The following is a 72,089-nucleotide window of genomic DNA, read 5'->3' as shown; positions in this document are numbered from 1 at the left end:
TGTGATCACTGTTGTTGATATATTTGTGTGGGCTGAGATTTTACTTTCAAAGAAAACACAGTAATGATCAGACAGGCCCACATCAGACACAGTAACCTTTGAAATGCTCAGGCCTTTGGAGATCAGTAGGTCAAGAGTGTGTCCTCTATTATGTGTGGCCTCTGTTACATACTGAGTCAGCCCAAAGTTGCCCAGAGTGTTACTCAGGTCTTTAGTCCCTTTGTCCTGAGGGTTGTCCACATGAATGTTAAAATCCCCAGCAATAATTACACAGTCAAAATCGTGAAATCTATGCAATTTTTAAGAATATAGTATCTGTATCATAGTTCCCTCTTATGTTCCAAAAACCGTTACTTTAAAATAATACACAACAAAGAGAAAAGTAACTTTATTTTGATTGGACCAGAAACCAGCAGTAAACAAATCTAAAGAGGAAACAGCAGAAAGATTCTGTTATCCTTTGGTAAATTGTCATGTAGAGACCATGTCATGTTATATAATAAATAATGATTTTTCAAATCATAGCAGTAGCCTTTATCCAAACCATTGAGCCAAGTTGAGCTATATAGTCTGATTATTGTGAAAATGTGTGATATATAGTTTAATCATCAAACTACTTTAGTTTGTCGATTTACCTGTTTTTAAATCTCTGCAGTAACACAAAAAAACCCCTAATTTCTCAGTGTTTCCCATCTTCATTTCATGGAGTTGCTCTGTCTCGATCCTGTAGATATAAAAGGACACAGACAAGTTCATTAGTACAACCAAAAGGTCAAAAGTGTAATGCTAACTCGAGGCTCTGACAGGATACGCAGGTTTAACTGCAGCTTTCTTCTTTATGTTCTCATCACATTGCTTGTAACATGGTAATGCCTGTCACTGCCATTGAACAGAATAAAGTGTTACCTCAGTTAGGAAGTCATTTTTGTGACACCAGCTTTGAAAGCAGAACTTAGCATCTCTCAGACTCGCTGAGTTCTTACAGTAAACTCTGAGGATCTTCTCAGCAAAGCACACTGGGAGAAGCTTGGACACCTGACAACAAGGACAGTAACATAAAAGCTGTTTTACAGAGACATCTACAGAAAGAACACACAGCTCATGCAAAGACATGCAGTAGTTCTGACCTGTTCTCTGGAAATCTTGAATGCTTCAGTAGGCTTAGCCTTAGTGTAGAAATATGTGGTATTGATGGGGTCCTTGTTTTTCATCCCATAGTCCAAAGTGACAACCTAAACGAGCAGTGTTCACATGTACATTATGACTCAGTCGAGGTTGGCAACACAATTTAGCTAAAAAAACAAAACAAAAGCCAAGATTTTAAGAATTAATTACTGAGTATAATTAGAATAAAAACTCACTATAATTTCAAAGTTGTCTTTTGGAATGACTTTAACCAGTTCATTTTCCAAGCTGTCCTTCATCTTCTGACAGATGGAGGAAAGAACATGTGCTGTCATTGTGTTATCATTGTTTTGCTGATCTCTTTTTATGATCACTTTTCACTCTTACTTTTATTTCCTCTTGGTCTTCTTTCTTGAGCTGAGAAAGGGAGAGAAGAGTCACATCATCTCTCTTTTTTAGCGCACTCACACACCACAAATATTGTAATCAACTTTATTTTTTACAGCAATAAAATAAAATGCAGGTGACTATGAATGACTCACTTAGGATTTAAATAGTTTCAAAATGGTATCAAGATCAGCTATGATGAATTCAGTTTAACTCTGTCTCAAATATTGAGAACATCGGGCAGTACAGTGGCGTGGTGATTAGCACTGTTCCCTCACACCAAGAAGGTCCTGAGTTCAACTTCGCATCTGGCCAGGACCTTTCTGTGTGGAGTTTAATGTTCTTTTGGAGGTTTTCTCCAGGTACTCCAGCTTCCTCCCACAGTCCAATGACATGTAAGTAGTGGGGTTAGGTTAAGTGGGGAATCTAAATTGCCCGCAGGTGGGTATGGTTGTCTGTCTCCCTGCATAAGCCCTGCGTCAGGCTGGCTCACTGCTTTTGGCTAGTTTTGCTTTTGGCAAGGGTCAGTGTCACTACTGGAAGACTCATGCAATACATGTTCCCTACAGAGGCTGTCCAAATCTTCCAGAATGGCACATTAATACAAGCCACTGCCAGATGTTCTTCTGTGTCTCCCAGTACAGTCTCAAGAGAATGGAGGAGAATCCAGGGCATTAACAGCAGTAACTCTAGGAGAGCAGGAAAGCGCCATAGAAGGTCCCGTCCAGAGCAGTATCTGCTCTTTTGCACCACGCATTTGCCATTAAATACCAGAAATGACAAGTCTACCACTGGAACTCTGCACTTTTCACAGATGAGAGCTGAACACATAAGAAAGGCTCACATTGGACAGCTGTGAAAGGGTCTGGAGAAGCCATGGAAAATGTGATGCTGCCTGTAACATTGTTTAGCATGACCAGTTTGAGGTTTTATAAGTGATGGTCTGGGGAGCCATATCCATGGAGAGACACACAAACCTCTACAGGTTATGCAACAGATCTTGGGTTGAAGTCCCACGCTTACAGGCCCTATGCTGGTGCATTGGGTCCTAGATTCCTCCTGGTGCATGACAATATCAGTCCTGATGTGGTGGGAGTATGCAGGCAGTTCCCGGAGGACAATTTCCATTTATTTTACGGCTAGATACTAGCCTGTACAGGCCTTTACACATCTACAGTAATTTCCTGCCTTTTTTCTAATGTAAATCTTACAGAAGCTTTTTAGTTCAAACTCTCAATGTACACCTGGTAGTCTGTTGGGATCGAGTTTGAATTACGTTCATACCATAAACGAACCTTCTCCAAAAGCCCCTTTTTATTAGTACCTAATTGGATCTACTCGCCACAGTTTTCAGGGTTTTCTATTAGGTCATAGTACCTTGTACCAGGTACTAAAACAGCGCCTGCTCAGTCAGAGTTCAAAGCGATCTGAGCAGGTACTAAAATGTGATGTGGTCAGACCTCATGCCACCAACTGACTGGTCAGTGGTGTCACTCAATGAGTCATGAGATCATCTGATGGGGCCACAGGGTCTTGGTGCAGTTGTTTTGGTCCACACCTGAAAACAATAAAAATAAACTAACAGATGCAGCAAAATGTGTCAAACTAACCACCATGTTAGCTGCTGCCCCAGCTGTGAAGAGGTGGGGAAGAGAAGAGCAGTGATGAGAATAACAGCATTTTTCAGTAACTAGTAATCTAACTCATTACTATTTCTACTGTTAGAATGCTGTTACCGTTACTAAAAAGAAAATGCTGCACGGACACATTACTATTTGTAAACACACAGACAGTTGAAGCTGTCTACAGCTTACCTGGAGCGATGGGGGCGAAACAATTGCACAAGTGCTGCTGATTGGCTGAGAAAGAAAACTAGTAAACCATGGTAACATGACCAATTTAAGATGACATAGCAACAAGATGTCATGTGAACCCAAGACAAGCCTCAGTGTCCATTTTTGTGTTTAAAGTGAGGTATTCAGACTATATACCAATTTTTAAATTGTGTTGACAAGAACACGTAAAACCAGAGCCATGATAAAAAATGTTCGCATTTTTTTTTTTCCTGAATGCTATTGTCAAATTTACATCTAAGGACAGCGCTAGCAAGCACTCTCTGCTTATGACCAAACAAATATAAAATAAAAAACACCCCTTTCCTATTGGTGGAAAAATGTACCATGTCAACCAATCAAAAAAATCATATGGCAACATGGGGCATTTGTTGTTTAGGAAGAAGGGTAATTTTTTTAGAGTGACGGGAGCGAGAGAGAGTGAGAGTTTTGAGATGTGAGATTTGTGACATTTAATGTGTTTGGAGTGTGTAGTTAGTGTGTAGTTGCTAGTTTTTTTGTGTGTGTGTGTCAGAACAATGAGGCGACTGGTGAATGTCACAGTTGCAGCTAAAAAGTCACCAGAGACAGATTACAGTGTAAATGTTGTCTCTAGGTGGAAAATGGGATGAGTGATACACCTCGTGCAGTCAGGCCAGCAGGTATCAGGTTTGAGATGATGTCTTCTGTCTTGGAGTGGCACAAATAATTTGTATGGCATCTTATTTGATGCAGAACACCAGATTGTTCTGTAAATAGTTTGAAATGGCCATAAAAGAATCCCATGGCTGCAAATAGTTGCAAATAACTATTTGCAATAACTGTCGTTTGTTTATAAATTTACAATTTATATTTACATTTCAAGTTATGATCTGTTAAACATGTTTGTGGTTGTTACAGTAAAAAATATAACCTTTTCTACTCAGATCTTATGTTTTTTGTCTGATTTTAGATCAATTATGGTAATTGTGTCAAAATGAAAAACTAACTGTAAATTCAGAAATATGAGGTTGTGCTGAAAAGAATGATACCAAATGACAGCAAAGCAAGATAAATAGTTTTTAAAGGTGATATGCAGAGGTAGGTGGGCCAAAAAAGCCTGGGCCAAGTTTTTGTCCCAGTCCATCCCTGATTGCACACCTTGGCTTCACCCATAAACTGGTACAGGTCTCGAGACATGATCCTCTGCAGAATCATCCTTGCTTCCTCCAGAGGAGAGGGAGTGAATTCATTTGAACAAGAACAAGGGTGGAGTATTCTTTCAATCATTTGATCTGCAGAGTAAACAGACAAATAAAGTTAAGATCAGGTCAATTCAAGTAAACCAAAGAAACATTCACAACTTCATCAGTAATGTCATATAAAGAAAGACACACAAAAAATTGATTAACATTAATAAACAAAACAAAATAAGCAAGCGATAAAGCAAGCAAAGCATTAGTAATACTGCAGTATTAAATAAATAAATTTACAGTTTACTATAAACTAGTAGAGACGTATCCGTCATACTGAAGAATCAACCTGACATCATGGCAAATCCTGTAATAGTCACGCCAGTCAACAGTTTTTTTTTTCCATCCTGTGCATCTCCAAAGTGTGAAAAAAAAAAACCCCACAAATGCAGAAGTTGCAGTAAGTTGCAATAAACTGCAGTAACAGCAGAGTGAGATTTTTTTTTTCAATTTCAAACCAACATGAAAATAATCATTGGTATTTTAAACAGATGTTGTTAATTCATTTACATACATATTAGCCACCTTCTTTAATAGTTTCTGAATAGAAAATGAAATATATATAAAATATATATGAAATATATAAAATAATATATATAAATACGGTATATAAAATATATGAAATATAAAATGAAATATGTAGAGCATGTTTTCCACTACCTGTCAGCTTTGTGTAGGCTTCCATGTCAGTTTTAGCTTTGGAGAGACAGAACGTTGTCCCTCCTGAACCTTTAGTCAGGATGTACTGATCTGCTTTCAAGAGGGCGTCTTTGATCCTGGATAAAAAAAAAGACCCAGTATATGACTTTATGGGAACTCTGTAGATGAAATAAATGTTGTCTTACAATAGAATTACACAGTTGGTACTTACATAATTTCTACACTCTTGGTTACTCTGTGCTGGTAGGCTCTTCTGTGGAGAGAGTTCCTTGTGTGGAACATGTCATACAGGTTTGCCACTTCCTGTTGAGACCATCGCCTATAGTTTAGTCACAGCCAATCAGATAATGAATTACTCATTAAAAACTGATAAAAAGCAGGGATCCACACCTTGTCTCTAGAGCAAATGTGCTTCCTCCCATTCACATCACACACCCTGGCAAACATGATGAAGCGTTGATGGTCAAAGTTGTTCCGGATGCCCAGGTGGTGGCAGTCCCTGAGATACGAGTGAGGAATTACATCAATTTAATTACATTTATTATGGTAAACCCTCCAAAACACCTTTAAGACTTGCTGTAGATAGAAATACTGAGTTTGTCATCAACACAAGTCCCACCTGGCAAAGTAGTCGAATTTGTCCACATCAATCCCATTTTGCTTGTTTGACACAATTTCATAGAGGAAGGATTTATTCTTATCTCGACCTTCATACGGCCACTGTGGAGACGACACCAGAATTGACGTTCGTGACAGCGATGATAACGAATGGTTTCATAATATTCAGACAGTAACTGGCCAGTACCTCAGCGTCATCAATCTTTAGAGGTTTAATCATCTCCTTGATAAATGTCAGGTCAGGTGGGAGTATCAGTCCATAACGCTCCATCTCTTGTGCCAGACTATTCGCCACCACCAGATGATCAAACATCTCTAAAGAGGCATCCTCATGCTGCAAGAGATACATTATTATTGTTTATATTAAGAACAGAATTCAAATGGTTGAAAGTTTAAAATGATCAGATACAACATACAGAATCAAATTTGAGCACATGACCATCTCTTAATAGAGGTAATTAGTGTCAGTATTCCAGTTTTAACCAGAGGTTCTCAACTTTTATGAGTCAGACATGACATAACAGTGGTATGGCTTCTTCTAGCAGAAAATGATGTTTGTTTGTTTGTGCTGATAATTGTTAACACTGTGTTGTTTCTATCATTTAGTGCCATGTGTACTTTATTTCCTCAAGATGGCATCTGACAGTGTTTTCAAATATATTTGATTTTTGTGGGTGGCCATTATGTCGCGTCTCACAGTAGAGAAAAAAAAATTTTTTCACGTACCTTCCAGTCTTTATGTTCTGGGTCTGCTTCGGGGTTGAACATTCCATCAAAAAGATGGGAAAAAGGTCCATGTCCTTCATGGAGAAACAAATGTAAAAAAAATAAAATAATAATTAAAGCCTCCTGTTATAGTTCTCTCACACACACACACACACACACACACACACACACACACACACACACACACACACACTGACCATTTGCCTTTTTCATTTTACCAAGCATGTTTTATTTTACACTGGCTAGTATTATAAACTTGATGCTATTAGAGTGAAAGACGTGCAGCACTTACCCAGGTCATGACAGAGACCTGCAATTTGCACACAAAGGACGTCTCGTTCACTGATGTCGAGTTCTGGCTGTTTCAGCTTCAGAGTTTTTGCAAGTTCTCCTGCTAAGTGCCCCACCCTGTATCACCAAAAACCACACACACACACACACACACACACTTCATCATGCAGCACTGAAAGAAAAGCATTACTAGTGTATCTGACTGTAAACAAGTGGACATACCCTATTGAGTGTTCAAAGCGGTTGTGCGATGCTCCTGGAAAAACGAAATAACCGCCCCCAAGCTGCTTTATGTTTCGTAGTCTCTGAAACTGAGGTGTGTCTATGATCTTGACAAGTAGTGGATGTAACTCGATGTGGCCATGGATGGGATCATTAAACACCTGTGTGAAGAGAAATGAACAAAAAATAGACAAACTTGGAGGGTTTTGGAGGACTTGGCCTCAGATTTTCGTTCAGCACTCACTTCTTGGTGAGTAAACACTGTCTCATGCTAGGTCAAATTTTCTGTCACCTTGCCTTTGACCAAGGCACTGGCAGCTGGCCAGCCTACTGACATTATGTCTAAGGTGAGTTAAATATAAAGATTGGATTTCCCTAAAAAGATCATCAAATGATATCTTACATAGACAAATATACACATGATACACATATATTATGAATTCACATTTTTATGAAGTGCTAATCACAACAGTAAGTTAGACCACACACCAAAGACCATATTATAGAAGATACTTTCATGTTACGTCACCTTGTTTAAATCTTTGATGTTCAAGTGCTTCTCCATAGTGCTGTAAATGTTTAAATGACCAAAGATTACAGTTTTGCACAACATGCATTCTGGATATAAAAGGAAGCAGTCAATGAATGTAATTGTAATTTTTCAATACTGGTCAAGTATGAGAACTTACCAGTTCTTCCAGTTTTTTATTGAAGCTCTGACACTTCAGTTCTCTGAATTAAAGCACAGAACAAATAAACAACTTTTTAAGTTAAAAAATAAATCATAGAATCTATTTATAAACAAACATTTTCTAATCTTCTGACTCATCAAAGTAGCTGCCTTTAACAGATATAACAGTTGAATGTGTTTGTGCCCTTCTTTCTACATCAGAAGCCAAATATTCTTCAGAAATGTCTTCCTAACTGTTGCATAAATGTGTGGCTCTTCTGGGTTTCTTTGCTTCCACTCTTCCGTCCAGTTCATTCCAAACCAGCTCGATGTGGTTTAAGTCTGGAGACTGTGCTGGCCACTCCATGTTGTCAAGCTTGCCTTCTTGTTCTTTTTTCCTAAGATAGATCTGTAATAGCCTGGACTCGTGTTTTGGGTCATTATCTTGCTGTAGGATGAACCCCTGACCAACTAGGTGCATACCAGAGGCCACTGCAGAATGCTATGGTAGCCATTTTGGTTCAGGATGCCTCTCACTCTGTAAAAGTCACCTGTATCCAAGAAAAACACCCAAACCATGCTTCCTCCTTAATGTTTGACATTTGATGCCACAAAGTAAGGAACCAACGTTTTGCCTAATCAACAGTGAGCAAAAATCCTGCATGATGAACCAAAGATTTCACATTTTGATTCATCAGTCCATAACACCTTCCATTATTCAGCAGTCCATTGGTGGCATTTCATGGCCCAGGCAAACCTTTTTTTTCATGTTTTGATGTCTAAGTAGACTTTTTTGCATTGATGTGTTTTTGTATTGATATAGACTAACCATGACAGAGACACACAACCATTAACTTCTTTATGAATTAGAAAAAAAGATGTTAAATCTTCTGATATTATGATTTTTCTCAAATACATTAGATTAGTGCTATCACTACAGGGGACAATGCCATCCATCCATCCATTCACTTCCGCTTATCCTTTACAGGGTCGCGGGAGCCTATCTCAGCTGTCATAGGGCGAGAGGCAGGGTACACCCTGGACAGGTCGCCAGTCTGTCGCAGGGCCAACACACAGGGACAGACAACCATTCGCACTCACATTCACGCCTAGTGACAATTTGGATTATCCAATTAACCTGTCCCCACAAGCTGCATGTCTTTGGACGGTGGGAGGAAGTCGGAGTACCCGGAGGGAACCCACGCAAACAAGACCCCGGCCTGATGTTGGAATTGAACTCAGGACCTTCTTGCTGTGCGGCAACAGTGCTAACCACCGTGCCACCGTGCTAACAATTCTGCAGCCTAATTTGGTCTTGAGCTGCACGTTTACAAGGAAACAGGATGATGCTTTGCCTTCTTTTACTTTAAACGGACATCTCAGTTCAGTTCTATTCACTGACGCTGTGTGGACATTTTTAGATTTGGTAGAAACTCATTCACTGCAAAGTGTCCTGTACGTATTTCATCTACTGGCAAGCATAAGCCCCTTAATTAAAATGATACTTTCAATCATACAATACAATTATTTTTGTTATCCAAAGATTTTCACATTCAAATTTCACAAAAAAAGTAGAAACAAATATTAAAGAAGTTAATTTATTAGCTTTATTTAAAAAAATCGTTTTCGTGATTGAATTTTATGTCTGATTAATTTCTGAATTCTCAGACTGGTCCAGTGTGCAGGCCAAAATATGGGTATAAAAACATGAATTCACTTTGACTTAGAGTCTTAAACAAGTTTTTCACAGATTTAAAAACAATATTTTTGCTTTATTGTTGACAGCTGGTCTAATAAATGTGTTAAGCACTGCAACAGTATGACATGGATTCAGTCGAATATACAAAACTATTAATAAAAACAACTTTGCACGATTCGGAGGTTTGATAAATTAATCTGGGAACACTCCTGTGAGTAAAGCTTTCATACAAACATGAAATCACTTAAAATACAAGAAAATGTTATTTTATAAAGCCCACTGAGCCTGGACATAAACCCAAAGCTTCATGAGATTTTTTAAAAACAGGTATGAGATGAATAAACACCTTGAGAGAAAATATGAAACAAAGTTTGACTTACCAAATCTGCTTATGAACTAAACAATAGTAGTAAAGCACTCCGAGATCTCCCGAGTGACGACAAAGATTTTTTTCCTTTCAATGTGGAAACGTTCACGTGATCTCTTTTTTTTTGGGCTTTGTTTTGCTTTAGTCTGATGTCACTGAATGCGTTTCACATTCAGTCACCTTGCTTATTCTGTAATCGGGTGTCATTACACTGACTACAGTACTACTGACGCTGTGATAAAGCCCCGTGAATATGTCGAATCTTTCCAGCCAATTGCTTCGCCCAAACGCAGATCACACGAAGCCCCGTTCAACAGCTCATTTGGAAATACTGACATCTGCTGGTCATTCACTGTACAGCAGCCCTGCTGTGATATATCAGTGAGTATGTGAACGTGATCATGTATCAATTGCAGAATACCCTTATGAGGTGTGTGTGTGTGTGTGTGTGTGTGTGTGTGTGTGTGTGTGTGTGTGTGTGTGTGTGTGTGTGTGTGTGTGTGTGTGTGTGTGTGTGTGTGTGTGTGAGTGAGAGAGTGAGAGAGAAACTAGCCATCCTATTTGAGAAGATGTATGCTATCATTGGATGGTATTATGTCAAATTATGTCAAATGCTCACAAAATACTGATAATTTTAGCATTTTTAGTGGCTCCATAATCTCCTCGGAATCACCTCAAACCCAGATCATGTAAAACACTCCCTGTAATGTATTTTCAACAGCTTGAATCACATAATGAGGGAGTCTCGTTGTTTCAGAGAAAGGGGGCCTCGTTTGTCTTTGGTCAGATGACATTCTGAAGAACTACCTACACAGTTTAGGACAAAGAAAATTGTACACAATGGTCATCAAGAATGGGGTGCAAAAGAAAGGAGATGTGAAACCCTAAAGAAGCAAAATTGAGATTTCAGTGTTTCCTTTTTTGATCATCAAATTATCTTTTTATCCAGGGGATACATCATATGATGTTCAGCTGCACATTTGTGAGGTAAGAAAACTTTCTTTACCCCTGTTTACTTGCACTATGATCAGTGTAGAATGGATGTTTTCACAGCAGGTATGGACAGGCATATAATCACAGCTTCCAACAGTGTTTCAGTATTACTATTGTAATGGAGTATTCGTTTTAAAAATGCTGTTTTAAAAGAGACTTGAAAAAAGGTGATTTTAAGCATTCCACAATATCTTTTCCAGAATTTGCATAACTTAAAGCACATTATGTCAGTTTGTTTTAAGAAGCAGGGTTGTAGCCATTTCATTATGATGTCACTCTCAAAGATCACAGAGCAGATCACACAGCATTTGTAGCAGGGGCGATTCTAGAATCAGAGCTTTGGGGGTGTTGAGCATCCAGAGAGCTGCCCAGCCAGGCAAGATAAACCTGTCTCTGTCAGTCCCTGCATCCTTAAATGTTGCCCCGAGTTCTCTCTGACTGTCACTTTGGTGCATTTAAACCCCTCTTCCTCTGATCTGTGTTGAGCTTTTGGAGCAGGTGAGTAAGTGACGGAAGTGACGGACAAGGTAAGCGACTCATGTTGTAACTCTCAATTTTAAATACACGTAGACATTGAGGGCTAGCAGGAGGGACCATGCGCTTACCTGCTGCTCTCTGGCAGGTAGCTCCATGCCCTCCTGGGTTTTAAATGCACCTTAGAACACACATGCATCAACATTACAATGAGCGGGTGGAGGGAGGTTTGGAGTCTTCTCTCACCCCCGTTCTCTGCGACCTGCTGGAGCAGGGGGGCTAGGACTAGGAGGAGGAGTTGGCCGTCCGACTGCGGTCTGGAGTGTGGAGCCTTCCTGCTGCTGCGGAGTCGGGGCGGTCTGCCTCCCCCCACCGCAGGGAAAAGGGAAACACCACCTGGGTCTGGGTGCAGTTCCCCCCTCCAGGGGCGAGGGCACCTAGACCCGGTTTGTAGAGTACGCTTGGGGAGTGTGATCGTGTGTACAATGTCTCTTTATGTCTGTCTCCACGTTGGTTGAGTGTGGAGTAAGTGCATATGAGAGCATGAGGGTGGGAATGGATGTTTGTATCTGTGTGTGCCTGTATGTCTGTGTCTATGTCAGGTTGGGTGTCAGGCGCCACCTCTCTGGGGACATCTCAGGCCCTCCAAGGTTTGGAGGCCTATCTCCCCCTACCACCACTTCCCCTGCCAGTGGCGGACCCCCTCAGACATCGGTGCGTTGGTGGTTCTTTGTGTCCGGGGATGGACGTCCAGGTACACACCGGCTCACTCCTTGGCGGCCGCTTATCGGGGCCTGGAGCCTGGGGCTCGCTCGGGCCACTTCGGAGGTGGGGTGCCCCCGGCCTCTCGGCCTGGGGCTCGGTCACTCAGGCGCAGCTGGCTGCCGGCGGAGCTCACGGGCGCGTCACTGCAACTCCCGCTGGCTTCTGCTCCGCGGCTGCTGAGTGAGCCCTCATCTGGGACTCTCCTCAGCTCTTTCCGGGACAGTGGCGCAGCTGCCCCTCTGTTGGTCTTCCTTGGTCTCTTGTGTTCTGGGGGCCTCTGGATGTCTGGAGTTTTGATCTCCTCCACACCTGCTTCACGCCCTGGAGGACGGGGCTGTGGCCCCCCCACACCCTCTAGCAGATTATTACATGAAGGAACCTTTAAAAAAAACAAAAAACAAGCGCGTCCATGCTCACAGGTGTACACACGGGTGATCACACCCACAAACTACACCCTTTTTGGCTCCTACCTCAAAGCACACTGTGTTCTGTTGATCTTATGTGCTGCACAATAATGTTTAACATTTAGTATTTACTGTCATATTCCCATATATCATTGTGATGTTGTTTATTCTATTACTCTTGTTCTCTTCTGCTTGCTTTCTTTTTTCTTTCTCAGCAGGTGATCCAGGTGATTGATATATGCATTTTTTTTCTCTGCCCGTTCTGTTGGTTTTTGTCTTTTGCCCTTCTCCCCCGTCCCTCTTCTCAGCTGTTTCTCTTTCCCTCTTTCTTTCTCCCCTTCTTTCCCCCAGTCAAGTCTGTCCCGTATTAAGAGAAAAGAAAAAGAAGAAAAGAAAAAAAAAAAGGAATTCATTTCACGTTGAAATACCTGGAGAATTCAACTCTCCTGCGCTCTGTGAATGAAAGTCTCTGCAGTTTAACAAACCAGAGCTGACACTGCCATCCTGTCGTCTCATTAACTGACTCTGATAATGTAACCAGAAGGCCTCAACTTCCGTTCATCAGTGATAGCAGTGTTATTGATTATGTAATTATGTCATCCTCATTTCTCCCTTATGTGGTAGATTTTGAAGTTGATATTTTTGGATATATTGTCATCTTATAAGCATTGTCCTATCTGTGTTGAGCTTACAAATGAAGTGCCAGTAAGGAAAAAATAAATTTAAAGAATAATGAGGGCCAGACTAGACAAAAGATTTTCTTGATAGTCTACATCAGAGGTTAATTAGCAATGCATTCAATTAATTGGATGCAACTGAGGATATGATTGTTAACCAAGAAAAAATGGATTCAGTAGTAACAAAGCTTGAAGATGTATATAAAATTGCAGAGGTTTGATTTGGTATGTTGAAAGAAAAAAGAAAGAAAAAAAAAAAAAAAAAAAAACCCTCTTCCTCCCTGTCCTCATCGTCTGTTGTATTCATCTCCATTATCAGTCATCATAATTTTACCATCTGTGTAATTTTGCAAATTTCTTTATTAAATCATAAGATTCTTAAATTCATCAAGTCTCTCTGTGCCTGGGTCCTCGTCACAAAACATGACATCACTGTTTTGTACATTTTAACACAATTGAATCCCCACATTTGTGAAAGAAAAGCCTGTAACAAAACCATCAAATCTGATCAAGGTTATTTAAATGCTGCAAAAGAAGAATGGATTCGAATAAAAAAAAAAAAAAAAAAAAAAAATATATAATAATAATAATAATAATAATAATAATAATAATAATACATACCCTAACCTTAATTACTGCGGGAGAATAATGAATGATGCTCATAGTGAGTAAGAAGTAAACTGAGTGCATTTTTTGGACAGAGATTCACTTTTAATGTGTATGTATAATATAATACATATACATAAAAAAAACACTCCCGAAACAGAATAAATTGTTATAAATAAATTACATAATATTTAAAAAAAAACTAAAAATGGAGGCAACTTTGCCTGTGGTAGAATGTATACAATGTATGCAGATACTAATTTTACTAATTTAATAATACTAATTTTCTGTTGTAAGATTTACAAGTTTCATTCTTTCATAGTGGTACTTAGGAGAGCTTGACATTTTATCAGGTGGTACACACTGTAAAAAGTTTGAGAAACACTGATAAGTGTATGTGTGCTTTTGGAAAACATTTAAAGGTGCTGTACAGAATCTTTGAAACAAGCTTAAAACATTTTTAGAATATAAACAGAGCACTCTGCTTCTCTTTACAGCTCCTCCCGTACGTACTGCGGCAGTCATACAGACAACTGGACAGTCCAAAAGTTGGTCTACCTATTACTGGCTGAGGTTTTAGTAGAGTTGTGGCTGAACCACATAAAAATATATCATTAATTTTAATCTCCCCAATCAGTTATAATGTTATGTTGGAATGTTGTTAAAGAGGGTCAAAATGTTTCAACCCAGTTTGTTTTGCAGATTCTGTATAGCAGCTTTAATATAGGGAGAACACAACTTCCAGAAAATTAGTTTTTTTCCTCTTTGTCAGTTTAACAGTTTGTTGTGCCTGTCACTGTTCCCTGTCTGTTTTCTTGCCTGATTCTTCCTGACCTTGCCCTTTCTCCTCACGTTCCCTCTTTCGACTGACAATCATACACAAATAGATTAATTTTCATCTAATTGAATACAAATTAATATGAAAAAAATACTATTAAGATCACTAATAAAAAAAAAAGTCCTCTCAGTGTAGGCCTACTTTCAACCAAAAGGCAAATAACCAAACCACATGAACATCTAATAAAAGATAAACATTGAAACACTGATCCAACATTATTCTTGGTTAACGGATCATTTGATTTTACACTTTTACCTGAATGTGTCTTTTTGAAAAGAAGAAAAAAAAAAAAAAAAAAACTTCCTCATATCCATTATGAACCTGGCTGTCTCTCTGCACACACACACGCGCGCGCGCGCACACACACACACGCGCACACACACACACACACACACACGCGCACACACACACACACACGCGCACACACACACACACACACGCGCACACACACACACACACACCAGGAGTTATAAGGTTAATGGGCATCCAGTCAGTTAGCTAGTTAGTATCCATTTAAAACAGTACAATGGTAATAACTTTAGGCTACGGAAAATTTAAAGTTTTAGATTTTTAAATAGGCTGTATACATTTCAATGGGAGCAACAGGACGGTGAAATGTCGCTGAATTTACTACAGAGCAGGACGGATTGTAGGGTAGCAAACATTGTCGGAAAACACGCTTTCAACACTGCAGGTTACCTGGGTGTAATGTTTTTCAGCTAAAAAGAAACATGGTCTGACTCCTACCCAACTATATAAAGAGTAACTGAAGGTTAAATGCAGCTAATATGTCCTGTTTTAAGCCAGGCACTTACACCTCCGCTCCGCTGTGTCTCAGCCACCATGGCTCTGGCAGCAAGAGCGCTAGAGCCAGAGCAGGGGAGAGCTGGAACAAACCATTTTGGGAGGGGGGGGGGGGGTTCTATACTTTTGTTGTTCAAATGTTACGTCTCAAACAAGTACAGTACTGTATGCTTTTTTTTTTTTAATTAGTGTGTCACACAAACTGCAAATATTGTCAAAAAAAAGTAAGAAATCTTTTGGGGTGCTTTGATTCAAATTTCCATTCTATGTTCTAGTTTCCCTCAGCATGTATCACCTGGACAGTCACACCAGTGAAGCTTAAGACCCTTAATGAACCGAACATCAACTCAAAATAAGCACAGATATGCAATGTGTATAAAATACTTCTGACCGTACTTGTAATAAAAGTTAACATAATGGAAGGATCCTCAAATGGACATCTTCAATAAACAACTTTAATGCAATATCAATACTGTGAGAAATACTATTAAATGGAATAATGCTGTAAAGAATGTTATTAATGCAATTATAATGATGCAGGTTATATGGCAGCAATAAAAGAATTTCTGGATCTCCACAATGTCAACCAAAGCACCTGGAAAAGAATTGTGGAGCTCCATAAGTGTGGCTCAATTTTATATACAATTTGGTGCCATTTACAATTAAGAAATACAGATAGTTTCTCCCTTTAGTCTTAAAGTTAATGTTTTTATATTTATCAATCTAAAAAAAATAAACATTTAGTCTGATTTTATGTTACAATTAAAAAAGTGTTTTTATCTGAACAGTGTGTAAATATCTGGTTTCAACTGTATATTTGATGATTGTCCACACAGAGAGGGAGAGAGAGGAGAATGGGGACAGAACAGAGATGGAACATGAGCAGGTGAGACACATGTTAGTCAAATGGTTGTTTACCAAAAGTATCACTGTATAATAGGTACTCATGTATCTCGTACCTAGTGTTTCTTTTTAGGTTTGTTATTTTTCAAATTCTACATTTATTAAGTTATGCAGGCTTGTTTGCACAACAAGGCTAAATAATTATATAAACTTTTCTGAATCTAAATAGTGTACTTTGGTAGTGTAAGGCAGTGACTGGAATAAGTCACAAGGTGTCGCTGTTGTGCTGCATATATGTTGTAAATTTTAGCAATTTTGACCATTTGTTCTCTGCAGGACACCGTAGTTCAGATTTCTCGTTCGTGCGGGCGCCATCTTGGTTCAGTGTTTACTGTGATTTGCAAAGGTAAGCACTGTCAGTGGCGAACTGCATTGGTTTTGTTTAAAAATAAGTGTTCCACTGTGTAAAATAGCGGTTTGTCATTTAAGCCGAGCATATATTTTGTTTATTGAGGAGGTTCATATATTGTCTGATGAGAGTATGAGCAGTTTGTGTGCATGTTTCATTTGGTAATATATGCCGCAATTTCGGGCTTACCGCTAGTTAGTAGAGCACCCATTCGGGCAAAGTAATGCAAGATGAAGCATTAGCTTTTCAGCTGCAGTTTGCTGGTAATCCTGCTATGTTTTGTGTCATACTCATTCCTGAGACCGTGGAATTTTGTAAAAACATGATTATTTTTGCTTAATGTGTTTTTTTTATACATATATTGTTGGCTTTTACTATGTTGATAATCACGCAGTGTTTACTGTGATTTGCAAAGGGCCAGCAGCAGAGTTGGAGTGGTGTTTGCCCCAACATCTGAATAAACGGCACGGTCCGAGCCACAAATTGAACGCCTGTGTCCGACTGGTCTCTCTACTGTGCACCCCAATCCAACACAAACTTACACAACGCAGAGTCTGGGGTGTAGGGAGGCCCCTGCACTGGTTGGGTTACAGTAGAATTAAAAAATAAATGTAGTGCAGGTCTATGATGATTTTTAGTGCTACTATCATCTAGTTCTGATTCTGGTTCTGTCTTGGTTAAGTCCTCAGTAGTCCTGATTTTGAACTGTTGTAGTCCTGTTTTAATTCCAGATCAGTTCTTGGTCTGGTTGAGTTGGGGTTTAGTCCCCGTGTCTTGATACAGCCCTGACCTTGTTCTGCCTTGCTGCTTAATTAAAAAACTAGCTTAAGGTGTCCTGCATATGTGATATATTGTTTTTCCTATATGAAGTCATTCTTTTTTGAACAAAACTCAAAACAGAGCCTATTAATCTTTCAGTCATTTCTAAACCCCCCCCCCCAAAAAAAAAAAAAAAAAAAAAAAATCCCACATGCACACTATCCTTTAGGGCTAAGCCCCAGGTGTTTCAAATGTCTGGCACCGCCTCTGGATAAAACCCCCAAAAAAGCAAGAGATGTGTGCAAATTAAATAAACAACGATGTGGGAAAGCTATTCGTCAAACTCAAAAGCAGCATGTAAAAGCTAAAGAAAAATCTTCATCTGAAGAAGTGGCAAAGATGATAAACAAGAAAAGGAACGATATACCTGCTGTCATGAATTTCAAATGAAAAAAAATTAGACTGTGAAAACTCAATATGCTGAAAACTATCACCATAAACAAAAACTGTTATCAGCCAAAAATTATTATGCAAATTGTCATATTCAAGAGAAGATAAATGCCCACAATGTGAAGAGATACCAAAATTACCCTCATTTTCAACAACAACAACAAAAAAAAAAAAAAAAAAAAAAGGGAGACTACATTATCAGAAGATATACCACAGATCCTGACTTTCAAAGCAGACAGAAAAAATACATGGGCCAGAAATACAGAGAGGATGGTGTCAGAGAAAGGAAGAGAGCATACATAAGTATGCATCTGATCCGAACTTCAGAAACAAACAAAAACAATTTATGCCAGGTATCACAATGACCCACGATTCAGACTACACCATATACAGCGCTGTGCCCAGTACCAGAGACACAAAATGGCCACCACTGCATCTTTCGCCATTCAAAAAGAGCTGCATTGTGCACAGAGAATAAAGAAATACAGACAGCTCATAACACAATTCCAGCAAGGTCCACAGTCTGAAGCACAGCCCCAGCTTCTAGTGAACAGTGTGATGCAAGCAGCCACATTAGCTTTCTGTGAAAGAATTCAATTAGGACCCACCCATGTCTGTACAGTGTGCTACAGAACTCCGTTTCCTAATCAAGTTAAACACTGCAAAAGATCAAAATATGTTAAAAATAGTCACATTGTTGACACTTGCTTGACAGGAAAATTTGTCCATGTTTGTGATAGTGAATGTTCAGCAAATTGTACCTTTCCAAAACAAAGAATGAAAGAGTGGATTTGCTACAACTGACCTACAACAAGGAAAAATGTCGTCCATCGCAGTGGCAAACAATTTAGCACCCGTTCCAATTAAACTGAGTCAATTAAATGTACTAGAACGACAACTGATTGCTAAAATTCTCCCATTTGCCAAAATCATTGCATTACCAAAACACTTCTACACTGTGAACATGAAGAACGTGTTAGCAGGATTATCAAAGCTAAAAGAGATTCATTCAGAATACAAAGATGTTTCTATTGATGATGAAGCTACTTTTGCTGATCCCACAAATAATCAGATAATCGAGACGGAACATGACACTGCTGATTCAGATATTCAAGATGCACTGCCCAGAAACTTCGACCAGCAAAATGTACCAGAAAGAAGAACCACTGAGGATACAACAGCTGGACTGCTGTCATTATGTAAACCAACTAATGAAGCCTGAACAGTCAAATGGAGAGCCCTTACAAGATATGGAGAAAGAAAAGGATGAACTTCAACCTGGTCTTGTTCTAGACACCTGTATGCAACCACCGGTAAGGCAATCACCAAGGATGGACGTAAAATTTGTAACAGAATGCTTCAAAATAAAGACGAAGTGGAGAGACTGATAAATAACAAAGATGCAACTAGGGCTGCACGATTAATCGTTAGAAAATTGCTATCTCGATTCATACTTATGTGCGATTTCCAAATGACAACGATTAAAAAAAAAAATTAAAAAAAAGACGACGACTGTACCACATTTTGATCCGGGACGTACTCTGCATGAAAACAAGCGCTCACTCTTCCTGCTCAACAAATGACAAGGGCGGAGCCTTATACCACGTGATACAGAAGCTGTGCCGTGTGATGCTAAAATTAGCAGGGAAAAAACAACTGAGAGCACGTCAGGGATGACGAGAAAGTGACAGGAGAAAATCTGTTCCGGTCAACCACCCAAACACCAATAGCCGGAACCTTATACAGCGCTTCCCTATACACGTCGAACTCAAAGAAATTACGGAGGCTATCACTTATCACCTGACCAAAGATATGGCTCCCATCAACACTGTGCAAAACGAGGGATTTAGGAAAATGATCAACACCCTAGACAAACGCTACACAGTGCCGTCCCGCAACTATTTTTCTATTGTTGCACTACCTGCTCTATACATGCAGTGTCAAGCAACGGTGGAGACGGAATTTCAAGCAGTACAACATTTTGCGGCAACAAAACGTGAGACATTTGTTGTTTTAATGTTTATTTATTGTTTTTATGTTCAGTCTCAACTGTTACGAAGTTGATGTGCAGTTAATAAGTGCAATAAATATTTATACTGGAAAAGAAAATCGTGAGAGAATCGTGATCTCAATTCTAAGCCAAAAAAAAAAAAATTGTGCAGCCCTAGATGCAACACGCTTCATGAAACCTCTGAAAGTTACTCCAGCCTATTGGGAGAAGGCACTGAAAGATCTCCATGCTATGGTCAGACAGTTAGGAAAGCCAACTTTTTTCCTGACATTTTCAGCTGCTGAAATGAGATGGCCTGAGGTTGTTGAGGTCATAAAAACTCAACAAGGTGGATTTTTCACAACTTCACATAAGATTTTTCACGACTGGAACACAAAGTGTGAAATTCTCCGAAGCAACCCTGTGACTGATGCAATTGTTTGAAGAGAGGGGGGAAAAAAAAAAAAAAAAAAAAAAAAAAAAAAAAGGTCGATGCACTAATGACAACACTGAGCCTGTCCCCGGCACAGCCCATCAGTGAAGTAGAAGATTACTTTTATCGAGTGGAGTTTCAGGCCAGAGGTAGCCCTCATATCCATTTACTGGTTTGGGTCAAAGATGCACCTAAATTTGGAAGAACCTTGAAGACCTCGTGTACAAATTTATTGACAAGTACATAACATGTAAGATGCCTGACCAAAATGCCGATCCTGAACTTCACAAAATTGTGTTCAAGTCCACAGCAGAAATCACTCCAGATCCTGTAAAACAGGTAATGTGTCATGTAGGTTTGGGTTCCCCAAACTACCCATAGACCAGACAATGATCGCTTTCCCAAGCCCAGATGATGACGATGACCACAATGATAAGCAGCATAGCACAAGTAAGAAGAAAGGCACAAACGAAAAACAAAAAATAAACAAAAATAGACAAATGGCTCTTGCCCAAAAAAAACCAGAAAGAGGCCAAAGAAAAACTCCAGCCATTGAGAGATTTGCTCTGTGACCCAAATTCCTCATTTGAAGACTTGTCTGAGCCGCCTCACAAATGCAAATTAACTTATGAGCAATACTTGAATTGTGTCTTCAATTTAAGCAATGGCCATGTCATCCTGTTAAAGCGTGACCCTAATGACTGCTGGGTGAATGCGTACAATGCAGATCTGCTGAGGGCCTGGAATGAGAACATGAACATCCAATATGTCATTGATGACTACAGCTGCCGTAAGTACATGATGTCTTGTGTCTCTAAACCCGAATTTGAGATGACACAATTTCTTAATGGAGTCATCCAGGAGGTAAAAAAAGTCCAGTGTCAATGAAAGCGATGAAATGAAACAGATAATGCAGGCATATGCTAAACACAGATAAGTCAGTGCCCAAGAATCAGTGGCAAGGACATGTAGCCTGTCACTAAAAAAAAAAAAAAAGTGTTCACGCAGTGTGGTTTTCATACAGACTGATTATGATGATGCCCTGAAAATGAGTCTCCCGATGAGCAGGTTGCAGAGTATGTCACCAGATGCTGAAAATGTGTGGATGTCCGGCTTGCCAGAAAAATATGCAAACAGACCCAGAACACTGGAGTTTGAAAGAATGTGTTTGGCTGAATTTGCTTCAGAGTACAGGATTCTCTACAGCTGTCAAACAGAGTCCAAAAATGCCATCCCTCTTGAATAACATGGGTTATATTTAAAAAAAAAAAAAAAAAAAAAAAAAAAAAAAAAAAGAATGGGGAAAACTGCAATAGTCAGATATCCTCGGTTCTCAGAAAAGAAACCAGAAAAGTTTTATAGCAGACTACTAGAACTTTATTTTCCACATCAATCAAATGATGACCTTAAAAAACACAAAATACCCCACATCCGAGCAGTTCTACAAAAGTGGACGAAAACATGGTTTTGCAGTACGGCCAATTGTTACCTTTAACAAAAAGCGTTATGAAAGCCATGGCAAAACAATGGAAAGGGCACTGGAACAGATTGAACAACAAGGCCCACTTATCAATGCTTGGAACACCTTTGCACCTGAGGTTGAAGTAGATAGTTTAGAGTGTGTTGCCCAACGACAATGCACAGATGACACTGATGAAAATGAACTGGACATTGTTCCTGACTACCAAGTCAGTGGTGGCAGCAGTGGAACCATGCCAGCAATCATAGCACCAAAGCTGAGCTCAGACTTTGTCAGAAAGATGTATCAAAGTCTGAATGAAACCCAAGCCTCTATATTCTACACAGTGCGTGAGTGATGTTTCAAACTTGTGTGGGGTCACTGTCCTGAGCAGTTCTTTTATTTTGTCTCTGGAGGAGCTGGCTGTGGAAAATCACATGTTATTAAGTGCATATATGAGGAGGCAACGAAGATTTTGCACCAACTCCCCAGATTCCGTGACCAAGCAGACATATCCTACCCTGCAGTACTGCTGACTGCATTTACTGGCACTGCAGCCTTTAACATATCTGGGAAAACACTGCACTCTCTGCTAAAGCTGCCAGAATCTTTAAAACCGCCTTATCAGGGACTGGGGGATGCACTGGATGAAGTGAGAGCTTCACTTTCAAATGCAGAGATTCTGATCATTGATGAGATATCTATGGTTTCTAAAGAGCTTTTTGCCTACATCCACTGGAGACTTCAGCAAATCAAAGGAAACAAGAAACCTTTTGGTGGGATGTCTATCCTTGCAGTAGGAGACTTTTACCAGCTGCCACCCCTTGAAAAAGCCAAACCACTCTGTGTGTACGAGGACAATGTCCTTGATCTCTGGAAATACTATTTCCACATGGTCAACCTGACAGAAATCATGCGACAGAAAGATGATCATTCTTTTGCTGAAGTTCTGAACAGGATAAGAGTGAAGCAAAAAACAGATCCTCTTGACGCCGATGACAAAGCCTTGCTCACACAGGCTATCCATGACATAAAAGACTGTCCATCAAATGTATTACACATTTATGCTACAAACAAAGAGGTTGACAAACACAATTCGGCAACTGTAACTGCTCTTCATTCTGATATCATAAGTATTCAGGCAGAAGACTACAGAAAAGACCCACGAACAGGTGAGATGGTCCTCCTGGCAGAAATGATGAAAGGCAACAAAAGAGATTTACCTGATAACATACAAGCTGCACCTGGAGTGCGTGTTATGATTATTAGAAATTTGGATGTTGAAGATGGGCTTGTTAATGGGACATTTGGAACAATCACGAACATTGTGACAGCCACACAGGATGGACCAAAAACTGAAACTTACGCTGGACAATCAAAATTCTGGACAAAAATTTCACCAAAAAAAATACAAGGATCCTCAGACAACCTGGTATATATTGAGAAATGTGAAGAATGCACAAGTAAAAAAGGAGCTGTTGGCAGGCAATTTCCAATGAAGTTGGCCTTTGCATGTACAGCTCACAAAGTACAAAGCATGACAATGGAGTCAGCAGTAGTATGCTTGAAGCGTGTTTTTGAACCTGGAATGGCCTATGTTGCACTCAGCCGCACAACCTCACTTAAAGGACTGTACATCACAGACTTTGATGAAAAGAAAATCTATGCTGATCCTGCCATCACAGATGCACTCAAAAATATGAGACATGCATCATTTGAGAATGTAAGACCACTGTTGCAATTCTTAAAAGCAGTATTTCCCACAGTCCCCACGTTGACAATTATCCACCACAATGCACAAGGTCTCCCAACTCACATGGAGGACATGAGATGCCACCATGATCTCAGCCTTGCTGATGTTTTATGTATAACAGAAACACTTGTCTGGATCATCGGTTTCTCCCCACTTCCAGGTGGAACAATACAACATGGCCACACGCAACAGACACGTCTCTTAAACAAACCATACAGACATGGCAAAGGTAAATGGCTCTGGAGTTGCAATGTACTACAAGATCATTCTTACAGCAGAGTCTCGAAAATACCTGCAAAATGTGACTGACCTTGAATTTGTTGTTGTAAAGGTTGAATCGCCAGTCACAGCTTTGATTGCAACTGTATACAACTGTATACAGGGAGAATTTTGAGTTGATATTCGTCAATCGGGTGGGTTTTCCAGCTTTGTGTTCTGGCCGTTTGCTTTTGTTTTGTGCATGTTTATTATATCTGAAAACCGGAAAAAGGTAAAATCTGCTTCCATAATATAAATATCATTAAATAACTTTAGAAAAACTTCCACTTGACTCTTTACATGTAATGTTGTAAAAATATATATTTTATTGTTTAATTAATCTGAAAATGTTAGTCTGCCAAATGTGCAGCAATTGAATTTTTTTTATTCTCTTTATCTGATAGTTTGTGGGGCCCAGGTAGAATGTATAACTGCATCTCTACCAGTTTCTCTGCACTCCAGCCTCTTCTGTGCCATGTGAAGGGATTTTCCTTAATGCAAGAGAAATTATCTCCACAAAAAGGAACAGGTTCGGCCATCGCACACTAGAATAAATTCTCTTCTTAAATAAAAATGAAAAAGGGCTACTTTAAATGCATAATGTTTTTAATTTGCAAGTTCATAAGCATTTTCCCTTTCCATTTCACAATCAATTCTACCCCCAGGTCAAAAATATGTCTGGGAAAATTTCCCTAATATAATATTATTTATAAATATACCCATCTAGCGGTTAATTGCATAAGTGCATGGAGACAGGATCTCAGAGCAGAAGAATACTCCATAATGTGTTGTACATTATCAAATGTATGTTATATGTAATGTGGCATTTTTCAATTATTGTATTTACCAACATCAAGAAGTCACAAGCAAAGAAAGACCACACAATGGTGCATGTTTAAACAAGGAAAGTTTACTGGTCAAAATTATTTATTAAACAAATAAACCACATTTTTTTTAACCACCAAAGAATACACGTTCAACGCAACACAACACAACGGTGGCCCAATATCAGACAGAATTCCACTCAGTAGAGTGGGCAATCATAATGAAGCAGTTGGTTTTATTTTATGGATTCAAGCTGCTCTTCATATTTTTGGCCACCAGAGAGAACTGTTTTGAAAAGCTTCGAGTAATGAACAGTTTTTCAATAAAAGCTTCAGTAAGCTTCATTTGGCCATCACTAGTTAAGGCTCTCGGAGTACAAAAGAACACCTTTGCCCTGAAAGAAAAACCTTCATGTTCAGCGCACCTGCAGCAATGAAAGACATGCTGTTAGGTTAGCAGCCATTTTATAGGCATTAGCCACGCCCACTCCAGGTGAAACCAACCAACTCAGATGAATCTTCAACCTCAGGCAGTGACTAAGAATGCACATGTGTAATCTGTGTGGAAACATTTTCAGCTGTTGCAGTAGATATGCCTTCTACAAGTTCCATCCCTGCTATTGAAGTGGACCTTTTCGCTCTAAAGCTGTAAAGATTATCATTCAGGAGATTATATTTAATTTTTCTAACATTTCTGAGAACTGTGGGAGCAGTGATGTTGGTCTATAATTGGTAAACTGGCATCTCTCTCTCTTCTTTTATGGATGGGAATAACGTTTGCCATTTTCCTTTTGGAAGGAAACACACGAGTTCGCAAGAACAGATTACAAATGTATGTGAAAGATTTGACTATATATTCTATAATATTTTAACTAATATCATGTCAATGCTAGAACAACCAGTGAACTTTTTATTTTGAAGTGTTTTCACAATGTCAAGTATTTCTCTATGACTCACAGCACCAATAAACATGGAGGACACATTCTGAGTAATAAGTGTTTTTATCTCATTATTATTTCTTGGATCTGGAATTTCTTTTACTAAAATAAGCCAACATGCACAAAGAAATCATTCAATTCATTTGGTGTCTCTTCAGTTTTATCAAGCACAACATCTTTATCTTTTTTAAAACATGGGGGTTCAGCTTACACTGAGGTTCAACTTAAACTGGAGGTATGAATAAACATGTGACGTGACACACAACACACGGCTCAGTCTAAAAGAACTTCATCTGCATCCGGCAACAATATCAATATAACTCATTGGAATTCTATTTATGATAATCTGGAACTGAGAACATTTCGATACACAGACCATAATGTTCTAGACTCAGAAAAGGACATAAACCCGGAAAATAATTTCTTCTACAACATCAGCAATAACTGCTGCTACTTCACTGATGAACAGTTTAAACACACCATCAACACGGAAAACAAATTATCAATAATCCATTTTAATAGCAGAAGTCTGTATGCCAACTTCAACAATATAAAAGGAATATCTAAATGAGTTGACAAATCCATTTGGAATTATTGCCTTTTTTTTTTTTTGGACTGGAGGGATATGATGTGAATTTTGTAAATAGAAGGAACAAAAGTGGAGGGGCAGTAGCTGTGTATGTGGATGAAAACCTAAATTACAAGGTGGTGGAAAGTATGACAACTGCAATTGGTAATTTATTAGAATGTATAACAATTGAAATTTATAAGGAAAAAGAGAAAAATGTAATAATTAGCTGTATATATAGATCACCTGGCTCTAGTATTCAAGTATTTAATGACTTCATAGAAGAAATATTCTCTAAAACAAATAAAAAAGTTACGTTTATCTGTGGTGATTTTAATATTGACCTGTTGAATTCGAAAAAGCATAAAATGACCGACGAATTTCTAAACACTATGTGCAGCTTGAGTTTACATCCTAAAATAACCAGGCCTAGCAAAATTACACCACATTGTGCCACCTTACTCGACAATATTTTCACTAACAATATCGAAAACAATATTGTGAGGGGATTATTAATTAATGACATCAGTGATCACCTACCAGTTTTTGCAGTTTATGACACTAATTATAAGAAAAATCAGCATGAAGAACAACTGAGATACAGACGTGTAAGGACAGAAGAAACTATGAATGCATTTAAGAACGATCTATTAAATCAGGACTGGGACAATGTGTACAAAGAAGCTGATATTGATATTGCATGTGGCATATTTTTAAGAATATTCATGGAATTGTACGATAAACACTGTCATCAATAAAATAGAACAGAAAGCACAAATATTCAGATAGACCATGGATCACTAAGGGTTTACAAAATCTAGTAAAAAGAAAAATACACTCTATAGGGAATTCCTAAAACAAAGAATGAAAGATGCTGAAAATAAATATAAAAAATACAAAAATAAGTTGACCAATATTATACGTGTATGTAGAAAGGAGTATTATAGTAAAACATTGATCAACAATAAACATAATATGAAGGGAATATGGGATGTTTTAAACAGTATCATTAAAAATATAACAAAGTTGTCCTCAATAATTTATTGACAATGGCAATGTTATGGAAAACACTGCTGATGTGGTCAATAGATTTAATCATTATTTTGTAAATATTGGACCAAATCTGGCAGAACAAATTCCTGAGTCACTGCCATCAGTAGACTGTAGTGAATGCCTGATCGATAGGAACCCTAACTCAATGTTCCTCACAGCAATGGAGGAAAAATAAATAATTGAAAATTGGGAGAAATTCGGGAGAATGGTGGGTCTGGAAAGATTTTGGGGAGGGGCACTGAAATTTGGGATTCTCCCGGAAAAATCAGGAGGGTTGGCATGTATGGTTGTGGCAACATCACTAACCTTGTCAAACACCCCAGAGTAAATCGTATCACAGAATATGACGAGCGTATGTTGAGGCGAACTGAAGAGGAGGAGAGGGACAGGTGCTGCTAGGGCGAGACAGACGTCTCTCATGGAGTCCTTTAGTGATGCAGGCAGGCAAGGTGTTCAAATAGGCACAACTTCAGTTTTTTTCATTTCTGTATGATGAACTCTGCACTATTAAGTGATAAGAACAAGTAATCTGATGTCCTGTAATCATTATGACGCTATAATTTGAGATACACTAAATAAAATAAGTTTTTGTATCGGTATCGGATCAGTATCGTCGATACCACCCTGAATATTACTTGGTATCGGATCGGAAAGAAAATCAGTGGTATCGCACATCACTACTACTGAGTTTAACTACCGCCCCTCCCCCCTCTTCCCAGCGTAAAGCACAAGGCTCGCATCCGGAGTGAAGCGGAAAAAAGTGTGAGAGAGAGGGTGAGACAAAGAAAAAAACACAAACCCACGGCTCGCGATAAGTAGCTGGCTCACGTTGTTCACGTCAAAGACCCGGCTCTAAGAGCCATTTCGTTCGCGACCGACCCATCACTAATGAAAATCGTCAAGAAGGTCATAGAGGGAATTGTAGGACCTCTAACATATATTTGCAACTTATCATTTCAGACTGGAAAAGTTTCAAACAAAATGAAAATAGCTAAAGTTGTGCCACTGTATAAAACTGGGGATTGACACCACTTCACAAATTACAGGCCTGTTTCTTTACTACCACAATTCTCCAAAATCCTAGAAAACCTGTTTAATAAACGATTACACAAATTTTTAGATAAATATAAATTACTCTCTGACAGTCAATATGGATTCAGATCAAAAAAGATCAACATCTCTGGCATTATTTGAATCAATTGATGAGATTACAAATGCTATAGATCAGAAACATGACATATTAATCAATAAACTGGAACGGTACGGGATCAAGGGGGGTTGTACTGCACTGGGTGAAAAATTATTTAAGTGACAGGAAACAATTTGGGTGTCCATTCCTCATCATGCTTGGACATTGCTTGTGGTGTTCCACAAGGTTCTGTACTGGGTCCAAAACTATTTATTATTTACATTAATGCTATTTGTAAGGCATCTGATATGTTAAAATTAGTATTATTTGCAGATGACACAAAAAAAAATTTGTTCTGGGGGAATCTAAAGGAGCTGCTGGATACAATTACTTCAGAAATGTGCAAAATTTAAAAAATGGTTTAACAGGAACAGACTATCGCTAAATCTAAGTAAAACCAAAATAATCTTATTTGGGAATTCCCTTAGAAACGTCCTGCTTCCTGACAGTATTCTAAAACAGTTTTCTAAAAGGGAAGGGGGGTACAATTTGAGGGTAGAATTAAATTTAAAATATCCTTGTATCCGTACAACATTAGAAAGTTTTTGCATCTCTGCATGTGGAGTGAAGCTGTGGAACAGACTAAGTACAGACTTTTTCAACATGTTCAAAATAAAGATTCAGTCAATCAAACAATCAATCATTCTGGATGATCCTTATTTCATGAGCCCTTTTTGATTAAACTATTTAATAATCTCCATGTTTCTTGTGTTACTCCTGCTTTGCTCCAATAATGGTTGGTAATATTCTTTCTTACTTGTTCTTATAATATGTACTAATCTATTTTTATATGACTTTTACTTTATTTCAGCATCTTTTGTCCTCTGTTTTATAAATCTCTTATATAGATTATTTGTCTTTTAACATACATGTTCAATCCCCTTTGTGATCCATGCCTTATTTGATCTGTGATGCTTTCTACTGATTTTCATAAAAGGAAAATGTTTCTCATATAGTGAGGTTATAGTTGACAAGAATGCATCATAATATATGCTTTGAACTAAAAAAGGAGCAAAGCTAAAAATGTACTCTTAATGTTCTTTTGTGGTAGCACATTTTACTATCTAGAGAAGTTTGAGATGTAGTTAGTCTCTATCACTGAGTGTCACTCACTGACTGTATTTTCTCAGCTGATGTAATGATTTAACCGCCCGACCTTCCAAGCACGAGCATTCAAACCCACAAACCCAAAGCAAAACTACAAGGACCCACAAATGAGAAAGACAAACAATTATTTGTACTTTCTTCCTTCATTGTTCCAGCAGAGGTTTGTGTGCCTTTCATTCATAACAGCTGAAAATGTTTCCACACAGATTACACATGTGCATTCTCAGTCACTGCTTGAGGTTAAAGATTCATCTGAGTTGGTTGGTTTCACCTGGAGTGGGCGTGGCCCAAGTCTATAAAATGGCTGCTACCCTAACAGCATGTCTTTCATTGCTGCAGCTGCGCTGCACGTGAAGGTTTCTTTCAGGTCAAAAGGCATTCTTTTGTACTCTGAGAGTCAAACATCATTTAAAGTTTCATGACGGTAGATTCATTCCTGACATGTTTTATGTCATTTATGTCGACTGAGAACCAGAAAATTAATCACTATGTAAAGTGCTGTGACCACCTTACCATCTTTGTGGAGCTTGTACTCGTATGGTTTGGGGTTAGCATGTTCCTATTTATTAAAGATTCAATTTATCAATTTATGTCATGAATGTTCTGTGTGAAATTGAGAATTGAATTAAATTTATTGCAGTGGTTCCCAAACATTTTTGCTAGGTCCCCTTCAGTTTTACAAGAAAATCTTCTCGCCCCCCCCCCCCCCCCCCCCCCCCCCCCCACCCCCACACACACACACACACACACACACCACAACCGACACATCCTCCAGCCACACATGCCGTATTTTGTTTTCAAACTCCATCGCAGATTATTTCACACCTCAAACCTTTACTTTTATTAGTTTGTTTACTAAACTGCAATAAATTACAGGTAACAATAAAATAAACTCTTTTATACTACGTCCACACCTACACGGGTGTTTTTGAAAACGCAGTGCATTTCGTCCACACGTAAACGGTGTTTTGAATCACCGAAAAACTCACTTTTAAAAACTTGGTTTTTGCATTTACGTGTGGACGAGGAATACAGAGTTTGTCACGCAATGTCCCTCCATTTAGAAAAGCAGAGGTGTCACGGTGAGATTATTATTATTATTATTATTATTATTATTATTATTATTATTATTATTATTATTATTATTACTACATGTAGCTTATTTTCCTGTGTAATAATATTCAACATTGCGATCAATACAATTTTCAAAAAATGCCTCTGTGCAAAATGGGTTTAAAAACAAACAGCTGTAGGATACTGTTTGTCCGTGATTTGAACGGGGGAACAAATCGTGGCAGGATGAAGCCTGATGTTATTTGTATCCCGCTGTAACTTTACTGTATAAAGAGCTAATATCTCCAAAATGTCAGGAGTAGTTAGTCATTACAACAAGTGTTTGTGAACTAAAAATCAAGATTGTGGGATACTGTTTGTCCGTGATTTGGAGAGCCAGGTGCTGCTCCCCACGAAGGGAAAACCAATTCTGCAGGGGAGACCTACCTCGGCACTTGTGCAGGTGAAGCCAAAGGGAAGATATGCTTCACCATATTTTCTAGTCTTTGGCTTAGAATGAAGTTGGTTTGGAAACATATTAGGCTTTGCTTTTTTTTTTTTTTTTCTTTTTTTTTCTTTTTTTTCTTTGTCATAAAGTTTGTGTAAAGGTTTCATTGAATAAATGTAAGCATCATCAGAGTATCTGTGAACTCTTTAAAAAGGATATCCGGTCTTTAAGTCTGCCGTCATTAGCCATTTCCCGGTCCAAACTATAACTCTCATTGATGCCGCAGTGATTATTTGACTGGGACCTGAAGCAAACAGTTGAAATTCTTTCATCTTTAATAAAATGATCAGTGTGGCTGCTCTACCACGTGTAACAATGAAGTTTAACATCCAGGCACGGTGGTTGGCACTGTTGCCTCACAGCAAGAAGGTCCTGAGTTCAATTCCACCATCAGGTCTTTCTGTGTGGAGTTTGCATGTTCTTCCTGTGTTTGCGGGGGTTCTCCCCGGGTACTCCGGCTTCCTCACACAGTCCACAGACATGCAGTTAGTGGGGATAGGTTAATCTGAAACACTAATTTGTCCATAGGTGTGAAAATGCGGAAATGAATGTGAGTGTGATTGGTTGTCTGCGTCTGTGCATTATTCGTGGTGCGTTGGCTCCCTCTTTTTTTTTTTTTTTTTTTTTTTTTTTTTTCTTCTTAAATGACATCAGAAACAGCAGTATGCGACATTACGTGATGGCAGAGCTTCAGTTCATCCTTTGTCATTTTTTTTTTTTTTTTTAATAAATAGGACAGGGGGAATGAATGAGAGAGAGAGGGGGAGAGAAAGAAAGAAAACCCAAGGGGAGAAGAGACGGTGAGAAGGGGGGGGAGGAGAGACAAAAAAAAAAACTCCTGGGTCACCTGTATGGAGAAAAAACAAACAAACAAACAAACAAACAGAGGAGACAGCAAACAACAAAGAGCAACATAATAATAGAGAAAGCAAAGCACCATCACAATAAACTAGCTAGTCATAGATATCAGTATTTACTAAGTAATAAACGATATTGTGCAGCACGCAAGATAGACAGCGCACAGTGTGCTTTGAGGCAGCAGCCAAGAAAGCTTTAGTCCGCGTCTGTGAATACCCATGTGTGCATACCTGTGTGGATCAGCATGCTTGCATTCCAAAGGTTTCTCCATGTAATGATCTGCTAGGGAGTGTGGGGGGGCCACAGCCCCGTCCTCCAGGGTGTGAAGCGGGTATGGAGGAGATCAAAACTCCAGACATCCAGAGGCCCCCAGAACACAAGAGACCAAGGAAGACCAACAGAGGGGCAGCCGCGCCACTGTTCCAGTAAGAGCTGAGGAGAGTCCCAGATGAGGGCTCACTCAGCAGCCGCGGAGCAGAAGCCAGGGGGGGTTGCAGTGACGCGCCCGTGAGCTCCGCCGGCCCCCAGCTGCGCCTGAGTGACCGAGCCCTAGGCCGAGAGGCCGGGGGCACCCCACCTCCAAAGGGGCCCGAGCGAGCCCCAGGCCCCAGGCCCCGACAAGCGGCCGCCAAGGAGTGAGCCGGTGTGTACCCGGACGCCCACCCCCAGACACAAAGAACCACCAACACACCGACACCTGAGGGAGTCCGCCACCGGCAGGGGAAGTGGTGGTGGGTGGAGATAGGCCTCCAAACCTTGGAGGGCCTGAGGTGTCCCCAGAGAGGTGGCGTCTGATACCCAACCTGACATATAGACACAGACATACAGGCACACACAGACACAAACATCCATTCCCACCCTCATGCTCTCATATGCACTCACTCCACACTCAACCAACGTGGAGACAGACATAAAGAGACGCTGTACACACAATCACACTCCCCAAGCGTACTCTACAAACCGGGTCTAGGTACCCTTGCCCCTGGAGGGGGGAATTGCACCCAGACCCAGGTGGTGTTACCCTTTTCCCTGCGGTGGGGAGAGGCAGACCACCCCGACTCCGCAGCAGCAGGGAGGCCCCACACCCCAGACCGCAGTCGGACGGCCAACTCCTCCTACTAGCCCCCCCGCTCCAGCAGGCCGCAGAGAATGGGGGTGGGAGAAGACTCCAAACCTCCCTCCACCCGCTCATTGTAGTGTTGATGCATATGTGTTCTAAGGTGCAATTAAAACCCAGGAGGGCATGGAGCTACCTGCCAAGGAGCAGCAGGTAAGCGCATGGTCCCTCCTGCTAGCCCTCAATGACTAAGTGTATTTAAAATTGAGAGGTGGGCAACGACGTCAGGGGTGAGGTATACACCCTGATGGTGATTTGGACTCCGTGATTGTGCCCACCCCCAAGATCCTATATGTATGTGTAATGAGAGTGTGAATAATGTGAATGTCTAAGTTGTGGGATAAAATTGAGGCAGAGGCAGCCAGAAGGGGACGGGGGGGGGGGTAGCCTCCTCTGCACCCTGGTGACATACCCCCACTCCAAGGCCCTGCATGTGTGGGTGGTTGTGGAGGAGCGGGAAGAGGGAGGCAGCTGGAGATGGGGAGGGAAGGAAGGGAGGGGCAGGTAACCCCTCCCTGGGGCCAGCTCCCCCGCTGACCCCAGTAGGCACTCCCACCCTCCGCGACCCGCCAGGGAAGGGGGGCCCAGGCCCATCAGACCGGGGCCCAGTGCAGTAGCGCCCCCCGGCTCCACAGAGCCCTGGACAGTCCACCCAACCCCACCACAGAGAAAACTGCACCCACCCCACCAACCACACATCTTCCAGACTACATAAGACGGTAAACGCCCAGGCTGAGATCTTCCTCCACCTCTCCTGTATCTCCCCCTCCTGCAGAGAGTTCCTGAGAGAGGAAAGCTCCTGCCAGATGTGACCATCCCCCCCACCAGTTGAAGAGCCCCCCAGGCGGCTCGATGCACCGGCGGCACCCTGCTCCAGGGCCGGGCCCCCATGCACCCACCCGCCCACAACCCCGGCAACACACCAACCAGGACCCGAGCCCCCGAGGCCCGGCCCGGGCCCCCGCCCAGAGACGGAGCACCCCCAGAACCTCACGCCCATCCCGGACCCACCCAGGGGCAGCCAGGTTGCCAGGTCAGTAACCCACGTCCGTCAGCACAGACCCTCCCCTAGCCCCGCTGCACGCAGCCGCGAGGAAACAGTCACCTGAGAGCCAACAGAGCCCTCAACCGGACGTGACCGCTACCCCGGGTTGAGCCCCCCAAGGAAGATGCCTCCGGGGAACCCCCCGACGCCCTAAGCCTGTCCCTACCCCCTCACCAATCACAACAGTGAAGGCGGGACCAAACTATGACCCCCCACCCCCACTAGGTGATGGAGCTGATAAAAGGGGCCCAGAGCAATTGATCTGATGTGGTGGCAGAGGCTGTGTCAAGACTAATGTAATCTAATAGATAATTTCTATATTGGTTAGAATTAAGATTATTTTTATTTTTCCAGTTCATGAGGACTGTTTTCTTGGCTATGCATAGGGCAGTGAAGATCATATGGGCTATATTCTTTTCTGAAGTGACATTATCTAAGCTGCCCAACAAACACACTAAGGGGGAGGTTGGAATGTTACATTTCAGACATTTTGATAAGTCTTCACATATCTCGCGCCAAAACTTTTGCACTGGTGGACAGAACCAAAGAGCGTGGATGTAATTGTCTGGTGTATTGCCTTGACAGTGTGAGCAGTTGTTGGAAGATGTAAAGCCCATCTTAAACATCCGATGACCTGTATAGTGCACTCTATGAAGTATTTTGTATTGTATTAATTGCAGACTGGGATTTTTAATTAATTTAAAAGTTTTTAAGCAAATCTGAGACCAGAAGTTTTGGTCTAGGTTGACTGATAAATCTGCTTCCCACTTTGCAGTAGGAAGGGATATTGATTCATCTAATTTAGAAAGTGTTCTGTATATTTTAGATAATAATTTGGGGGATTTAAGAGTAAGAAAATGTGCCGCACTTAGTGGTGTTTGTAATTCAACTTGACTGAGGTTAAATTTCTTTTTTACTATGGATTTAATTTGTTGATATTCTAAAAACCTTGTCTTGTTGATCCCATATTGTTCAACTAGTCTGTCAAATGGAATAAATTCTGTTCCCTCTAATATATGTTCTAAGTATTTAATTCCTTTACAACTCCATTCTGGGAAATTAATCATATTATTGTTTTGTAATATGTCAGGGTTATTCCAGATAGGTGTACGTTTGCATGGGATTAATGAAGACTCCGTTATTTTTAGAAACTCCCACCATGCTGTTAGAGAAAAGCTGATGTTGATACTTTTAAAGCATTCATGTCTTTTGATGTTTGAGCTAATAAATGGTAGGTCTGAAATCTCTAGATCCTTGCATAGTGCCTGTTCAACATCTAGCCAGGGCTCAACTAAGAAGGTATGTTTTAACCATTCTGAGATGAACTGAAGCCTGTTGGCTAAGAAGTATTGGTGAAAATTAGGCAGATCTAATCCTCCTCTATCCTTGGTTCTTTGTAGCGTTTTTAAGCTAATACGCGGGGGTTTATCTTTCCAAAGGAATTTGGAAATATATGAATCCAGAGATCTGAACCAATCTTGTGATGGTTTGTTAGGGATCATCAAAAATAAGTAATTTATTTTTGGCAAGATCATCATTTTTATAGTGGCGACCCTTCCCATGAGTGATATGGGTAAAGATTTCCATCTAGTCAGATCGCCTTCTACTTTCTTTAGAAGTGGGATGTGGTTTAGTTTAGTTAAGTCTGAAAGCTTAGGAGAGATATTAATACCTAAATATTTAATATTTCCGGATTGCAGTGGGGCAGAGGAAGAATTATGGAAGGAGCAGTTAATGGGGAGAACTGTAGATTTTGGCCAGTTAATTGAATAATCTGAAACTCTTGAAAACCAGTTTATTAAAGTAATTACCTCAGAGAGGTTGGTTTGTGTGTTTTGCAGAAAAAGCAACACATCATCCGCATAGAGACTGATTTTATGTTCTATGTTCTTACATTTTATGCCCTTAATTGTTGTAGCCTGTCTAAATGCTGCTGCTAGAGGTTCGATAAAAATTGCAAAAAGTGAGGGGGAGAGTGGGCATCCCTGTCTGGTGCCCCTCAGGAGACAGAAGCTGGAGGATGTCTGGTCATTTGTTCTGATACGAGCCGTTGGGGAATTGTATAATATTCTTATCCAGTTTATGAAAGAGTTTCCAAAACCAAATTTGTGTAAAGTTGCGAATAAAAATTTCCAATTAACTCTGTCAAATGCTTTTTCTGCATCTAGAGATAATATTATGGCTTCGATGTTTTTATCGTATGAGTAGTCTATTAAATTAAGTAATCTACGAGTGTTTGTTGAGGAGTGCCGACCTTTTATGAAACCAGTTTGGTCAGGATGAATTAAGAGGGGGGTCATTTTCTCTAATCTCTTTGAGAGAGCTTTGCAGATTATTTTAAGGTCTACATTTAAAAGAGAAATTGGACGATAGCTTGAGGGAAATAAAGGGTCTTTGCCTGGTTTTAGCAGGAGACTAATGTTGGCAGAATTCATATTTGGTGGTAGTCTGCCCTTTTCCTCGATTTCCTGCAACATGCTGTGGAATACTGGTGCCAAAATTATCCAGAATTCTTTGTAGAATTCTGCAGGGAAGCCGTCTGGACCTGGAGCCTTATTATTGGGCATACTTGTCAGGGCTTCCTGGAGTTCACTTGGCGTCAGTGGCGAATCCAATTCCATTGCTTGACTGTCTAGTAATTTTGGAAGAGTTACGTTGTCAAGAAACAGATCAATTTCATTTTTAGATGGGTTTATTTGTGGTGAGTATAAAGTTTCATAGAAATCCCTAAAAATGTTGTTTATTCTTCCAGGATCATATATTGTGTTCCCCGATAAATCTTTAGCAGCACATATAGTTGTTTTTTCTTTATTTATTTTTAGCTGGTTAGCTAGAAATCGACCTGATTTGTTACTGTGTTCAAAATTCTGCAAGCGAAGTCTTTGTATAAGGAATTGTGTTTTTTTATTAATAATTTCATTTAATTCTAGTTTTGTTTTGCATATTTTGTTCAATGTTTCCTGATCTTGGTCGCACGCGTAGGCTTCTTCTAGTGATTTGATGTTTTTTTTCTAATTCCTGAATATTTTTGTTTTCTTCTTTCTTTTTGTGTGATGAGAAAGAAATTATTTTACCTCTCATCACAGCTTTCCCTGCTTCCCATAGAACAGAAGCAGATATTCCGGGAGTGTCATTAAAGTCTAAATATGAAGTCCATTCCTTTTTAAAGTATTTAATAAAGTCTTCATCTTTAAGTAGTGATATATTAAATCTCCAGTTTTTACTTGGCGTAGTATTATTCTTGTGCATTAGTGTTAAAGATACAGGAGCATGATCGCTGACAGCTATAGGATGAATCTCAGTGTCTGAAATGTCACACAGCAGTGAGCTGCTGACCAAAAAATAATCCAGACGAGAGTAAGAGTGATGAACATGCGAGAAAAAAGTATATTCCTTACTGGTGGGGTGAAGAGAGCGCCATGCATCGCAAAGACCAAAGTCGTTCATATACTGTTTGATTATATTTGTGGACTGCCAATTACGCTGAGTTCCTGTTGTGTTGAGCCTATCCATTTCTTCATTTAGTCCAAGGTTGAGGTCACCGCCAAGAATGAGTGTGCAATCAAGGTGTTCAGAGAGTGCACTAAAAAAACCGTGGAAGAATGAGGGTTCATCAACATTTGGACCATATATACTAACAATACATAGTTTTTTGTTCAATATTGATAGTTTAATAATTAGAAATCTACCCTCTGGATCTATAACTATATCGAGTATTGTAAAATTAACATTTTTATGTATTAAAATTGCTACTCCCCGTTGTCTAGAATTATAACCGGCTGCAAACACGTTAGGAAACTCAGGTGTTTTAAGTTCATTTAAACCTGTGACAGGTTTGTGAGTTTCTTGTAATAAAACAACATCTGCCTGTAGTTTTTTAAGCTGGTTAAATATTTTTAACCTCTTTCCTCTGGTGCCAGCTCCATTTACATTCCATGTGACAAACCTCAGCATGCCCTTAATTGTGCGTGTATGTTTAATGATGTATGCTGGGTGTTTCGTTTAGACAGGTGGAGAGAATATGGAAACATCCCTTGTTTATAAATAGAAAGAGAAAAAGAAGTGTGGTGAGAGACTCCATAAGTCTGACTATGTGTGTGAATATTCACTAATATGAACAAGCGTGGCTTGCTTATGTGTCCTGCAAGTCTGTGCGTGCTGTGAGGCTGTTGTGAATGTGCTGCCGTTGAGCTGATGTGTTTGCGTGATCGTGTTGTGAAAATATGGAGAAATAGAGGGTGTTGTTTGTAGGTGAGTGGGGAAGTAGGTGATCACAGCAGTGAAAGACAAGAGAAAGAAAGAAACCACATGAACTGTGAGCGACAACAAAAAAAAGGAAACGAAACGGAAACATTCCAATTAAAGCAATGACGGAGGGTGACGGTGTTATATCTGCTATGACATCCTACTGATATTACTAGGTTAAACACATTTTAAAGGAGAAAGTGTGAATGAATAAGAAAAGAGTGTAGCGGGTTCTTATCTGGAGTGCAGTCAGTATAACCACGGTGTGGTGCCGGGGTCGCGGTACAGCTGTCCGTCCACGTAGAGCCGGTCCACAGCGATGACAGCACGGGAGCCTTTCTGGATAAAGCTACGTCGAACTGGGAACAGGACCTTGCGTCGTTCCAGGATCTCTTTGGGGAACTGGTCGTTCACGCTGAAGTCCGTTCCTTTCAGCTCTCTGCCGCGACTCTTCACCTGTTCCTTTTGTTTGAATTGGCTGAATTTGGCCACAATAGGCCGTGGTCTCCCGGTCCGCGACCGCGCGCCCCCCAAGCGATGTACTCTATCGAAGTCGATGTTCTTTACGGTGTCCTCCGGCAGCTTCAGGTGGATTTTAATGAAGCTTTTCACCGTTGCCTCTGCGTCCTCTCCGGCAGTTTCTGGAATACCAGAAAACACAAGATTATCTCTCATGCTACGGGCTTGTAAATCGATAACGGACTCTTTTATTTTTTTATTTTCAATGTTTAGCTGGGTCACGTTATCGGTGAGAGATTTAACCGACTCCCGTAGCGTGGCATTTTCAGCGGCAAGCGTTTCCACCTGCCGCTGGCTGAATTCCAGGGATTCTCTGAGATTTAAATTCCCGGTGTAAGATCTCCACCAGGGACAGCCTCGCATCGAAACTGGACAATCGCTTGTCGATGGACTCCAGGATTTCTGCGATGTCTTTGCCGGCAGGCGATGTTGTACCGGGGGAGTCTGCCTGGCGACTTCTCTTCGATGACGGCGTCTCGATTTTGGCCGGGGAAGATGCACTCTGGGCCTTATGCATTACTAAATCTTGAAAACAGCGGTCGATGTAATCTTGGAGAGCGTCTAAACTCTCCCCGTTGTCCTCCAGGGTGTTAGAGATGATAAAACAGATGTTGTTAGTTATATGACAATTGATTAGTATATTTGGAAAATATTTGGAAATACTGAAGCTTGGAAAACCTTTGTTAAACTCTATGCTACCATTTGCTTTTTCTCCGCCAAAATCTCCGGCGTCTGACGTCACCTACAACATCACTTCCGTCACTTACCTCTCCTTCCGTCACTGCGTTGGCTCCCTCTAATGGTATGAGTATTTCAGCTTTACAAATTACGTTTGATTCAGGGTACCAAATCTGTCCTCCTGTGATTTCACACTCAGGACAAGAGAACCAACTTCCTCATTTCCAATCTGCTACATGGATTTTCCCAAAAGACCTGAAAATTTCCCTGATTGTTCCTCAAAGCCTGCTGATTCTTACAGTGCAGGAATGATATAGATAGGCTGCCGACCTCTGATGATATGGTATTTTTCTTTCTTGCACTTTTTGCACTAACATTTGCTCATGATGTCACAAAACACAACCCCACAATAACAAATATCTCATGTTCACCATACAGATAGACAACTTTTGACCTTGTAAAAAAAAAAAAGTTTTCTATACTTTTCTTCACTTAACAACTGGTAAAAAAAAAAAAAAAAAACAACAAACAGAAGAAAACCTGTTGCCATGACATTTTTAAATATGTACACAACCTGGAGTATAACTCTTCATTGAAACCTGTCTTATTAACCCTGCTTCTCAGATTCTTTCATAAACATGACACTGTATGTATTTACAGCTCTTAATGTTTTCAGATAAACAATACACATTTAATACCTCTGTAAACTGACTTTTTCAAACCGTTGTCAACTTTTTGTCATTTTTAATCTATCAGTACCATCTTTTTCTGAACATTTTAACAACACACACAAATCAATGCTTTTCTTTCACTACTCATGATCTGTTTTTCTGTTTCAGTAATATGCTTGCCTTTCATTTGATCGTTACACAAACAGTGGGCTTTTCCAGGTCTTTATCAAATGGCTTCCACATGTCCGTTTCAATATACAGTTTCTCCACCTGGTTGGACATGTCAGTGGTTACAACGGCAATCACATGCACCGCCACTCTGTCTTCTTTGGTCTGTCAATGCACAACAAGCAACTACTTAGCATAAGGGGTGTCAGGCCAATTTCCAATTAATTTCCTAATTGAAATTTTTTTTTTTCATCCAGAAACAACCCCAATATGGCCATCACGGTTTCCCAAAATCCACACATCTCTTTTGTGTGTGTGTGTGTGTGTGTGTGTGTGTGTGTGCGTGCGCGCGCGCGCGCGCGCGCGCGCGCTTACATTTCCAAACCTATGATTGTAAACATTTGTTCACATCACATTGCTGTTACATGTTGAAACAAACATACAGTTTCTTCATACCTCAATCTTTGTCAAGGACATCGAGTGCAGCGCTGATCCATAACTTGACTGTTTTACCTTCACACCATTATTTGGTCTCCCACATGAAACTACTTCCGTTGTACCTCATATTTTTACATTACATTCACTAAACCCCTTTGTCTCTAAATTTATATACAAAGCTGTATAAACTCATCATTCAATTGTTATTAGCGACTACAGGATATATACAGTACAAACTGTTCATTGTAATCCAGCCCATGCAAAGCCCATGTAGGCGTGATGACCATGAACTGCATAAATACCACAAACACTTCCAAATACTAATTACAGAATAATAGTGGTTGATCATGTTCCCGCTATTTACTGTTTGTTTGACAACAGATATTATTCTTTATATACATAAAACCACTGATGCTTTCCTTGCAAAGCTGAAGCAATATCAATTCTGATGGAACCACAAAAACCTCAACGATCTCCCCTTTTACTGTCATAAGCCCACCCATGGTTGAGCTCATCCTCACAGTTGTTACAGGGGCAGGAGGATGCAGAGCATCCTCACTCTGACCTGGTCGCCCATTTTCAAAACTCGAATTTGCAACGGTGGGAGGCGGAAATAAGGGGTGTCAGGCCGACTCCAATTAATTTTCTCATTGTCATTCTGAAAACAAAGTAACACATTAACAGGTTAATACATTTTGCTGGATTCACTTGTGATATAATACAATAGCACCTGTTACTTTCATGTAATTTCTTTGCATTTTGATATCAGCAAAGAAATTATTCACCTCTTACATTCACCTCTTAATGCTTTTGCTTTCAATTTTTATATACCTCTAAATCCTTGCTACTTAGTATTTTTTTTTTTTCAACCCTCACAAAGTGAAACACACACATAGTAAACCTTGGAAGTGTGTGGGGAAGGAGGACCCAAGATGCAGGACTCTGCGATGCAAATACACCCATATAATAATGATAATAATAATCAGTCCATACTCCTCACGGACCCAGAGTCCCTGGAACCGGGGACACATGAGTGAGCTCGCATCATAAATAAATGTCCGTCCATCCATTTGCTTTCGCTTATCCTTTTCAGGGTCGCGGGGGGCGCTGGAGCCTATCCCAGCTGTCATAGGGCGAGAGGCAGGGTACACCCTGGACAGGTCACTAGTCTGTCACAGGGCCAACACACAGAGACAGAAAACCATTCACTCCCACATTCACACCTATGGGCAATTTAGATTTTCCAATTGATTAACAAAGCCCTCAGCTACAAATGCTACAGCTAAGCTACCGGTATTACATCCAGTCATGAATGCACAGATTGCTGAGTATTTTCAGCATGGCTTCACAAATGATGACGTCCTTGTGTTATTAGCTGAATCACATGGCATTACTATCAGCAAACATACTCACGAAAGAGCCAATTTGTTGCGATCTGGTTTTGAGCGCGCTTTCCTCTGCGCCATATGCTTCCGGGTAACAAGAAAGTGACCTCATTAACGCAGATTACTGATTGGCAGAGCCAACTCGAAATTTTGACCAAGACACCCTAACAAAAAGCAGGATTTGGATTTTGTAAATGTTTAAGTGATTGACTTTGTGGAGATCAGAGTACATGAGTGCGTTTCAAACACGTGGCCGTTACAGTATCTGTGGGTGGGGATGATCTGTGTCAGCCACAATTTAGCAGGTGACACTGAGGATTATCACAATCAGTCACCGATCATCGATCGGCCGCATCACTGTGGTCACCTGAAGGCAATTGTCTATGGTGTGAAGATAAGAGATGTGCAGCACCTGAAACTACAGATACTGGATGCCTGTGCTGGCATTTCTCCTGCGGTGTTGCTATCAGTGTGTGAAGAGTGGGAGAAGAGGGTTGCATTGACAATCCAACACAATGGGCAGCACATTGAACACATTTCATAAGTGGTCAGAAACTTGTAAATAACTCATGAAAGAATAAAGTTACGTTGAAACCAAGCACACCATTGTTTTTCTTGTGACATTACCAATAAGTTTGATGTGTCACATGGCCCTCTTCCTATTGGGAAAAAAAACAAAAGTTGTATCCAAGATGGCCGACTTCTAAATGGCCACCATGGTCACCACCCATCTTGAGGAGTTTGCCCCCTCACATATACTAATGTGCCACAAACAGGACTTTAATATCACCAACCACTCCCATTTTATTACGGTGTGTCCATATAAATGGCCCAACCTTTAGATGACAACCAGAAGGAGCGTGTTTGGAGGCGTGGTCCTGCTCCTGAAATTTGATACATAATCTCTATTAAATGTCTAACTGCCCAAAATCTAACAACACAACTCCTATAAATACTTAACTTTAACACCAGATTTTCATATATTTACATTTGAAAGTGATTTCCTCTCTCGCTTCGACCGCCATGACTATCAGGAAAAAAAATCTCCTGTATGGCCTGCAATGAATCCTATGGTGGGACATGAAGGATACACTGGACCCATCCTTCAAATTCATGGAAAACAAGGACTTATTTGTCACCACATTTGGAGGACTCTTCGAATTTGGACAGCCTTTGTCGCGTTGCTTTGACATCATTGCCCACAAATGTGGCCATCGAAGTATGCAACCCCTGAATTTGGACACAGCTGCAGTGTACAGCGGGTGGGAGGAGTGGTGTTTGGGGAGTAACGGAATACATGTACCACTGTTACGTATTTAAAATACAAATGAGTAACTGTATTCAGTTACAGTTACCATTTAAAAAGGTGGTATTTAGAATACTTTGCTGAAATAAAGGTCATGTCCAAATTCATGGGCTGCATCCTCCTGAGACGCATTTGTAGACCAATTGCGTCACAGCGACGCGCTGAAGGCTGTCCAAATTCGTAGAATCCTCCGAATGCAGCCGACAAATGCGTCCTCCTTTTCCCCGAATTTGAAGGATGGGTCGGGTGTGTCCTTCGTGGCCTACCATATCCCAGAATTCATAGCGTGGCCCAGCCAAACTCCAGTTTCCAACAATGGCGGCAGCTACTAAGTTTTAAAATTACTCTTACTAATCTTTCTGGGTCACAAAATAAACTTTTATCATAATTTCAGGCGAGAATGTAGCTGTGTTAACATCAAATATCTGCTCTGTTTATCAAGATATCGCATATTTGCAAAAGTACTTCGGAGACGTCTGCTACCCACCGGCTCGGGAGCTGGAGGGTCACTGAAGCCGGCGAGAACGGCACAACTCCCGGCACATCATTTTCAGATTACCGCGGTCTTTTGCTACTCAGGTTAAATGTAATATATAAGTCACTTAGACAACCTAAAAATGTTATTGTTTGGCTTTTTTATGTGTTTTATTTGTTCATGAGTAAATTGGTTTGGCTGAAATTAAAGTTATGAGATTAGATTAGAGAAAATAAAACTTTATTAATCCCTCAGGTGGTTTTTACAAAGCTGAATAAACATCAAACAGAAGTGTGAGATGGTCGAGAATTTACGTGTCCTAAGTTTATTAAACTCCACCGAGACAGCAGAAGGCTAGACCGTCCAATTTCCCCAGCCGTTTACTTCCGGCCTACCCGATCTTCTGAGCACCCAGCCCACGTAGACCGCGAAGACCGGGTCCTCAGAAGGATGCAGCTCATGAATTTGGACACGACCAAAGTGATTACACAGCGGTCTTTTCCTGTTTCATATGTTCAGCTGTGCCCTCTCTATTTTTGGTTTCCACGCCCCAAACAAAACACGCATTAAGAGGCCTGTGTCTCAATCTCGTGGCCCATGTCACCTCTACTACACCCCGCATAATGACGTGAAGAAATATTTTTAAAAATTATTCACAAAAATGATTTCACATGAAGGCAATAGGCAGAGTGTTACAGGCATCGCACTAAAGAATGTAGCCTCATGGGCAGTGTAGTTCGTGCTGCAGGGAGAATGGACTGCCATACCCGTTATGTGTCTGTGAGCGAGCGAGGGAGGGAGGGAGAAAAAAGGAAAAGTACGAGCTGTACCCGAGCAGAAACGGGAGCTGGAAGCATGCAAATATAATAATAACCACTGCAGCCAAAAAGAGTGCCTGACGAGCCCAGTTGTAAGTAAGCTATTAAGACTCGACTGTACACTGTGTTCGTGTTTTGCTCCCAAACAATAAGTTCCGTTGGAGCAGCCTTTCAACGCCTCTCTGTCTCTTGCTAGCAAAGTTGACCCAGACAACAAAGTAAAGCTAGTTTTCAGCTACAAGCCCGACATGAACCCGCCGTATTAGCCAGAGGTCCCTTTACTACGGTTCGGAGCCGCGGACCTGTTTTATATACGCGTGGAATAGTTTTCTATATGAGATCGCTGCAAAAAGTGCAGCCTTACCTAATGTCCACCCTACTGTTACTCATTTATATTAAGATTTTAAAATGTAGTCAGTATTGGTATGGCGAGTAACCTTCAGTAAAAGTCATAATTCACACAGCAATAGTACATTCATGTAGTTGTAAAAGGCATGCTAGTATTATAGGTAATCCAAAGTATTCAGAATTCATTACTGTCATTGAGTAACGTAACGGAATACGTTACAAAATACATTCTGGGGCATGTAATCTGTAGTGGAATACATTTTAAAAGTAACCTTCCCAACAATGTGTGTGGGTAACGTTCACACAGTAATGACGGCCTCAGGTGATCAGGAGAAACTCACCTGGATTTCCTTTTTCCACAGCAGACTGAGAGCTGCAGGTGGAACTGAAGGAGGTCTCAGACAGAGGTTGTAACTTCAGTACACATACTACTGTTAAAGGACTGAATACACTCCCCATACCAGCATAGGCAAAAATACACGTTCTGTACTAAAGTGCTGTAGTAGAATTTGAAGTACTGATTCAACTTCTTTACTCAAGTAAAAGTACTGAAATGTACTCGGAGAAAGAAAGTAAAAAAAGCTGTTTGCAGGATGTTTCTACTTTAGTTCAGAGCTCACTGAACCTTGTGCTATATTAATAGCTCCAGTAGATTTTCGTAGTGTGATCAGGTGACCTGCTGCTCTCTGTGGATGGACACACCTGAATCCAACCAGATGTGAGCAGATGTTTCATGAGTTGTCCTGATTTCATCCTCCACACTGACAGTACAGTTTATCCTGTCTTTATATTAGACATTATACAACCATCATCAGCTAAGTCATCTGAATCTCTGCTACATATGATGTGTAGCAGCAGTCACACACTGTTCTTTACTTTAAACCATCACAGCAAACTAACCTGTTTATCCTGCACTAACCTGCAGAGGATTTTCATGCAGTCTTTAAATCTCACAGTCGCCTCAGTTGGATTTCACAGTATGAACAAACATAATGTGACATGTACAGATTTGAAAACATGAGGACATGTGAGCTTTAAAAGCTCGAAAAACTGATCAGGAAGGATGGCTGTTGTTAGCATGAAACTGGACACTCTGGTGACAGTGGCAGAGAAAAGGACACTAAAGAAACTGCTGGACATTATGGACAATGCTGGGCATCCTCTGCACACGGCCATCAACAACCAGAGGAGTCTGTTCAGTGACAGGTTGCTTTTCCCAAAGACAAGAACCAACAGACTTAAACTCTTTTGTCCCACACGCCATCAAACTGTTTAACTCCTCTCTGGAGGGGAGAGGGAGGGGAGACAGGAGGACAAAGGAGGGGGGAACAACTGAGCTGTAGTGCTTTTTCACTGTACAATACTTTTGTTAATATCCAACGGTGCACTAGACTCACAATACTTGAAATGTGCAATTCCCTTGTATTCCTACTCCTATTTATTCCTTTCGTATACTCTGTATTTATATATGTGTGTGTGTGTGTGTGTGTGTGTGTGTGTGTGTGTATATGGTATATTTCTGCTCACATGCATCCTGTAACTTCTGTCGGTGCTGTGCTATTGGAAACCGAATTTCCCGGAGGAACCCACCCGAGGGATTAATAAAGTTCGAAGAAGTTCGCTCTCTTTTCTCACCCTGTGAAATAAGCAGCTGGACCTTTAGCTGCAACACACTGCAAGAGAAACTGCACACAAACAATTTGTGTGTTTGCTGATCTTTGTAGAGCTGATAGAAACGCTGTATTAAAAACTACCTGGCACTCCCTCCTTCTGTAGGGCTGGTTGGATGCTGAAGTACCACAAACACAACTTAAATGGTAAATGGCCTGCATTTGTATAGCGCTTTTCTAGTCCATAGGACCCCAAAGCGCTTTACACTACATTCAGTCATTCACCCATTCACACACACATTCACACACTGGCGATGGCAAGCTACATTGTAGCCACAGCTGCCCTGGGGCGCACTGACAGAGGCGCACTGAACTTAACACCTGCAGTCCTTCAGATGTTGTGGGGAAAAAAAGAATTAAAAAAAACAACACTGTCCCACTTTAATCCCTGACTTTGGCACACATCTCTTTTCATGCTCGATCTCCTGGTGATTAATGAATGAACAGGATTTCTGTTTAGGCTCAGATTGGTTTGGAGGCTCGCAGTGACATGAAATGACAACTCGAGCCAAATGAGCTAAACCTGAAGTAACAAGCCTGTTCTGAAAATGTGAGGAGTACAAAGTTCAGATATTTGTTTAAAAATGTAAGGAGTAAAAGAGGAATAGTAATAAGAGTAATGAACAGGCGCCGTTCAGTGTGCCCAGCCCTGAGGCCCTATATGTATACATAAGGACTTTTTAAGCCTTATTGACTCTTTAACCTGGTGCAGGTTGGGATCTGGTCTCAGGACTGAGGGCAGTATCTACAGTGGCTTGCAAAAGTATTCGGCCCCCTTGAACTTTTCCACATTTTGTCACATTACAGCCACAAACATGAATCAATTTTATTTGTATTCTTCTTTTACGTGGAATTCCAAGTGGTGTACATGTGAGAAGTGGAACGAAAATCATACATGATTCCAAACATTTTTTACAAATAAATAACTGAAAAGTGGGGTGTGCATAATTATTTAGCCCCCTGAGTCAATACTTTGTACAACCACCTTTTGCTGCAATTACAGCTGCCACATCTTTGCACATCTAGAGACTGAAATCCTTGCCCATTCTTCTTTGTAAAACGGCTCCAGCTCAGTCTGATTAGATGGACAGCGTTTGTGAACAGCAGTTTTCAGATCTTCCCCATTCGAAGGATCTCATAGTGGAGCTTAGAGAGTGAAGCCGAAAACTTTTTCACAAACTGATGTCGAAAGGATCCTGTACTTTTGGAGCTCTGCCTGTGTCATCTTCAGCTTCAGGAGTAGGTCCTTCAGTTTCTCATAGGACACAAAATCCTTATTCATAAGTCCCACTGAGCTGACCAGCACTAAGACCTTGTTCCGCGTGTGCTTTTCAGTCTTCCTCGGAATCCTCTTGATCACTTGGGGCAGCCATGGCATTCTATGCTCTCTGTACCTTTCAAGGGTCCTGGCGTAGCACAGTCCATGGCGCTCCATGGCCACATCCCCCACTATGGCAATGGCCTGGGACTTGATGGAAGGCTCCCTGTTGTCATTATGTATCTTTACATAATCCATCAAGTTCCAAGAAGCCCTCCTTGTTCCCTTTATGTCACGGTACTTAATGTCCGGGAACCACCTGATCTTCAGCTCGAGGAATCCTGCTCTCAGGCATTCTTGTACATTCTTGCCTTCACCTTCAACAAGCTTCCTTGCCTGGGCAAAGGTGAATGGGGTCAGGAAGGAGTCTCTGGTGGACAGGTTCTCCGTCAGTACAGCCAGATTAATGTGTCCCTTTGAGATTCTCTGGGCATTTTTCCCCTTGCAGCTCTGACATGAAGATGCTGTTGTTCCTCCTGAAGAGGTCTTTCAGCAGAAGCTTTACAAGTTCAGGTCCCAGCATGGAAGGCTCGCACTCGAGACTCAATGTGAGAGCAAATAGCCTCTCGATTCTTTTCATCTTATCCCTTGCCCAGTGTGCCAGAGGAGGTGGGCAGTCGTCAATAGCTGCACCAGTTGCTGCACCCAGGCCCATGAAGCCCCTCATGTTGGTTGCACTGAACTCGTGCAGCGAGCTAGTCCCCAGTGATGCCGAGTACTGTCTGTCCATGTTGGACAAGGGGTGCCTGTATAATGCCTCCTCCAGCGCAAGCTCCAGTTGGAATGCCTTCCACACTGGGAGAAAGCCGCCTTTGCCTGTGTGCTTTTCCCAGAGTTGCCGGAGCTGGTCAGCCATATGCTTTAGACAGCGAGACAGTATCTCATTCACGCTTGGCTGTTCCTGTTCCCGTTTAAAGGGGACAATGAGGGGGGAAGTCCGTCAGGCACTTCTGCAATGTCCTCATGTTGAAGAATAGGCGTGCCTCAACTATGTGTCCCCTTCTATCCCCTCCACTATCTCTATTCTCAGGTTATAATTACCTGCATCCTTCCTGGCCAAGTCCATCATGTGGACATTGTAGTCCTCAGCTCTGGTGGCCACCGCCTGAACATAATTCGGGTGACTGAGGCCATCAGTGACAATCAAGCCAGTAATCGGGTGCCGGAATGTGGACATATAATGCGTGTGTGGGCTGTCCACATAAAATTGCCAGAAGGTGACATAAGGCCTAGTGGCAATTGCTGCCAAAGCTGGCAAGATATCCGGTGGGTGCTGGTCGAGTTCTGTCTGCACGTTAACACACTCGTGAATGGACATGCACGTGAAGGGCATCCTTTCCAGTCCTGCTCTTGACCAGAAAAGTGTGGTGTGAGGGTCCAGTGGTATCAGGTTGCAGGCCACGTGGAGAGAACGTCACACAATGTCGTCAGGGTCAGCTATTGAAGGGTTCCTTTGTCTTGTGTCCAAATTTGTAGACGAAGAACCGGACTTCCAATGTTGGATGCTCCAAAACATCCTCTTCGCTTCAAGTTTGGAGAGCGCGAACGCTTGATCCTGCGACAATACGTTCATGCTCCCCTTGTTTTGAATGATGGTCTTCTGCAGTGTGGGTCAGGTCTTCCAGTGGAAGGTCTTTCACCAACTCAACAAATTTTGTTAAGATGCGTTGGGAAATCAGTTTTACCCCGGGTTTTTTTTTTTTTTTTTTTTAATAAATTCCTCAGGCCTCCAGAGATGCACCGGACCCAGTAGCCATTTTCACAAAAACTTTATTCATCTTTATTTAAGCATGCATTCTTCTAGAAGGGAAGACTTGCCAGGCCGGTGTCCCTCTGCAAAATCTTCACTCCTTTGTCTGTTATCGCCAAAGGAAATGAATGGTATCCCACTGAATGGGTCGTTCAGTGAATGGGCTACTGAACGACACTCACTGAATAAGCCACTGAATAGCCCATTGAATGAACAAACGCAGGTACACGTCTTTCCCATTCTTATGTCCCTATCCTCTGTGCCCCTAGAGACAACAAAAGAAGCCTTAGATGCTGAAAATTTGATGCCTATGTTTGCAAGGCCCACTGTCACCTGAGTGTCACATGTCACTCATGTGCATGAACGAACACACACACACACGAACACACACACACACGAACACACACACACACACACACACACACACACACACACACACACACACACACACTAGGGCTGGGCGATGTGACCCAAAATTCATATCTCTCGATATTTTTTAGCTGGATGGCGATATAAGATATATATCTCGATTTTTTATTTTTATTTTTTAAAGCCATAAGTTAAGAACAAAAAGAGTTCTTAGTCACACTGTGTCCCAGATGTCACACGGGCACTTTTATTTACATACAGCGTAGATGTACATGAAGAAATTACTCAAAAATAAATTATCAGCATTTATTAAATAATCATGGTCCATAAATAAAAGAAAACAATGTTGTTTTTATGCATAACAAAAAGCTCACAATTGTGCAGTCAAAATGTAAACTACTAGACGCTGAGCATAATAACAAAGAGACAGATTTCACAGCTGCACCACGTCTCTGAACAGGTGCCATTTGTGGTCCTTATACACACACACAGTACGTATCACTCCGCGAGGCTCCTCCTCGGTAGCCGTAATCCTCCGACAATCCATCAAGCGGTGCAGCTCCGTAGCTTAGCAAAGTCATATTAAAACATTTTTTGACAGATTGCTGAGCGCTGTGTACCACATAAAATCGGTTCGCGGTCAGTAAGCACAACCAGAATTCATACATAAAGCGCACTGTCTATTTTTGAGAAAATGAAAGGATTTTAGGCCGTGCAGCCCCTCCTGGCTGCATGTCGTTAGCGCGGTTAGCTCGCTAACACGTTGACGCCGTCCAGCCCCACGCACGGTAACTCGCTAACGGAGATTTTCCGCTTTCATCTTGTCATTGCCTGCAGGTGAAGCTATGGGGGAGGCAGAGTTGTGTTCAGTGAAGGAGAGGCGAGGCCGAGTAACGTTGCGTAGAGACAAAAGTGGACGAAAGAGAGGCAAACCTGCGGCTCCACAAGTTTAATTATAACGTAACATAGACTATATCGATATAAACGATATTGTCACATCTTATATCTTGTATGAAAATATATCGATATTTTTAAAAAACTCAATATATCGCCCAGCCCTAACACACACCTACCTTCATGTTGAGTTTAGTCTTTGGTCTTCAACTTATTTTTTATTTGTTCATTTTGTAATACATTTTCAGTGCCTATTTGTATTTTCACTGTAGTTTTTTTTTTTTGTCTAATTCTATTTATTCATGTTAAACACTACTTTGAGATATTGTTCACAGCTAAAGAAGGCTGAATATAGCATTGGTGTTGAAAATGGTTTTTGTGCTAATTTAGGAGCAGTTAACAAGGACCGGTCAATTTTGATGGCTCTTGAGGTTCTGGAGATATGCCAAATCAGAACAAAAAGGATGGGACATGTTTCTCAGGTCTGGTAGAACAGTAGCTGATTCTATAATGAACAGAATAAACAATTATTCTGCAGAAATAAATTGTAGTGTGTGTGACAGGATTATTATATCTTTCAAAGGCCTGGTGTGAACTCGCCTCACCTGGGAGACATGAAAAATATTATGCATCTTCATGTTAAGAACGCTAACAGGATTTAACATTGCTTCACTGGGAAAGGACCAATAAATCGGGAATATAAATACGGCCATGTTTGGCTTAGTGAAAAAAGAAACATGCATATCAAAAACTCTTCATGCTCCTTTCAAGCTCCCCTACCCCGATACTATGTACATTTAATATAAAGCTTCTCTTGTTTTCAATATATGTAAAAGTATGGCTTTGTTATCCTATGTAATGATTTCTGAAAAACCTTTAGGTATTTATTTTATAAAGTGCATTTGTTATGATTTCAAATAACACGCTAACAGCTTGACTGCTCTCCTTTCACTCTTATAATCTAGTCAACCTTTATGTGCTTGAGTAAGAAAACAGTATGTCACTGTACAGTAACTGATCAGCCAGTATAGTTTTAGGAACTTTTGAATGCAGCAGAATGACATTTTCATTATTGTTGTTTTTTTTTTTTTTATTTATGTATTTATTTTTGCTTTACCATGGAGAATATGGTTTTCAGCTGAGATTTTAGAAGGCTGGTAATCTGTTGTTACTGGGACGGTGGTGGCTTGGGATGTAATGCCATCTTTGTGCAAACTGTCATTTCGTAGCTCTCCCTTAATTGCTGGTCATTGATGAGCAACATATCACTGCGGCTATCTGTCCTCCATATATACAATTACATAAACATACAGACACCTTTTAAGCCCTTCTCCTCTGATCAGGTGTCCATCTAGCATTTACCTGGATCACTGTCGCCAAACCATCTGTTTCATAATACATGCAAGCGAATGATCTCAACGTGCTTAAGATACTTTTTTTTAAATTATCTGTCATTTCTGTTCATATTTAAATTAAGAGGTAAAAACTCTGTAACAGAGATGTCATCAAGTACACTGTCAAACTATTGCTCTGTACGGACTCGCGTACTTGACTACTGAGAAACAGCTTTCATGTCAGACTTCTCGTCGCATTTCATTTACTGCTAAGCTGCTTAGCGGCTCTTATTTATCCAAAGTGCGACACCTGAGCACAGACCTGGGCTGTTAAACAAGTATGAGTCAATGCAGAGGTCAGACAGACTGTCCAAATTCTCCCAAACAATCTGCAGCCACCTGTTTAAAATTGACGTAGAATAGAAAATTCTAAGTCTGTTCTTGAGATATTCTTATTTTCTGTTAATAGTTAATCTTTCAAATGACAAGAGATAATGCCTAGATATCTCACCTCATCTTTCCTCTGTATGTTACATATTGACTGCAGGAGACACTCATGTAGAGCTAGTATCTCACATTTATTATTATTATTCTTCAGCTGTAAACCTGACGTGTTTCATAATCGCCTTGGCTATGTTAATCATCATGCTCTTCAGGAAGTCGTCAGGAGGTGGGGAACACAGATGAGAAATTAAAATGGAGCCACAAGGGAAGCAAAACAAGACACCTGAACATGGAAACACAAGACCTTCACAATAAAACACGAAACTGTGAACGTATATAATACAATGTAAAACTGAGTGAAATTTGGAAACATGACACTTTTTATTTCAATACGTAAATTTAAAAAAACAAAACAAAAACCCTCAAACCACATTTAAATTACAGGCAAGACCATGTAAAAACAGCTTTTTATTTGTTTTAAACAAACTACTGCCATCTTAGGGAAGAATAAAATCACTGCATCAAAAAACCCAAGCAAAGAGGGAAAAAAAAAAAGAACAGATAAAATCAAAGTCAGCTGTCCAGCTACTTCAAGTCTTCCCCTTCAACACCATAAGATTTGTGAGTTACTCCGTTGTCCCATAACAGCTCCTCACCAACTGTGATGTCCTTCAGGGCAATGAAAAGTATTGTCTCCTAAGGTCCTGTATGGAAGTTCATTGTAAACTTCTGGGGCTTGATGTTGGGATTTTTCCGGGAATGGTTCATTCGCATTCCATAGGTTTCAATGTCGGGAAGACAGGCACAGGGGAATGCAGTGGTATCTATGCACATACCTCGGTCACACTTGCCCTGAAGAAGAACGGATACCCCAACTGGAGCCTCCGTTTCCCTTCTGCCTTACTGATGTATGTCCCGTGGTAATTGCACACGACATCCCCTTTGCAGAAAGGCATAAGTGCGATCACACCTGTAAGTTGAAAGAGACCATCGGTCATGACAGGGCTCTTAGAAACGTTCACTTGCAATTTAAAGACCATGTAGTCTAAATGATGTGTGCATTTGACCTTTGCCCTTCCATTCCCCAAAGTCTTGCAAAGCCAGGCCCTTCCACTTCTGCTCTGCAGTCGAAGACGTGAGGGACTCGTTGTCTTGTATACTGGGTTGCGGAGCAATCCAGGCCTGCAAGATGGCATTGACAGTGGGCTTGTTGGTGTGCCATTTCTCCTTGTCCAAAGCTATCTGTACTCGTGCAGGCTTAGGTGGGTTACCTCTTCTGGCAACTGACTGACCTGCTCAAGTGGTCCAAAGAAAAAATGCAAGTGATTAGTGCAGCTTAAAAATGAAAAATCAACCATATGCATTGTCAGAAAATGCCGAAATCACATATTTGTACCTTGAAAAATTCCTTATATTTATAATTGAGCTCTGTGTATATTTGATAAGTGGTTCTCAAATTGTGGTATGCGTTTCACTATGTGGAATCCACCTAGTGGTATGCGTGAAGTCTCCCAAAAAATTCTAAGATGAAATAATATATCATGTAATGATTGAGGGATTTCTGAAAAGTTAAAAACATACTGTCCTGCTATCACTTCTGGCATAAAGGAAGACGGGAAACTAAACAGCAATGACGTTTGTAAGGTTATTGAAGTCAGGTTAGCTAGTATACAGGGTGGGCCATTTATATGGATACACCGTAATAAAATGGGAATGGTTGGTGATATTAAAGTCCTGTTTGTGGCACATTAGTATATGTGAGCAGGCAAACTCCTCAAGATGGGTGGTGACCATGGTGGCCATTTAGAAGTCTGCCATCTTGGATACAACTTTTGTTTTTTCAATAGGAAGAGGGCCATGTGACACATCAAACTTATTGGTAATGTCACAAGAAAAACAATGGTGTGTCGAAGAGGTTAACACGTGAGGAGCGGATCGAAATTGTGTTGATATCTGGTGAAGGCAGTAACCGGGTCATTGCAGCAGATTTCAATGAGACCACCCATCTCCCATGCTACAGTCAGCAAACTGCTTGCTAAGTTTCGTGAAACTGGTTCAGTGTTGGATTTGCCAAAACGTGGATGCAAGAAAACTGTCACTAATGAAGAAACATCAGTGGCTGTCCTAGCTTCATTCAGCAAGAGCCCACAGCGTAGCACTCGCCGCAAGTCACTGGAGAGTGGCATTAGTCGAACATCCCTTCGGTGGATATTCGCTACTCTCAAATGGCACCCTTACAAACTCCAGCTACTGCAGCATCTCAACGAGGATGACCCAGATCAGCACACACAGAATTTGCAGAATGGGCAAAACAAAAATTGGAACAGAACCCTCAGTTCACGCAGAAGATTTTGTTCAGTGATGAGGCAAACTTTTATGTGAATGGTGAAGTTAACAAACAAATCCACCGCTATTGTTCTGACACTAACTTGGATGGATCCCTCCAAGACTGAAACAACAAAAGTGATGGTTTGGTGTGGTATATGGGGTACAACGATAGTGGGTCCATTCTTCATCAATGGAAACCTCAAGGCCACTGGATATTTGAAATTGCTACATGATGATGTGTTTCCCTCTTTATACACTGAAGCTGGCACGTTCCCTGAGTTTTTCCAGCAAGATGGTGCACCACCACATTATGGGTGCCAGGTCCGAGCATACCTAGATGAACAGTTTCCTGGAAAGTGGATTGGTCGTCGTGGGCCAGTTGAATGGCCCCCAAGGTCTCCCGATCTGACCCCCTTAGACTTTTATCTTTGGGGTCATCTGAAGGCAATTGTCTATGGTGTGAAGATACGAGATGTGCAGCACCTGAAACTACGGATACTGGATGCCTGTGCTGGCATTTCTCCTGCGGTGTTGCTATCAGTGTGTGAAGAGTGGGAGAAGAGGGTTGCATTGACAATCCAACACAACTGGCAGCACATTGAACACATTTTATAAGTGGTCAGAAACTTGTAAATAACTCATGAAAGAATAAAGTTACGTTGAAACCAAGCACACCATTGTTTTTCTTGTGACATTACCAATAAGTTTGTGTCACATGGCCCTCTTCGTATTGGGGGGGAAAAAAAAGTTGTATCCAAGATGGCCGACTTCTAAAGGCCACCATGGTCACCACCCATCTTGAGGAGTTTGCCCCTTCACATATACTAATGTGCCACAGACAGGACTTTAATATCACCAACCATTCCCATGTTATTACGGTGTGTCCATATAAATGGCCCACCCTGTAATGATGTACTACGTGGTTGCTAGCTACAGAGCTATATAAACACACTGAAGCTAGAGGATGAACGCTAACTTTTTTTTTGAAAAACACACTCAGTTAACGTGAGGGTTTCTGGTGGTTAGGGACAAATGCAATCGCATGGCAGGATCCTTTAAACCAGGGGTGTCGAACTCCAGGCCTCGAGGGCCGGTGTCCTGCAGGTTTTAGATATCACCCTAGGTCAACACACCTGAATCAAGTGATCAGTTCATTCCCAGGCCTCTGGAGAACTTCAAGACATATTGAGGAGGTAATTTAGCCATTTAAATCAGCTGTGGTGGATCAAGGACACATCTAAAACCTGCAGGACACCGGCCCTCAAGGCCTGGAGTTCGACACCTGTGCTTTAAACGGACCAAACTTCATTGAGAAAAACAGCTGAGATAATCCATCCATCCATAAATTTGGTTAGTCGTTAATATACTGAAACATTGGGTGCGTTGTACTTACATCTATTGTATTATTTAATTAGTTCAGTCTGTTACTTGTTGTCTCTACACAAGTGTAACCCACATAATTTTCTTAGAGATTATTAAAGTATTTTCATTCTGAAATACACACAAAACAAACAAATCAATGCAACAGAAGAGGCTCCATTAACATGACATGCCCAACCCTTTTCTTCAGCTGAATATCCCTCCATTTCTTGTAGTGGCATCTGTGCTGTGGAAAGCCAGCCTGTACACACTGGCGTTTGGATGGTGGCTCTCCATTCAGGGTGACCGGAAAGGCCTGGAGGAAGGCATCCCATTCTTGGAGTGGCAGGTGCGTAGATGATGCACTACACAAAAGGTGTAGAGAAGGGGGATGGAAATCCATCAAAAGTTTTTAAATGTGGAAACTTGTACCACAGGTTGACTTGTGGTAGTGTGTGATTTTTTTTTTGTTGTTTTTGTTTTTTTTCTTTTTTTTTTTTTAAAGTGTACCTGGTCTGTCTGTAGTCCACCTACTGAGCTTGATGCTGACTCAGCCATGGCATCCTCAGGTTCAGTGCTCAGGTATCTGTGGTTTTTAATGCATGCAAATGAATTAGAGCCAGGAGAGATGAAAAAGCCAAAATACAAGGGGCGAACAGCTTTTTTCTTCTTTTTTTTTTGTCTGTCCCATTTGGTTCTTTGGCCATCAGAATTGTTGTCTGAAGACCAACAGGGATACCCAATGGATTTACTTTGCCAAATGGATCATCGTGGCATTGCCGTATTGGTCCATTTGATCGACCTTTGTTTTTATTATTTATTATATTTTATTTTCAGATGTTACAGACGGGACAAACATGAGTGAGGGATGGGAAAGGGAGAGAGAAAGAGGAAGGAAAAGAAAAACAGAAGGGGAGAGGGACAGTGAGAAAGGGGGGGAGAAAAAAAATCTCCTGGATCACCTGTTGAGAGAAGAATAGAAAACAAGCAAAAAAAAAAAAAACACCAAAGCAACATACTAAACACAACACCATCGCATTAATCTAGCTAAGTGTAAACAGCAGTAAATACTAAATATTCAATGTTGTTGTGCAGCACGCAGGACAGACAGCGCACAATGTGCTTTGAAGTAGCAGCCAAGAAAGGTGTAATTTAAGTCTACGAGCAGTGCATACCTGTGTGGATCAGCGCGCTAGTATTCAAATGGTTTCCACATGTAATGGTCTGCAAGAGGATGTAGCAAGTCCCCCAGGGCATGAAGCAGGCATGGAGGAGATCCAGGCCCCAGACATCCAGAGGCCTCAGAGTGCGAGAGCCCAAGGAGGACCACCAGAGGGGCATCCGTGCCACCCTCATGGGAAGGGCTGAGGATCCACAGACGAGGCGTCACCCAGTAGCCACCGAGCAGAAGCTAGAGGGGGCTGCACCGGCGTGCCCACTGGCTCTGCCGGCAGCCAGCTGTGCCAGAGTGAACCGAGCCACATGCCCGAGGGCCCCCCGCACCCCAGAGGAGGCCTGACCGAGCAACAGGCGCCAGGCCCCGCCAAGTAGCCACCGGGAGTGAGCTGGTACCTACCTGAGTGCCCAGCCCCGGACACCAAGAACCACCAATGCACCGACCCCTGAGGGCATCAGTCACCGGCAGGGAGTGTGGTGAGGGGAGATAGACCTTGGAGGGCCTGGGAGTTCCCAGAGAGGTGGAGTCTAAGACCCGACCTGACATATACAGTGGGGCAAAAAAGTATTTAGTCAGCCACCGATTGTGCAAGTTCCCCCACTTAAAATGATGACAGAGGTCAGTAATTTGCACCAGAGGTACACTTCAACTGTGAGAGACAGAATGTGAAAAAAATATCCATGAATCCACATGGTAGGATTTGTAAAGAATTTATTCATAAATCAGGGTGGAAAATAAGTATTTGGTCACCTCAAACAAGGAAAATCTCTGGCTCTCACAGACCTGTAACGTCTTCTGTAAGAAGCTTTTCTGTCCCCCACTCGTTACCTGTATGAATGGCACCTGTTTGAACTCATCATCTGTATAAAAGACACCTGTCCACAGCCTCAAACAGTCAGACTCCAAACTCCGCCATGGCCAAGACCAAAGAGCTTTCGAAGGACACCAGGAAAAGTATTGTAGACCTGCACCAGACTGGGAAGAGAGACTCTACAATAGGCAAGCAGCTTGGTGTGAAAAAATCAACTGTGGGAGCAATCATCAGAAAATGGAAGACATACAAGACCACTGATAATCTCCCTCGATCTGGGGCTCCACGCAAGATCTCATCCCGTGGGGTCACAATGATCATGAGAACGGTGAGCAAAGATCCCAGAACCACACGGGGGGACCTGGTGAATGAACTGCAGAGAGCTGGGACCAAAGTAACAAAGGTCACCATCAGTAACGCACTACAACGGCAGGGAATCAAATCCCGCAGTGCCAGACGTGTTCCGCTGCTGAAGCCAGTGCATGTCCAGGCCCGTCTGAAGTTTGCCAGAGAGCACATGGATGATACAGCAGAGGATTGGGAGAATGTCATGTGGTCAGATGAAACCAAAGTAGAACTTTTTGGTATAAACTCAACTCGTCGTGTTTGGAGGAAGAAGAATACTGAGTTGCATCCCAAGAACACCATACCTACTGTGAAGCATGGGGGTGGAAACATCATGCTATGGGGCTGTTTTTCTGCCAAGGGGACAGGACGACTGATCCGTGTTAAGGACAGAATGAATGGGGCCATGTATCGTGAGATTTTGAGCCAAAACCTCCTTCCATCAGTGAGAACTTTGAAGATGAAACGAGACTGGGTCTTCCAACATGACAATGATCCAAAACACACCACCCGGGCAACAAAGGAGTGGCTCCGTAAGAAGCATTTGAAAGTCCTGGAGTGGCCTAGCCAGTCTCCAGACCTCAACCCCATAGAAAATCTGTGGCGGGAGTTGAAAGTCCGTGTTGCTCGGCGACAGCCCCAAAACATCACTGCTCTCGAGAAGATCTGCATGGAGGAATGGGCCAAAATACCAGCTACTGTGTGTGCAAACCTGGTAAAGACCTATAGTAAACATTTGACCTCTGTTATTGCCAACAAAGGTTATGTTACAAAGTATTGAGTTGTATTTTTGTTATTGACCAAATACTTATTTTCCACCCTGATTTACGAATAAATTCTTTACAAATCCTACCATGTGGATTCATGGATTTTTTTTTTTTTTTCACATTCTGTCTCTCACAGTTGAAGTGTACCTCTGGTGCAAATTACTGACCTCTGTCATCATTTTAGGTGGGGGAACTTGCACAATCGGTGGCTGACTAAATACTTTTTTGCCCCACTGTAGACACAGACAAACAGGCACACACAGACACAAACATGCATTCCCACCCTCATGCACACATATACAAACACTCAGCACTCACCCAACGTAAGGATTGACATAAATGGACATGTACACACAATCACACTCCCCAAACATACTCTATACCCCGGGTCCAGGTACCCTCGCCCCCAGAGGGGGAAACAGAACCCAGACCCAAGAGACGTTACCCTTCCCCCCCCCCGGGGTGGAGGCAAGCAGACCGTCCCAGGCTCCGCAGCAGCAGGGAGGCCAATCGGACAGCTAACATCTCCTCCCAGCCCCCCCCCGCCCCGATGGCTAGCAGAGAACGGGGGTGTGTGAAGACCCCATACCTCCCTCCTCCCGCTCGTGTGTAGTGTTGCTGCGTGTTGTTCTAAAGTGCATTTAAAACAAGGGAGAGCATGGTGCTGCTGCCAGAGAGCAGCAGGTGTTAGCATGGCCCCTCCCGAGAACCCTCAATGTCTACATGGATTTAAAATTGAGAGGTGGGCACCAGCGCAAGAGGTAGGTTTGAATACACAGACTGTCCACTGGACGCCGTTAACGTGCCCACCCTCAAGGCCCTATATATGTGTGTGTGTGTGTGTGTGTGTGTGTGTGTGTGTGTGTGTGTGTGTTTTACGTTCCCGTGGGGGGGGGTCTAGGCGGTGAGGGGGAAGTAACAAAAGTGACCGGGTCAGAAAAAGGAGTCAAGGAGGCGAAACAGTTTAAATAAAACAGTTTTATTGAAGTAAGTCAATTAAAAGAAACGGACAAGCCGTTATCACCATAAAACACCAACAAAACACAGGCGTTGGTCAAATAAAGCAAAAAGTCAAAAGGAAAGCACAGCTCACTAGCTGGACAACACACTACACAGCTCACTAGCTGGACAACACACTACACAGCTCACTAGCTGGACAACACACTACACAGCTCACTAGCTGGACAACACACTACACAGCTCACTAGCTGGAAACTACCGCAAACACTCAGCTCACTAGCTGTACCCACACAAAATGGCACTCTGGCCCAGAGCTCACCCTGCTCTGGGCTTAAATACCCTTAATTGCTGATGGGAGTCAGCTGTACAGGAGGGAAAGGTGGCACCTCAGGCAGGAGGTAGTGGGACACGCCCACACAGGCACCCTCAGGAGAGAGAGAGAGAGAGAGAGAGAGAGGCCCTGCTAGGGCCGTAACACCCCCTCCCATAAACGCAAACCCATGGTTTGTCAATTTACCATAACCAAAAATGAGTCCATAACCGTTTCATGACGAATATTGCAGGCTTTCCACCTACCAAACCCCATAACAACGGTTAGGCATTTCCTGCGGAAACTGCCAATCCCATCTCAGTGGGTTCACAACATTGCCAGAGAGTGGCCCCAGACCCTCGAAACAGTGTCCCATGGGATAGCCAGGGCTTCGAACCATCACGTGTGGAGAACCCAGCAGGCAGCTAGCAAGCTTCACTGAAACACAGACATGACTGTTAGCAAGGGGTGCAGGTCTGAATGATGGTTTTAAACATGAACCGGAGAAAGGGTCAACCAGCGGCAGCTCAGGGTTAGTTGGCCTCGTACACTGATTACGGGGTGCTACTGAGCAACTGTGCTCCAGGTTTAGCCTTTTAGTAGGCCTGGCAGGCTTGTCAGTTTGAGAGCCACGACTGACTTTACTCAAAACAGGCCCCTTTTTGTGTTATGAGAGTGTAAGTAATGTGGATGTCTAAGTTGTGAGATAAAATTGAGGTACAGGTGGCCAGAAGGGGACAGAGGGGGGGATGTCTCCCCTGCACCCTTGTGACACGCAGAGGAAACTGTACCCACCCCAACATTCAATCGTCTCCCAGACTACACAAGACAACAGACACCCAGGTTAAGTTTATTCTCCACCTCTCTTATGTCTCTCCCCCACCTGCAGAGTGGACTCCTGCAAGGATGGAACAACCTCCCCGCCGGTTGAAGAGCCCCCCAGTTAGGCCGATGCACAAGAGGCCCCCTGCGCCAGGGCTGAGCCCCCGTGCACCCACCCGCTCACAACCTCGGTGACACACCGACGAGGATCCAAGCCCCCAAGGCCCAGCCAGAGCCCCAGCACGGAGGCGAAGCACCCCTGAACCCCAAACCCCCACGCCTGCCCCGGATCCACTCAGGGGCAGCCAGGCCACCAGGCCAGTAACCTACGTCCACCGGTACAGACCATCCTCCAGCCCCGCTGCACGCAGCCACGAGGAGAACAACCTCTAAGAGTGACCAGAGACACTAACCAGGTTATGAACACAACCCCCGGGTTAAGCCCTCCAGGGATAACGTCTCTAGGGGTCCTCCAGGCGCCCTAAGCCCGTCCCAACTCCATATCAACCACAGTAGCTAAGGCGGGACCAAACCACGACCCCTTACCCCCGCTAGGTGATGGAGCCGATCAAAGGAGCCCAGAGGGATTGATCTAATGTGGTGGCAGAGGCTATATCGAGACTAATGTGATCTATTAGAAGGTTTCTATATTGGCTAGAATTAAGATTATTTTTATTTTTCCAGTTCATGAGGACAGTTTTCTTGGCGATGCATAGGGCAGTAAAAACCATGTGGACTGTATTAGTTTCTGTAGTGACCTCATCCAGTTTTCCCAACAAGCATACTAAAGGGGAGGTTGGAATTTTACATTTCAGACACTTTGATAAGTCTTCACATATCTCGTGCCAAAACTTCTGCACTGGTGAACAGAACCAAAGAGCGTGAATGTAATTGTCTGGTGTATTGCCTTGACAGTGTGAGCAGTTGTTGGAAGATGTAAAGCCCATCTTGAACATCCGATGACCTGTATAGTGCACTCTATGTAGTATTTTGTATTGTATTAATTGCAGACTGGGATTTTTAATCAATTTAAAGGTTTTTAAGCATACCTGAGACCAGAAGTTTTGGTCTAGGTTGACTGATAAATCTACTTCCCACTTTGCAATAGGAAGGGATATTGATTCATCTAATTTAGAAAGTGTTCTGTATATTTTAGATAATAATTTGGGGGATTTAAGAGTAAGGAAATGTGCCGCACTTGGTGGTGTTTGTAATTCAACTTGACTGAGGTTAAATTTCTTTTTTACTATGGATTTAATTTGTTGATATTCTAAAAATCTTTTCTTGTTGATCCCATATTGTGCAACTAGTCTGTCAAATGGAATAAATTCTGTTCCCTCTAATATATGTTCTAAGTATTTAATTCCTTTACAACTCCATTCTGGGAAATTAATCATATTATTGTTTTGTAATATGTCAGGGTTATTCCAGATAGGTGTACGTTTGGGATTAATGAAGACTGTTATTTTTAGAAACTCCCACCATGCTGTCAGAGAGAAGCTGATGTTGATACTTTTAAAGCATTCATGTCTTTTGATGTTTGAGCTAATAAATGGTAGGTCTGAAATCTCTAGATCCTTGCATAGTGCCTGTTCAACATCTAGCCAGGGCTCATCTAAGAAGGTATGTTTTAACCATTCTGAGATGAACTGAAGCCTGTTGGCTAAGAAGTATTGGTGAAAATTAGGCAGATCTAATCCTCCTCTATCCTTGGTTCTTTGTAGCATTTTTAAGCTGATAAGCGAGGGTTTATCTTTCCAAAGGAATTTGATTCAGATCTCTGGATTCATATATTTCCAATCTTGTGATGGTTTGTTAGGGATCATCAAAAATAAGTAATTTATTTTTGGCAAGATCATCATTTTTATAGTGGCGACCCTTCCCATGAGTGATATGGGTAAAGATTTCCATCTAGTCAGATCGCCTTCTACTTTCTTTAGAAGTGGGATGTGGTTTAATTTAGTTAAGTCTGAAAGCTTAGGAGAAACATTAATACCTAAATATTTAATATTTCCAGATTGTAGTGGGGCAGAGGAAGAATAATGGAAGGAGCAGTTAATGGGAAGAACTGTAGATTTTGGCCAGTTAATTGAATAATCTGAAACTCTTGAAAACCAGTTTATTAGAGTAATTACCTCAGAGGTTGGTTTGTGTGTTTTGCAGAAAAAGCAACACATCATCCGCATATAGACTGATTTTATGTTCTATGTTCTTACATTTTATGCCCTTAATTGTTGTAACCTGTCTAAATGCTGCTGCTAGAGGTTCGATAAAAATTGCAAAAAGTGAAGGGGAGAGTGGGCATCCCTGTCTGGTGCCCCTCAGGAGACAGAAGCTGGAGGATGTCTGGTCATTTGTTCTGATACGAGCTGTTGGGGAATTGTATAATATTATTATCCAGTTTATGAAAGTTTCCAAAACCAAATTTGTGTAAAGTTGCGAATAAAAATTTCCAGTTAACTCTGTCAAATGCTTTTTCTGCATCTAGAGATAATATTATGGTTTCGATGTTTTTATTGTATGAGTAGTCTATTAAATTAAGTAATCTACGAGTGTTTGTTGAGGAGTGCCGACCTTTTATGAAACCAGTTTGGTCAGGATGAATTAAGAGGGGGGTTATTTTCTCTAATCTCTTTGAGAGAGCTTTGCAGATTATTTTAAGGTCTACATTTAAAAGAAAAATTGGACGATAGCTTGAGGGAAAAAAAGGGTCTTTGCCTGGTTTTAGCAGGAGACTAATGTTGGCAGAATTCATATTTGGTGGTAGTCTGCCCTTTTTCTCGATTTCCTGCAACATGCTGTGGAATACTGGTGCCAAAATTATCCAGAATTCTTTGTAGAATTCTGCAGGGAAGCCGTCTGGACCTGGAGCCTCATTATTGGGCATACTTATCAGGGCTTCCTGGAGTTCACCTGGCGTCAGTGGCGAATCCAGTGCCATTGCTTGACTGTCTAGTAATTTTGGAAGAGTTACGTTGTCAAGAAACAGATCAATTTCATTTTTAGATGGGTTTATTTGTGGTGAATATAAAGTTTCATAGAAATCCCTAAAAATGTTGTTTATTCTTCCAGGGTCATATATTGTGTTCCCCGATAAATCTTTAGCAGCACATATAGTTGTTTTTTCTTTCTTTATTTTTAACTGGTTAGCTAGAAATCGACCTGATTTGTTACTGTGTTCAAAATTCTGCAAGTGAAGTCTTTGTATAAGGAATTGGTTTTTTTTTTTATTAATAATTTCATTTAATTCTAGTTTTGTCTTGCGTATTTTGTTCAATGTTTCCTGATCTTGGTCGCACGCGTAGGCTTCTTCTAGTGATTTGATAGTTTTTTCTAATTCCTGAATATTTTTGTTTTCTTCTTTCTTTTTGTGTGATGAGAAAGAAATTATTTTACCTCTCATCACAGCTTTCCCTGCTTCCCATAGAACAGAAGCAGATATTCCGGGAGTGTCATTAAAGTCTAAATATGAAGTCCATTCCTTTTTAAAATATTTAATAAAGTCTTCATCTTTAAGCAGTGATGTATTAAATCTCCAGTTTTTACTTGGCGTAGTATTATTCTTGTGCATTAGTGTTAAAGATGCAGGAGCATGATCGCTGACAGCTATAGGATGAATCTCAGTGTCTGAAATGTCACTCAGCAGTGAGCTGCTGACCAAAAAATAATCCAGACGAGAGTAGGAGTGATGAACATGTGAGAAAAAAGTATATTCCTTACTGTTGGGGTGAAGGGAGCGCCATGCATCGCGAAGGCCAAAGTCGCTCATATACTGTTTGATTATATTAGTGGACTGCCAATTGCGCTGAGTTCCTGTTGTGTTGAGCCTATCCATTTCTTCATTTAGTCCAAGGTTGAGGTCGCCGCCAAGAATGAGTGTGCAATCGAGGTGTTCAGAGAGTGCACTAAAAAATCCGTGGAAGAATGAGGGTTCATCAACATTTGGACCATATATACTTACAATACATAGTTTTTTGTTCAATATTGATAGTTTAATAATTAGAAATCTACCCTCTGGATCTATAACTGTATCGAGTACTGTAAAATTAACATTTTTATGTATTAAAATTGCTACTCCCCTTTGTCTAGAATTATAACAGGCTGCAAACACGTTAGGAAACTCAGGTGTTTTAAGTTCGTTTAAACCTGTGACAGGTCTGTGAGTTCCTTGTAATAAAACAACATCTGCCTGTAGTTTTTTTTTTAAGCTGGTTAAATATCTTTAACCTCTTTCCTCTGGAGCCAGCTCCATTTACATTCCATGTGACAAACCTCAGCATGCCCATAATTGTGCGTGTATGTCTAATGATGTACGATGGGTGTTTCGTTTAGACAGGTGGAGAGAATGTGGAAACATCCCTTGTTTGTAAATAGAAAGAGGAAAAAAAGTGTGGTGAGAGGCTCCATAAGTCTGACTATGTGTGTAAATATTCACTAATATGAACAAGCGTGGCTTGCTTATGTGTCCTGCAAGTCTGTGCGTGCTGTGAGGCTGTTGTGAATGTGCTGCCGTTGAGCGGATGTGTTTGCGTGATCGTGGTGTGAAAATATGGAGAAATAGAGGGTGTTGTTTGTAGGTGAGTGGGGAAGTAGGTGATCACAGCAGTGAAAGACAAGAGAAAGAAAGAAACCACATGAACTGTGAGCCACAACAACAAAAAAAGAAACGAAACGGAAACATTCCAATTAAAGTAATGACGGAGGGTGACGGTGTTATATCTGCTATGACATCATATTGATATTACTAGGTTAAACCCATGTTAAAGGAGAAAGTGTGAATGAATAAGAAAAGAGTGTAGCGGGTTCTTATCTGGAGTGCAGTCAATATAACCATGGTGTGGTGCCGGGGTCGCAGTAGAGCTGTCAGTCCACGTAGAGCCGGTCCACGGCGATGACAGCACGGGAGCCTTTCTGGATGAAGCTACGTCGAACTGGGAACAGGACCATGCGTCGTTCCAGGATCTCTTTGGGGAACTGGTCGTTCACGCTGAAGTCCGTTCCTTTCAGCTCTCTGCCGCGACTCTTCACCTGTTCCTTCTGTTTGAATTGACCGAATTTGCCCATAATAGGCCGTGGTCTCCCGGTCCGCGACCGCACGCCCCCCAAGCGATGCACTATATCGAAGTCGATGTTCTTTACGGTGTCCTCTGGCAGCTTCAGGTGGATTTTAATGAAGCTTTTCACCGTTGCCTCTGCGTCCTCTCCGGCAGATTCTGGAATACCAGAAAACACAAGATTATCTCTCATGCTACGGGCTTGTAGATCGATAACGGACTCTTTTATTTTTTTATTTTCAATGTTTAGCTGGATCACGTTATCGGTGAGAGATTTGACCGACTCCCGTAGTGTGGCATTTTCAGCGGCAAGCGTTTCCACCTGCTGCTGTCTGAATTCCAGGGATTCTCTGAGATTTAAATTCCCGGTGTAAAATCTCCACCAGGGACAGCCTCACATCGAAAGTGGACAATCGCTTGTCGATTGACTCCAGGATGTCTGCGATGTCTTTGCCGGCAGGCGATGTTGTACCGGGGAAGTCTGCCAGGCGACATCTCTTCGATGACGGCGTCTCAATTTTGGCCGGGGAAGATGCACTCTGGGCCTTCTTCATTACTAAATCTTGAAAACAGCGGTCGATGTAATCTTGGAGAGCGTCTAAACTCTCCCTGTTGTCCTCCAGGGTGTTAGAGATGATAGGACAGATGTTGTTAGTTAAATGACAATTGATTAGTATATTTGGTAATACTGAAGCTTGAAAAAAACTTTGTTAAACTCTATGCTACCATTCGCTTTTTTTCCACCAAATCTCCGGCGTCTGACGTCACCTACAACATGGGTCGCTTACCTTACTCGTCACTTCCGTCACTTACCGTCTCCTCCTCTATCCACATCTCTGACATACAGCAACATATGTGGTTGACTGTTATGAGTACAGGGTTAGGGTTTCTCTGTCAGATCAAAGAAACAATCTTTCTTAATATGCTTTTGATCCAGTTATGTCAAGCATAGAGATGGACCGATCCGATATTACGTATCGGTATCGGTCCGATACTGACCTAAATTACTGGATCGAATATCGGAGAAAAATTAAAAAATGTAATCCGATCCATTAAATATCACGAAAGCACCTCACAAAACTTGCAACACGCCGTAACTCACCTCAGAACGTTAGCACGTCGGAGCAGTATGCATCACGTGATAGAGCGGCTGTGGCATGTAGGACCTGTCGGTGGTCTGGATAGCATTTGGAGCTTCGCTAGCAACCCGGCATTTCATCTCAAACAAAGTTATCCCGAGAGAAGTAAAGCAAGTGTGTAAGTCCATCTCTGAATGTTTGTAAAGCATTCCTGCGTTAAGCTTAACAAGCGACTGCCTCTCCTGCTGCTACTTCAATCATGAAACTGCTTAACGATCAGCTGATCGGCTTTTCTGTCGCGAGTCCATCTCTCTTGTTTGCTTTTGGCCCACTTTGCACCAGAAAGAGGAAACCAGCGGCTGAACAACAACAGCAGCACGTTTAAGCTTGATCAGCTGTTGTTAGAATTTATTTAATATTACTTTCTACACCAGGATCTTTTTCTACGCAGCTGATGGCTGTAACTGTGCAGGGGCGGATCTAGCAAAGTTTAGCCAGGGGGGCCGATAGGGCATTAACAGGGAAAAGGGGGCACAAAGACATACTTTTCTTTCTTATTCTCATTTAAAATGTCTAGCTTTTAATAAATAATTATCTGACACCCAAAGTTTTAATTTGATGTAAAATGAATAGAAGTCAATTACTGTATATAGTAACTATTAAGTCTAATATATATACACCCTAGTAAACTATAGTACTTTTTCCTTTGGGAAGGTACCATCTGTGCAGTCTGCAATTTTGTTGAAGAAAGATGTTGAATCTATTTAATATTTCTTGAAAAATAATTGATTTCTGTGCATTTTTTTTCACACTTCATCAAATTAAGGTTGATTACGTCGATTAAGCATCATGAGGTGGAGTGTGAGGGGTGGTTCCCTATTTTTTATTTTTTTATTTTTGTTGTTGCTGGGAGTTGGAACCCTATTAGTTAGGTTGCTTAATATTTATGCTAAGTACTCTTTAAAATACCAGAATAGGGAGGATGGTGTAGGTTTAAGTTTATTAGATTGATCAGTATTGCTGAACTATGAAATATTTTTTTTTGCATAGGGGTATAACAGAATAGCTTTAGTGTAGTTGTTGTTTTAAACTGGAGTATGAACTTATACAAAATGCAGCAAGATATTTAAAAAACAGTTTTGTTGATTAAAAAACACTATATCGGATTCATATCGGTATCGGCAGATATCCAAATTTATGATATCGGTATCGGTATCGGACATAAAAAAGTGGTATCGTGCCATCTCTAGTCAAGCACTCGCCTCGCTCTCAGGCGTTGTACATCTAATACTGGGTTGGACAGTGGGACCCCACATTCTCCTAGCAAGAACTTGCCCCTGTCATCGCTGCCAGCAATTTGATTTTGCAAGGACACTGCACGGATGTTCTTAAAATAGCAGTCCAACAACTCCAGAGAAAAAAGGAATCAATGCTAAATATCTCATAAAATCAATTCCTCTACCTGTGTGGGGGGGGGGGGGGCTTAAAGAAATACAGACTTGCATCAACTGTCATTTCACTTATCGTGCACTTTTATTGTTGGCGGTGCACTTACAAAGTTCTTGAACAGCATTTGCTGTCAGTCCATGTTGTAGGATCAGGATGGCCTTGCGGTACTGTCTGAAGGTAGTCATTGCAAATGTGGGGATACAATCACCGCCTGAAAGCCTTGCGTGGAAATATTCAATGTCCTTCTTGGTCACGGCAAGAATTTCCTTCTTATCAGACCTATTGCAAATGTGACAGAGGTAAGACATCATTGAAAGTGTGTATGTGTCATCCAATATGTGGAAGTGGCAATAAGGTCAACATACCTCGCTGTTGGCACGACTGTCGGGCACGCTTGGGGACTGTCAGTGATGATAAAGCCACGTGTTTGAAGGTGAGTGCAGAGTTTAATGCAAGATTCTTCATCCTTGCAGTACTCCTGGAGCTCTGAGAAGTTCCAGACTACCTTCAGTAGAAAACAGCTTCTGTGAAGTAATGGCTCTGGAAGCTTCTTCCTCACATTCCTGTGGTGTGCAGTCTTTCAAGCACACTCTGCTCAGGTGTGTGCGAATGGACTGTTGGGGCTTTTTACAAAGCAGGCAATAGACAACACTTCTCTCCATCTTGTTTGCACTGTAAGTACAAAGAGTGAGAGAGAAAATCTCTTCATATCACTTTGTTTTCTCATACTGTCAAAATAAACTGAACAAACAACAAAACATCCACACACAAACTTTGCTTCCCCCATCCCCCCCCTCAAAAAAAAACTTAAAGAAAAAAAAGTGATTTAAAACAAGACAAGAGAACAAACTGCTTCATTTCCAATCTACTACATGGATTTTCACAAAAGACCTGAAACTTTCCCTGATTGTTCCTCAAAGCCTGCTGATTCTTACAGTGCAGGAATGATATAGATAGGCTGCCGACCTCTGATATGGTATTTTTCTTTCTTGCACTTTTTGCACTAACATTTGCTGATGATGTTTAACCCAGTGTTAATTTGGTTATCTGATATTGTGTGATATTCAGTATATATGTATATATCTATATTGGGTGTTATAAAATGTTCTTCAATGATTTTGAGGTTTTTTGTTTTTTTTTTTATTGCTATTGGTTTGCGGCTGCTTTACGACAGTCGACTGTGGTAGTACATCCTAGCGGGAGGGGCTATGAGCTCACGTGGCTTGTAGCTGTGCCAGAGAGCAAGCTTGGGTGAGCTAGCGGGGAATATCTTCTTCTGCAGTAGCCTTAAAAAAGACTATTGTTCGTTCTCCTGCCAGGCGCCTTACTGCTGTGCTGCCTTACTGCTGTGCTGCCTCGCTGGTGCCATTAAAGGACAAGCGGCTGCCATCCATTCATCCATCCGGACTTCGATTATTTGGACCGAAGTACTCACACACACGCCCGCACTCAGTGCCATACAGTCTCTTTATTTTGCTGGCCAGCTAACATCATTGTTTTGTTTTTTTTCTTTTTGCATTCACAAAGACTATCCAAAGACATTTTGGTTATTGTCAAATAGACACTCTCTGATTACGGACTGAGGAGGTTGTGGTGTTACAACCCCAGGACTGAGAAAAAAGACTCTCTACATAATATATTCACTTGTCTCCTGGTTAGGAGAAGTGATTATTGATGGAAATATTTTTTCTTCTTCTTGTCTTTGTTTACATTGTATCCCAGAGAAGTTTTAAGTTGTTCAGGTTGAAACATTTGCACTTAGTCTGTTAAGTTTCCTTTGATGTATCAGTGTCAAGCTGATGTTTAAGAGGGTATGTTAAGGACAGATGTGCTCCAGTCCATCAATCCCTTAAAGTGCTGGACACCGATGGTAAATTGCCATCAGACCCTAAATAAATTGTCCTCTGCTTTTATCCATATTGCTTCACTCATTCTTTGGTGAGTAGACGTATTAGTTACAACTAAAAGTAGTAGGAAAAAATTGGCGCCCGAACAGGGACTGGAGCGCATCACTAACTTTATCCTGAAGCACATGCACAGACATCTGTGAATTCATCTACTGCTTTGCAGAGAGAGACTATGGAGGTATGGTTTTGATCCAGAGTACACTGTTTTGTTAAAAGGGGCTAAAGCCAAGATTAAACTACAAGAGGTGCAAAGAGCATTCGCTTTGCTGGATCACGTGGTCAAAATTCAACAAATAGTCTCCCTGACACTATTTAGTGTCAGTTCACTGAGTCCATTACCCCAATGCTCTTAGATGGAGAACATTCAGCAGATGGGGAGTGTTGGGAGGTTATTCAGATAGATGAGTACTGTCCTCAGGGACCTGACAGTTTTCACTTGGCGCATGATGTGGTCCCCCTTGCTCGAGCAATTGATGATGTGACTGCTAGTTTCAGAGAACAAGTAAACGAACTGGCATTAGCATATAATGTGAGCCCCGCGACCTTAAATCAGGCTGCAGTGAGCCACATGTGTGGGAAAAATGATACATATAAGGGGTTAGCTACCTCAACTCCTGCCTTGGGAGTTAAAACTCAGTCCACACCCGGTCCCAGGTCAACTGCCGCCTGTGATGATGGCCATGTGCCCAAGGCTAAACAGGCACTGGATGCGGACTCCCTGCTTGTTGATCCTGTGCCAGCGGAGGTTCAGAGAGTTATCGTGGAGCACATTGTAAAACATGACTCACCCATGCATACTCCCTCTGCTTTTGAGCTCCGCTCATTTTCAGGAAATTCTCCAAAACCCCCTAATGAGGTAGAGTACAGGGTATGGCGACTTAGAGCTA

At 41.5% G+C, this 72,089-nt stretch overlaps 1 protein-coding gene and 1 pseudogene across 2 annotated transcripts; both read right to left on the bottom strand.

The window, feature by feature from the left end:
- Window positions 1-415: 415 nt before the first annotated feature.
- LOC147305877 (deoxynucleoside triphosphate triphosphohydrolase SAMHD1-like) lies at window positions 416-10,039 on the bottom strand. Of its 2 annotated transcripts, XM_086276743.1 has the most exons (17): window positions 9,843-10,039; window positions 7,783-7,825; window positions 7,623-7,662; window positions 7,094-7,254; window positions 6,873-6,988; window positions 6,581-6,654; window positions 6,042-6,188; window positions 5,856-5,956; window positions 5,627-5,735; window positions 5,448-5,539; window positions 5,237-5,352; window positions 4,485-4,618; window positions 1,513-1,542; window positions 1,362-1,427; window positions 1,128-1,232; window positions 907-1,035; window positions 416-724 (listed from the first exon to the last, which is right to left on the bottom strand). In XM_086276743.1, the coding sequence occupies exons 3-17, from the start codon at window positions 7,656-7,658 to the stop codon at window positions 701-703; spliced, it is 1,440 nt and encodes a 479-aa protein (XP_086132869.1). In that variant the 5' UTR covers window positions 7,659-7,662; window positions 7,783-7,825; window positions 9,843-10,039; the 3' UTR covers window positions 416-700. The 2 variants fall into 2 exon arrangements, with proteins under 2 accessions (XP_086132869.1, XP_086132868.1); XM_086276742.1 differs by lacking the exons at window positions 416-724; window positions 7,783-7,825; window positions 9,843-10,039 and having other exon boundaries at window positions 877-1,035; window positions 7,623-7,706.
- Window positions 10,040-47,835: 37,796 nt separating this feature from the next.
- LOC147305876 (uncharacterized) lies at window positions 47,836-69,760 on the bottom strand (annotated as a pseudogene).
- Window positions 69,761-72,089: the final 2,329 nt, after the last annotated feature.

The sequence above is a fragment of the Aulonocara sp. 'chitande type north' Nkhata Bay genome, linkage group LG20 (genome assembly GCF_057382095.1).
Source record: "Aulonocara sp. 'chitande type north' Nkhata Bay isolate Kocher_YH1m ecotype deep benthic linkage group LG20, A_spYH_male_GT1.1, whole genome shotgun sequence".
In the NCBI taxonomy this organism is placed as follows: domain Eukaryota; kingdom Metazoa; phylum Chordata; class Actinopteri; order Cichliformes; family Cichlidae; genus Aulonocara; species Aulonocara sp. 'chitande type north' Nkhata Bay.
The sequence above is the reverse complement of the archived record's forward strand: the minus strand, read 5'-3'. Positions and strand labels throughout refer to the sequence as shown.

Bases quoted from the DNA above. Each gene is read 5' to 3' on its own strand.
- LOC147305877 (XM_086276742.1), bottom strand. From the start codon at position 7,706: ATGTTGTGCAAAACTGTAATCTTTGGTCATTTAAACATTTACAGCACT. The intron at 5,736-5,855 runs GTGGGACTTGTG...CTCGTATCTCAG, and splicing joins AAATTCGACTACTTTGCCAG to GGACTGCCACCACCTGGGCA. The intron at 1,543-4,484 runs GTGTGCAATCAG...TCCCTTTCTCAG, and splicing joins AGTTTATGGGTGAAGCCAAG to CTCAAGAAAGAAGACCAAGA.